Below are 72,089 nucleotides of genomic sequence, written 5' to 3'. Positions count from 1 at the left end.
AATCAAGGTGTCAAGATCAAATCTACATGTTGGAGCTCCAACTTAAACTTGGGCCACGCACATTTGCTTACATATGGACCCTTGTTAAGATTATGCAAGAGTAATGTTAAACATGCTTATTCCATGTACATTACATCCCCATGCATCCATCTAGACCCGTGGAAAAGTTTCATGAAGTTTGGAATCAAAAAGTCACATGAAATGATAAGTCATATCTTTGCATGAATTACTTTATCAAGTAGATGGAAACCTATGACGTCAACCAAACCTTGCAACCTTGCTCCAACAACTCTAATTGAACTCTACAACAAAAGTTATGAAGGGTTCGTGTTGAGCAAAGATGGAGAAAATATCCGAAAATCATGGAAACCCTAGATTCTTTAGCAAAAAAGGCTTTGCGTTGACCAAGAAATAAAGTTGACTTCTGGACCTGATATGAGGTTTGACCAAAAATGAAAGTTGAATAAAAGTTTGATTATAACAAACTTTGTTAAAAGACCAAGTCATGATTCGGTTTCAAAATGGATCAAAACAAGGCTCAAAGTCTAATAGAAAAGCTGAAATCAGCCCGACAGTGTTTGCAGTCCGGAATTCACTAACATCGACATTGACATCCCGCGTTCTCCAAATTTTGCTAAGCAACTTGAGTTGGTCCAAAAATAAAAGTTGAAGGTTATATTATGGAGAAGAGCATACAAAAAGTTGCACTGAGTTTGACCGAGTTTTGACCTCCGAAGGCGAGCTCCCGTGACTGTTATCAATGCGCTGACACTATCACTTTGGAGCATAGTTAATCGCTAATCCATAGCCCTTATGGCAGTGCACCTTAAATAGAAATTGTAGAGCATTATGTGGGCTGCAACTTTGCTTTTGGGCCCATGTCCAAATTTGGCCTGCAAACGGCCCAAATCGGCTCCCCACCTTGCCTACTCTGCTGCCCGCCACGTGCTCGGTAAAACGCCCCAATGGGCGGCGCGTGTCCAGGGCGTGGCCGCCATGCACAAAGCGCTCCCGCCATGGCTGACGCGCGTCCAAGCGCCGTGCCATGCACTGCCTCACGCCCTGCTCTTCCAAACTGAGCGCCCGAGCTGCCCAGCACTCATTCGCTCGCCCTCCCATCACCCTCTCGCTCCCTGCCTCTCGCTCGCCGTGGCCGCCATTGACGCCGAGCAAAGCTTGAGCTGCCGCTGCTATAGCGTGCTCCCTCTCCTCCTCTGCTGCAGTGCCTAGGCACGCCACGCTGCTCCTCCGCCGCCGTCTCTTCTCCGGCCAAATTCGCCGCTGCCGTCGCCAAAGCTGCCACTGCCCTGCTTGCCGTCCGGGCGCTGCTCGGTTGCGGCGCCGCTGCTGGCTGCAGCCGGCCAAGGCCAGGGCCAGGCGCGGCCACAGCTGTCCGCGGCCAAGCCCCAGCACCGCCCCTCTGTGGCCGCCGAAGCCCCTTCCCAGCCAGCCGAATCGGCCACCGGCCGGCCTTCGCCGACGACCTCCTCAGCTCTCTGTTCTGGAAGAAGGCGAGGGACTTCACGCCAGAATTTGATGAAAGGGAGGGGTGTAACTGCAAGGATATAGACTTGAGTGAATAGTGCCAAGAAGGATCGATTCGCTGATGTTTAATTTGTGTTTTCCGCAGGGACCCCGATGCAAGATTTCAATTTCCTTTTTTCTCTGGTTTTTACAGATTTGAATGCCCCACTTTGAAAATCCGTAGTAATTAGTAGAAAAATCCTAAAATAACAAATGTGGACTTTTTGGAATCCTTGTGAAATTATCTATGTACTAGATCAATAATATTACATGTTTTAGTTTAAAGGTTTAGCTGTAAAAATAGATTTAGACAGTTAGGTTCTTAATGCTAGTCATGTCTAGTTCTTTTTATAACTGCAGTTATTTTACTCAAATAAATGTGAAATTTTTATGGAGTGTTACTGATGTGCTTAGTGATGTCTGGTAAAAATTTCAGTATTTTAGGCTTGATAGTTTAAGATCTATAAAAATAACAAATTACCTGTATTGCCTTACCACTATTCTGAATAGGTCTGCAAGATTAAATTAATTGGCTTAGTTAGGTTATGAATCATGACTTAATGATAATACATGAGTTGTAGTACTTGTATTAAGCTTTTCAAAAAGCTAAATATCATGATTTTTGGTTAAGGAGATCTTGAGTTATACTTGCTTAAATATCAGTGGCTGTTTCTGCCCAAACTCTGACAGGGTTACGTTGTTGGTATTGTGGAGCCTCCTTAATTGTAGAATTAGCTTTAGGTGTTTACAACAAAGTTGTTTAGAATTTAATAATCTTTCTAAAAAGTCTAGGACCACATTTATTGGACATGTATAACTCCAATTATATCTGTTTAAAGTGGCATGTCAGTTTCTGTCTATGTTTTGGACAGAGATGCAATTATTGGATTAATTGACCCTTCTAACTGAAGAATCATCTTAATATGAGAATAAGAAAGTTGTAGGTAACTTCCTAGGCTTTTCAAAAAGTTATGGTTCATGTTTGTTGGAGGTCTAGAACTCCAGTTGTGCTTCTCTGAAGTTCTTATCAGTTTTCTGTACCACTGCTGTTGGATTGCATTTGCAGTTTTGCTTGTGCAATGATTTTCGTAGTGTAAATGATGTTTGCTATGGTTGTAGTGAATACAAAAGTTGTAGCAAATTCCATGATCTTGCTTGTGTTCAAATTGTAAGGTCATAGGCCAGATAGTGTAGGAGTTACATGACTTTTAAGTCTTCTATCAGGTTTTGATTGTATTCTGAGCAGATCTGAAAGATGCTAGTGTTTGATCTAGTTAGGATTTAAATGAGCTTTTGGTGATAATAACAAAGTTGTAGATAATTCATGTATCTAGCTGCTGTTACAATTTGGTGGTATTTGGTTTTGTGGTTTGTGAGTTATGCCTGTTTAAATTTGGGTTACAGAATTGATTGCTCTCTGTCAATTGTGAACCAGTTTCTGTAAATGGGTATATTTGACTTAGTTAACTTGAGAATCATGCTAAGATGATTAAAAATGAATGGTAGACAATTTCTTAAGATTTCCAAAATGTCTTCTTGTAAGTCATTTGGATTTGTGTAACTCCAGTTATAGCTAAATCTTGTAGCTGTTGTTTGCATGTCCAGAAATTGACAGATTCCAATTATAGTTGTTTGCTTGTATATTGCTAAGTGTGACTTATGCCTTGAATGATGACTGAGTTAGAGCATCTGAGATCTTGGGAAACTTGTGTCATGCTTGGTGTTGTCGTCTTCTTTGCTATCGTGGGATGATAAATTGTGCGATATTGAAAGTAGGCAATGCGAAGTGCTTGTGCATGTTAATGTACCCTTGTGCTTGTCTTACTTATTGCATGCGATGCATCGTCTATTGCACTTCCATGTATTCATCCACTTGCATATTGCATCTCATCTAGGTACGCTAGATGCACCACGTGAAGGATGCGATGTTGGAGCCAAACCCAAAGACATCGTTTGATGGATCTATCCCGAAGATGGAAGGACTAAGCAAGTGCTAGGACCTGAGATATCACCAGGACGGTGCAAGCTAACTGAACTGACTTGTGTTGGATCCCAGGCAAGCCCCAGAGCATATTAAGCCTCCTAATTTCCGAAATGCAGTTACAGTATTGTTGTTACATATATATATTGTTGCATTAAGTTTAGGTGTTGGATGCAAACACTTGCTGCATTGGTTATCCAATCCTTATCCAGATATTGTTACCATGAATCCTATGTAGCTCAGGTTCGCATAGTGCTTAGCCCTGCTTAAACGCGGTAGAAGTCAGGTGATTTCCTGTCACCTGCGAGATATAGGAAGATACATATGGCACGGTTGGCTATATTTGCTATCGTGGAAAAGAACCTGTCTTAATTTGAAATGAAGACCAGACGGAGGCTTGCCGGTTTGCAGTGACTCCGTCTGTGTCGATTAAGGACTGAATCTTGGAGCCTTTCCTGTTCATGTTGAACGCATGCCTCTCTCTTAGTTGGCCGTGTCTAAAGACCAACCGCGAAGCCGAGTAGCTCACCTCAGGCCGGGAGTTGATAAGTATAAAGTGCGCCTCGGAAGGGAGCCGTAGGCGTGAGTCCAAGGGCAGGTGATTTAAAAGTCCTGATCATCCTGGCAGAAGGGTAATCCCTAAGAGTGCTGGCGCTGATCGAACCCGTGAATTTGGTTCCTGAGTTGTTCCAAAGGTGACCCACGGCTACCCTTGCTAAGTATGCCAGGGTGAGAGTTAGGAATACCCCCTCAGCTGAGTTGTAATTCGATTCGAGTCGCCGTCTCTCCCAGTTAGTGAGAACTTGATGGGCTTATCTCCAAAGTAGATACACTAAATAACCTAATGGTTCGGAAATGATGATATGATGATGACAGCCTTATTATACCTGCTATGGTTAATATTGTTTGCTCCTAATAAGTGAGTGCTCTAGTACAGGTGCTAATCTAGTGGACAGGTAAATGATGATAAGCTTGATGCTAAGTTTAAATTGGTTACTATAATCATAAGCTCTTTTATGCAACTGTGTCAAGCTAGTCCACCTCAAAAGCCTTGCATGACCCTTGATGTCTTTTATTTCTGGTTTTGTCGGGTAAGTCTAGCTGAGTACCTTCTCGTACTCAGGGTTTATCCCACCATGTTGCAGGTGAAGTTCTCGGCCTGTGAAGATGGTGGCTAACCGCCGGTGGCTCGATGATTCTATAGTTACTTCTCATCTATATGCTTTTGTCGGATGATGTCACTTATGCTAACAATGTATTTGGAACATATATTAATGTAATCTTTTGAAAGTTATGTTGTTTTCACTAATCGGTTTTGAAACCCAAACTTGTACTATTATTTGTGAATCCACTTGTAATATTATTTTCTGCTGCAACCCTGTGTATGTGATGTGTATTTGCTTAATCACGCGATCTTGGTTGTGATGTTGATTTACCGAGGTCTTTCGGGACACTCGGCGGACTACCGGGTTTATATGAGTGAAAGTATGCGCGTGTCAACGTGTTAGCGGGGACAGCCGTACTTGATCTTGTATAAATTGGGCGGTTTTGTTACAGCTGGCATCAGAGCAAGATTAAGCATAATACTGTCATATACATTGTTTTAAAAACAAAGTTTTGGTTTTAAAAAGCCTATTTTAACTAAAACTTTAGCTACAGGCAAATTTGTCAAAACTAATTTGCAAAACTATGCTAGCGACATCCTCCTTTATGCCCAGTTAAGGACTATTAGGTGGCTATCTAAGTACTAACATGGGGTTTTTACTTTCGTCGTCCATACGACGTGCTATTGTATGGATGCCATTCGCTTGAATGCTAATGTATGGATCAATTGCCTCTACGCCCAGGTAAGTGGGAGTTGTGAGAGCATGACCGTCCAACTGTCGGTCTAGGAGAGAGTTAGCTGTGGTTACTGGAATATTTACATGTCACACACATGTATATATGAAGGTACTTAATTGCGGGTATATTTATCGGGTAGCTATGGATATCAAAGTATATATATCTGGGGATGTATATATGGGGAGTATCTTAGTTTACTGCTTTCATTATGTGCTTATTTATCTCTTGTGGGGATGGGCTGCAATGAATTTGCCTGCAGGTACGCTAACCACGAATGCGTAGATTGAATGTAGCTGACGACTAGCTATATATCGAGAGAGTACGTGTTATGCCACCGACATAGAACGTGATTGCCACCTTAGGATGGCAATTTCGTGAGGACGAATAGGACGAGCATGCATCATGATTGTGCTTGTGCATAAATATGCTTCCCTCACCTTGTTCTAATACTAAGTAACTTGTGATCAATGTGATGTTACTATCTTTCCTGTGTGAAGCTAGACAAAATGCCTTGTCCCATGCTGCTTGAATAGCTGTGCTTGACGGTAGTGTGTGATTAGTTTCGTCTTGTATGTTTGCTTCCAAAGGAAATAGATGACAAGTTATTAATTAGCAAAACTTCACCCCTTTGAAAACTAAATTGCTAAATGTAAGTAAAACTTGTTTTGTAGAGATATCCACCTACTCAGTAAAAAGGAAACAAAAGATAACAGTGCCTTACCACCATGTTTTGCATGATATGTGTAGTGTTGTTGTTGTAGGTGACTGCTTGTTATGTATGAGCTTTGTGCTTAGTAATAGTCGCTTAAGCTAATCAGATTGAGTATATTCGGAATGCTCGCTTAAGACCATGATGTAGGTGTGGATGCTCGTTATCTAGGTAGTGCAGTAGCTGTCACTCCTTTTGTCCTCGGTAAGCATACGAGTGTTGAATAGCGCTATCCTAGAACAGCGTCCAAGTTTTGAAAATCTCATGGTTGTCGTTTCCAATTAAGTTCTCTCTTAGGAGCCTGAGCCTGTACACGTGGTCGCTAGCCCATGAATGTTGCGCTATGAAGACCTTTATCCATGCCTTTGCTTGACCTTAGGCCCAAGCTTAGTTTCAAACGACCTCGGATGGAAAAACTTACTAAATGAAAATTGTAGATCTCGAAAAGTTATGAAACTTTGTAGTTGACCACTTTTTGATTTGAATCATTTAGGGCCTCAAACAAGCAATTTACTCTCAGTTTACCGAGTGTCTTTTTTCTGGCACTCGGCAAAGATAGAGTTTGCCGAGTGCCTTTGTTTTGGCACTCGGCAAAGAGGCATTTTGTCGTGTGTATTTTTTTTGGCCCTCGACAAATTAGTTTTTTGAATTAATTTTTGAGGCCCTAAATGAATTCAAATGAAAAACTTTTCAACTACAAAGTTGTATAACTTCTCAAGATCCACAAAGTTTATTTTGGTCATTTCTTCATTTGACAAAGCGACAATAACGTTGTTCATAAAATCTACATCTCTCATATCTCTCATTAGTTTCATCAAAGTAGAAGAGAGATATATAAGATTTATGAACAATGTTACTACCACTATGTCAGATGAACAAAATAAACTTTGTAGATCTTGAGAAGTTATGAAATTTTGTAGTTGGCAACATTTTGATTTGAAATCATTTTGTCATGCAAAAACAACGTTTGAATTTGAAAATTTGAAAATTTGAATTTTTCAAAAGACCTCGGATGGAAAAACTTCCTAAATGAAAATTGTAGATCTCCAAAAGTTATGAAACTATGTAGTTGACAACTTTTTTATTTGAAATCATCTTATCATGCAAAACTACGTTTGAATCTCTCAAATTTGAAATTCGAATTTTTCAAACGACCTCGGATGTAAAAACTTACTAAATGAAAATTGTAGATCTCGAAAAGTTATGAAACTTTGTAGTTGACCACTTTTTTATTTGAATTCATTTAGGACCTCAAACAAGCAATTTACTCTCAGTTTGCCGAGTGTCTTTTTTCTGGCACTCGGTAAAGATAGAGTTTGCCGAGTGCCTTTGTTTTGGCACTCGGCAAAAAGGCATTTTGCCGTGTGCATTTTTTTGGCCCTCGACAAATCCGTTTTTTGAATTAATTTTTGAGGCCCTAAATGAATTCAAATGAAAAACTTTTCAACTACAAAGTTGTATAACTTCTCAAGATCTACAAAGTTTATTTTGGTCATTTCTTCATTTGACAAAGCGACAATAACGTTGTTCATAAAATCTACATCTCTCATATCTCTCATATTAGTTTCATCAAAGTAGAAGAGAGATATATAAGATTTGTGAACAATATTACTACCACTATGTCGGATGAACAAAATAAACTTTGTAGATCTTGAGAAGTTATGAAATTTTGTAGTTGGCAACATTTTGATTTGAAATCATTTTGTCATGCAAAAACAACGTTTGAATTTGAAAATTTGAAAATTTGAATTTTTCAAAAGACCTCGGATGGAAAAACTTCCTAAATGAAAATTGTAGATCTCCAAAAGTTATGAAACTATGTAGTTGACAATTTTTTTATTTGAAATCATCTTATCATGCAAAACTATGTTTGAATCTCTCAAATTTGAAATTCGAATTTTTCAAACGACCTCGGATGTAAAAACTTACTAAATAAAAATTGTAGATCTTGAAAAGTTATGAAACTTTGTAGTTGACCACTTTTTAATTTGAATTCATTTAGGGCCTCAAACAAGCAATTTACTCTCAGTTTGCCGAGTGTCTTTTTCTGGCACTCGGCAAAGATAGAGTTTGCCGAGTGCCTTTGTTTTGGCACTCGGCAAAGAGGCATTTTGCCGTGTGTATTTTTTTTGGCCCTCGACAAATCAGTTTTTTGAATTAATTTTTGAGGCCCTAAATGAATTCAAATGAAAAACTTTTCAACTACAAAGTTGTATAACTTCTCAAGATCTACAAAGTTTATTTTGGTCATTTCTTCATTTGACAAAGCGACAATAACGTTGTTCATAAAATCTACATCTCTCATATCTCTCATGTTAGTTTCATCAAAGTAGAAGAGAGATATATAAGATTTGTAAACAATATTACTACCACTATGTCGGATGAATAAAATAAACTTTGTAGATCTTGAGAAGTTATGAAATTTTGTAGTTGGCAACATTTTGATTTGAAATCATTTTGTCATGCAAAAACAACGTTTGAATTTGAAAATTTGAAAATTTGAATTTTTCAAAAGACCTCGGATGGAAAAACTTCCTAAATGAAAATTGTAGATCTCCAAAAGTTATGAAACTATGTAGTTGACAACTTTTTTATTTGAAATCATCTTATCATGCAAAACTACGTTTGAATCTCTCAAATTTGAAATTCGAATTTTTCAAACGACCTCAGATGGAAAAACTTCCTAAATGAAATTGTAGATCTCGGAAAGTTATAAAACTTTGTAGTTGACCACTTTTTGATTTGAATTTGTTTAGGGCCTTAAACAAGCAATTTACTCTCGGTTTAATATAATATATGAGGATAGATAACAGAATGTAGACACAAGTGATAGTGTAGTGCAGTGGTAGAGCAGCAGAGACGTTAGGAGAGGTCGTGAGTTTGAATCCCGCCGGCCGCGTTAGCCACGGATTTTGCGCAAAAAATGCAGCGACTTCGATGGAGGCGGGTGCGCGCTGGCTGGTGGTGGCCTCCCCCGAAATTTTTTTTTTTGGTTTTTTGCTATTATTTTTGGGTTTTTTCGCATTTTTATTTTGCCGAGTGTTTTTTCGGCACTCGGCGAAGTGTATGCCGAGTGCCCGACAAAAAACACTCGGCAAAGTCTGTTTGCCGACTAAAATTCGCCGAGTGTCGTTTGCCGAGTGTCGACACTCGGCAAACCCTTTGCCGAGGGTTTTTTAGGCTTTGCCGAGTGCCCCTGGCACTCGGCAAACCTCCTGATTTCCGTAGTGGCACTCGGCAAACTCTCAGGCACTCGGCAATTCTTCTGTTTCCAGTAGTGATAGCTGTAGCAGGAGGTGAGACCGGAGGGCTTCCACGCCAAGGCCCGGCGCTTCTCCTTGTGCTGGCGACGCTTATCAGCGTCGTCGGGCGGGGCGGGTGGCGGAGTAGGAGCAATGGCAGGAGCAGTGGGGCGGGCGCGCAGGGCGAGCGACAGGAACTGCTCACGGGCCCGTAGACCGGGCGACAGGAGGAGTGGGGCAGGCGGCAGAGTGAGAGATGGACAGGTGATGAATTGAGTGGATATTACTAAACAAAGATTGTGTTAAATGGCCCATATCCCGCGTTTATCCGATACTCGAGTAAAGAGTCGGATGCTCGGATCAAAACATTACCGTTGAAAATAGGGGTTGCAAACGCACTCCCCCAAAATGTTAAAACAATAACTATGTCCCGGGGCGAAGCTTAGTTATTAGAGGCTATGGGTGTAGCTGCAACCACCAGAAAAAATAAATTTAAATTTTTTTTCGACCATATCTTATTGGCCCTTTATTTATGCACCCCTTGGCTCAACATACTGCCCCCTCCACTACAAACACCCCCCCCCCCCCCCCCCAGCTCAGACAACACACACAAAAGCTCAAATGCTCAATTGAGATTGGCTCCAGGCTGGCTAATTGTTAGCTTTTAACTGCGTAGTGAATTGGTTTGTTGGTTGCTCCATAGCTTAGCCCCTTTGTGGAATTGTGCTTTGTTGCAGTAGGATCGTTTGCCTTTGCAATCAGTGATTCAACGCTTCATGACAGTGAAAGTATAGAGATTAGCTGATTTAGAAGATTGAAGGTAGAGTATTGTAAAACTGATTTTATTTCCATTGAATAATTCTTTAAAAAAATTAAGTTATTTGTTCATATTTTTTAGGCCATTGAATTGACAAAAGATGTTAAGTACTCCCTCTATTCGTTCATATTTTTTAGGCCATTGAATTGACAAAGATGCTAAGTACTCCCTCTCTATTCCAAATTAAAAGATGCATGTTTTGGCTTTTCTAGATACGTACTCGCTTCGTTCCAAATTATAAGATGTTTTAGTTTTTCTTGATACGTTGCTTTTATTATGTATCTAGACATAGTGTATGTCTAAGTGCATAGCAAAAGTTACGTATCTAGAAAAGCCCAAACATCTTGTATTTGGAACAGTAGAAATAGCTTTTCCTTTGATTTAGACATACACTATGTTTAGATACATAGTAAATTCAATGTATCTAGAAAAATCAAAACATCTTGTATTTGAAGTTAAATGTATATTTTGTCTATTTTAACTCTCTTTTGTTAGCGTTATACCAAGTTAGCACCCAATATTATACCAAGTTAGATGTTTTTCACCTTTTTATCTCACATCCCCCTCCATTTTACTCTAGCTTCGCCACTGACTATATCTAAATTATAATCACCAGCCTGTTCGTTTGGTCATATTTGGCTTATAAGTCATAGCTTATCAGCCAACGAATAATATTTTTCTCTCACACCAAATTAGTCAACAGTACTTTCAGCCATGACTTATAAGCCAAATCAGCCCAAACGAACACGGCGCATATATGTACCCTTGTTGCATATGTTTAGGCACCCAAAAGATAAGAGTACCCCTACTAATTTGTTCTAGCTTCATCATTGGCTATATGGTGTGAATTATGATGGTACCCAAAGGACGTGGTGCCGGCTGTGTACAGAAGGAAGAAAAACATCAGTTCAGCGTGCACTTGCAAGCGACTAATGGATTCAAGCTATCAACATCAAAGCTATTATGTCCATGCAGCAAATTGTTGAATTTGTAGACCTTCGGGGGCAAGTGCAATCCATACAACTAAAATCGGAAGATGAAGGACCAAGTTACATGGAGGCTCAGTGCAGGGTGAGAACTCGGCGCAGTCAGAGTATACATCCCAATTGCAACTTCTTTGCATTGGCTTTTCAGATTCGCAGATTCGCCTTTGTCTGTCGATAGACTAGCAGCATGGGGATCCTGAAATTTCGATCAACTGGCAGCACAATCCATCTTACTTCTCGTGAAACCTGTACAAGCACAAGATAGAGCTGTGAGTCAGAAGTCACAGAGGTTATTGGGCCTTTTTAATTGCTTAGCAGAGGGCTTTGAAATGGACATATATACTACCATTATTATGTACAAGAACTTAAGCGAAATATTACTGTACCTAATAAGATCACGAGACTGAAGTTTATCCTTGTCAGAACAAGCATGCATGATTTTTTTTTGGTGCTTGTATTTGTAAAAGTGTGGACAGATCAGGGTTCTGAATGTCGGCCAATTTTCATTATATCCATGACCTCCGGTATACATACAGGTACTTTCAGTTCCGTTTTGTTTATTTTTAAAATTCTAGCCAAAATTTCATAAAGATTTGAAAATTGCAACCGAAATTTCAATGATTTTCGCAATTCTCGATCCTACCAGTCCCCTCCGATATTTATATCTCAACCGATAAGCTCAACCCTGCGACCGATATGCTTCTTCCTTGAAAGAAGATGAAGCCAGATTTTTTCCATTAGCTAAAAAATATATGGAACAGGTGATGTACTAGTTTGCTCTAGTGCCATCAGGCACGAAATAAAAGAGTGACAGCATTGGAAACGGAATGCAAAACTGTGACAGAAAGTTGTGTTCCGAATGCAAAACAGTGACAGAAAACTGTGTTTAGAAGGCGCATCACAAACCATTATCCCCTACCACACCAATAGGACTACATACACCACCGACAAACAAAACATGGTAGCATGGACCTATATAGTAAAACGTCTAGCAAAATAAGATGAACTAGCAAATTAGTGAGGGATGAATGTACCGAGGGGTTTGGATGCTGTCACGTTGGTGTGTCCAGGGAGAGAAGGCGCCGGCCCTTGATCAGGTCCCTTAGTCATATATCCTCACACTAGGAATGTGAGAGACAAGGTGCCAGTCAGGCCCAACTCCTTGCTCGTAACGCGTAGCAAAACCAGGGGAGCCCCAAATGTACAAATCCTGGAGAGCAGTAAGGCGTTTTATGGATTGGGGCAGGAACTGAAGGGCAGGACAATGCTGGATCCAAAGTTGCCGAAGTGCAGAGAGTTGTCCAATCCACTCCGGCAGCACAGTCAGTTCATCACATAGTACCAGGTTGAGGTGCTCCAGGGAGCTGAGGTGCTGTATCACGTCAGGCAGCTGCTTCAGATTGTCCCAGCGACAAATGATCAGCGAGACGAGGGACATAAGTTGCTTTGTCGACTGTGGGAGATCGTCAATTAATGGGGTCACAGAGACCATAAGACTTCGCAAAGAGCGCAGTTCGCCAAGCCAGTCAGGCAGCATGCCAAGGGCCTGGCATTCCTTTATCTCCAACTGCTGCAGGGATGTTAGGTTTCGAAGGATCTCAGGCAATTCTGTCATGTCATTGCAGTACTCAATGTGCAAGGTCTCCAGTTCAGTGCAGTGCTGCAGGTACTCCCAGCTAGATGATGATCCTGTCAGTCGTAGTTTCTTGAGACGAAGGGCTGCTGAATGCACGTTGCCGGATGACGAGGATTCATCGGCAGATGGAGGAAGCCGCCGATGGGAGAAGCTACTTGGGGATAGCAGCTGCTCATTGCTGTCTTCAAAAGACAACGTCCCCAATGAAGGTGGGAAGTAGGGCTTCACATTCAATTTTGGGCAGCCTATTACGCATAACTCAGACAGGACAGGGAAACAGCATTGTGCTCCAAATTCTTCCTCCTGAATTTCAAAACCACTTGTCGTAGTCCACAACTCCTCTAAATAAGCCATTCTGAGCAGGTTCAGGAACTTTTTTGAAACGCAATGGCAGGAGCACTGCCTTTTCATTAAGATAGGAAAGAGAGTTTATATACAAGTGCTGTAGAGACCCTCGAGCAGGACAAGGGGGTAAAGAGGTGAGAAAAAAAAAATCGTACAGTCGTCTAGGACGATTACTCTCCCGAAGAATGAGCCATCTTCTTCTGAAGGATGTCCTCTTTCGTTCTTGAGGCCACCTGCATTGCCGTTTCGTGGTTGTTTGTGAATATTCTTCTATTTCTCTCTTTCCAAATGTTCCAGACGGTGTATATTACCAAGCCGTTGAAGCGCTTTCTGTCGTCCTTGGATATCTTGGATTGGACCTCTTCCCACCACGAGATGAAATGGGTTGGATCTTCGGCCGGGAGGATTATGCTCGCATCGAAGTGTTCCCAATGTAGAGTGAGATTCCATACTGCTCTGGTGAATGGACAAAGCAAGGCTAAGTGGAGGCACGTTTCCAACGGGCCGTTGCATAGGGCGCATCGGTCTTGGTGTGGCCAACCTCTCTTTTGTAGATTATCCGCAGTGAGGATTTTCTCTCGCGCCATGGTCCAGGCGAATACTTTGCACTTGTTTTCAGTGAATGCTTTCCATATGAGATCAGTCTGAAATGCTCTGTAGGAACCGCATAATTGTATTCTGTAGGCCGATCGGGTGGAATAGGCTCCGTTGGCTGTCCATTTCCAGGTAATGGTGTCTGGAGTGCCCGGCGTTAGGTGGATATCTTGCAACCTGATCCATAACGAGATGAATTCCTCCACCTGCGATGCTGTAGTGATCTTGCCCCTCAGAGCGGCGATCCAGCCATTGTTACGGAGCTCAAGATGGACTGACCTATTTTTACATCTCACTAATTCGAATAAACTGGGCGCAAGATGCTTTGGAGCCTCATTGTCCAGCCAGTTGTCATGCCAGAAGCGAGCTTTTTGCCCATCACCAATTGTGACTCTCGTAGATGCATTGAAAAGTGCCCGGTCTAGATCGTTGCAGGGAAGCTCCATTCCAGCCCAAGGTTTAGAAGTGTCCACCCAATCCTGCCACAGCCATCTTAAGCGCAATGCCCTGCTGAACTTGTTAAGGTCAGGTATTCCAAGCCCCCCGAGGTCCTTTGGCCTAGTTACTGTCGGCCAATTAACCAGGCAGTGGCCCCCATTGGTGTTTTCCTCTCCTTTCCAGAGAAAGGACCTTCTAATTTTATCGATGCTTTTTCTAGCCCAAGCCGCCAAAGGGAATACCGTTAGATGATAAGTTGGCATTGCTGAGAGAACGGATGAAACTAGGGCGAGGCGACCGGCTCTGTTTAGCCATTTTCCTTTCCATCCAGGCAATCTTTGCCCGATCCGCTCGATGAGCGGCTGGACGTGTACCTTCCGTAACGAACGCGTGTGGAGCTGCAGGCCAAGGTAACGGCAAGGGAAAGAGCCCCTGATCCCTGCAAAGGAGGTTAGTACATGGTCTAGATCTATCTCGTCGCATCTGATCGGGTGAACGGAGCTCTTTTCCAAATTTATGTGGAGGCCCGATATATTCCCAAAAGCCTGGAGAATCACCTTGATCGCATCTATGTCTTCCTTTCGAGGGTTTATAAAAATAGCCGCGTCATCTGCGTATAGGGAGGTTCTCCATCTGGCCGTGGATGAGGGGACCGGGGAGAGGGCGCCCATCTGAGTAGCGAATTCAAGAATACGCTGGAGCGGATCCATGGCGAGGATGAAAAGCATTGGCGATAAAGGGTCGCCCTGGCGAACCCCCCTAGCGTGGTGGAAGCTCGGTCCTAGCAGGCCGTTGAGCATTACCCTCGACGTGGCTGTGCGGAAAAGGATGGATACCCATTCACACCATCGTGGGCCGAAGCCAAGGGCGCGTAGGACCTCCAGCAGGTAGCTCCAGTTCACCGTGTCAAAAGCCTTATGGATATCGAGCTTCATGAAAAGTGTGGGAATCTTTTCCTTGTGCATTTGTCTCACCATTGACTGTACATATAGGAAGTTGTCATGAATACTTCTTTTCTTGATGAACGCACTTTGGCAGTTGGAGACTAAGGAGTTGAGGTGGGGGGCGAGTCTGTTGGCCAGGAGTTTTGCAAAAATTTTTGCAAAGCTATGCATGAGGCTAATTGGCCTGTAGTCTGTGATTCTCAAGGCGCCATTCTTTTTTGGAAGCAAGACGATGTTTGCCGAATTCATTAACTCAAAGCCTTGGGAGTGTAGTTGGAAGAGATTGTTGATCGCAGCCAACAAGTCGTCTTTGATTATCTCCCAGCATGCCTTGAAGAAGGCCCCCGTGAAGCCATCAGGCCCTGGGGCTTTCTCGGATGGCATCTCGAGGACAGTACGCCGGACTTCGTCCTGAGTGAATGGTAGCTCCAGCTGCTGTAGGTTTCTTGGAGTATAGCCCAGCGCCTGCCAATTTAAGGACAAGGTCCTTGCTGTAGAGGTGCCCAAGTGCTCGCTGAAATAATCCCCGACCATTTTTTCTTTTTCATCCTGGGAGAAGACTAACCCACCCTCTTTTTGTAGACAGTGAATGTAATTTTTTCTCCGGCGTGCATTGGCTTTCATGTGAAATAGTTTTGTGTTGGCGTCACCACTGCGGATATAGGTAAGCCTGGACCTCTGCCTCATCCGTGCCTTCTCAATTACAGCCAGGCCGGTGCTGCGGGCTTTTAAGCGTTTCCTAAGTTCGTCCTCCTGATCTGAGAGTGGCCTGATTTCTTGTGCCATTTCTAGCTGAAGGATAACCTCTTTGGTGATGGCTAGCTGGAGTTTTGTGTTTCCTATTTTCTCTTTCCGCCATTTCTTCAGTCCCTTTGCAAGTCTAGCCATTTTGATGTGTAAACGTTTGATGGGTAGCATGGTGTTGAGTGGTTTCCCCCATTCAGTTTGCACCACTTCGTGGAAGCCTTCCATCTTGGTCCAGAAATTTTCGAACCGGAAGAAATTGTTGTTGAAATGATCAAGTGCGCCGTGGAGTAGCAGTGGTGTGTGGTCTGACATGAGAGATGGGAGGGAGTGGAGAAAGCACGATGGGAAGAGCAGCTCCCAATCTGGAGTGCAAAGAAGTCTGTCAATCCTAGTCATTGTGGGGTTGGTTTGCTCATTGGTCCAGGTGAAACGGCGGCCGTTTAGCTTAATCTCTTTGAGCCCCAAATCATCAATTGTCGCCTTGAAGGAGCCCATGAGGCGGCGGTTGAGATTTGTGTTATTCTTATCTTCCGCCTGGTAGATCAAATTAAAATCTCCAAGGATAAGCCACCGCTGATGACTGGGCGCGGGGATGTTTTTGAGCTCCTGCAGGAAAAGGATCTTATCATCATCCCTTTGAGGCCCATAAACAACCGTGATCTGCCATTGAGTGTTGGTGGCCCTCATGGTTATAGTTGCTGTGATTGCATGCGTGGTCAGAAGGACGTTGGATAGTTCGAAGTAGTTTTCATTGACTGCCAGCAGGATGCCCCCTCTCGTCTGAACAGCTGGTAGTACGGCGAAAGAATTCGCGAAGCATTGTCCAACCGTCCGGGTTACTATGTGTGCGTCGAGCTGCTGCAGTTTGGTCTCTTGCAGGCATACTATGGTGGCGCCAGTATCTCTAACTAGCTCACTGACGGCGTCGCGCCTTGCATTGTCATTGAGTCCCCTTACATTCCAATTTAGCAGCTTGCAGTTTCTTTGAGCCATAAAAACAGAACGTGGAACCCTTTGGTGTGCTTAAGAATCTGTGTGCAAGTGACCAGGCAGGGCAGTGAGCATCCTGTGCAACACTGCAGTAGGCGAGCAGGCTTCAGGCAGGCCAGACAGCAAGCCAAACGACAAGAAGAGGGAGCACACAGAGATGCAACAACTGAAGTTAAACGCCACTTTAGTGGGCAGGTGTAGTAGCCGAAATGATCAGGTCCGACGACACTGAAGTGGATTGCGACACAAACCGAATGGCGACACTTACTGCTTGGAAAGCAAAAGAACGCCGACCATGGCAGGGCTGTTTGAAGGCCCCTGGCTAACATCCTGCATGGTCGGCAGATACAGGCATCGCTGGGATCAGCTCGATGCAGTGAGCAGTGAAGACAAAATACGACGACTAACATGGCCAACCAAGTAGTTCCCGGCGTGGACGACACTCTTTTAAGCCTGAGGAAGCTCCAGCGCTGGGATGTCCTCCAGGCCACACAGGGCTGTCAGAGCCGTGATGACGGAGTCATTCATAGGCCCCTGGAATAGCTGGACGTATTGCAGGAACCGTTCGTCGGTGGCGGGGCCGTCTTCTTCTTCCTCCAGCACTCCAAGGCGCTTCATGAGAATCTGTCGAGCGCATTCGACGGTGTTGCCCCTGGGCCAGGATCTTGTGGCGATGCGGACGCTTTGACGATATCCCTGACGAGGCAGGTGTGTCTTGCAGCGGCGGCGCGCATCCTTCTTGGCGGCTGGGATCTGCAGCAGGGCTGGAGTCACCGAGCGCGAGACGGAGGCCAAGAACATCTCTGCAGTCCTACCACCGTCCGTCCCCTGGGGTGCTGCGACGCAGCCCGGCGTGTCCGGACGCAGCCGGGTCCGCGTGCCCTGCGGCTGAAGACGCGTCCTGCCCCTCTCCGTCTCCTGGGATGCTGGTGGCGTCGTGGTGGGCTGTGCGATGCAGCCCCCATGTGTCTTGGCGTTGCCAGGCCCCCGGGGCCTGCGCGTGAAGAAGAGGCCTAGCTTGAAACGGATTGCTGACGGTGCATGCGTCTTTGCCTGTCCAGGCTGGGGCGAGATCCGCCGTGGAGTTGTCCCTTCCTTCTCAGGCTGATGTTGCTCCGTGCGAGATGTAAGAGGGTCAGGAGAAGTCGTGGTTCGTGCGGTGGAGAGGCAGGGCGCAGTCGGCGGGCTCGGGGAGCGGTCGTCGCCGTTGCAGGTGCTGCTGTGTAGGCACCTTGCATCACAGTGTCGAGGAGAGTCCGTGGCCAGAGCCTGGTCGGTGGCCCTGGCTGGCGAACGTTGCACGTGTCCGCTTCGGCGTCGGCTGCTGCGCTCGAGACTGCGCCCTCGTTCCTTGCGTGCAGTAGCCGGCGGAGGCTCTGCAGCGACGGTCGCCGCAGCAAGATTCTTCGCCAGGGGCTTGTTCACCTCGGGCGTCTTGCTGATGCAGGAAGGAGCCCCTGGCGATGAAGCACGTGGGGGGAAGGCAGCAGCAGCTCGGCGGCGCCGTCCTCCTGTCGAGGAAGAGGCATCGTATCGACGGCCGTGGCGTGATTCTGAACGTTCCCGCTCCCTGCTCTTGTCTGGCGCGCGGGAGAGGCTGCGGAACATCCTGGCTCCCCAGCCATTCCTCTTGTCGCTGCGGCGTCCGCGCCCGTCGTCGTCGTCGTCGTCGCGGCGCCGGTCACGCCTGGCATGAGACTGGGGATCGTGGCGCTCGCGCGGGGCACGTTCCCCGTCGACGACGCCATAGTGCCAGTCGATCTTCCTTGGGGTGGAGTTGTCGTACTCGTCCGGTGGGGGCTCCACGATGTCAAGGTGGACCAGCACCTTGAAGGTGAGGCCACAACGTCCTCGTGGTGGAGCAGCTCCTTCATGTACCGTCGCCGAGCTTCCTGTCAGTGTAAGCCAAGTTACCTTTGGGATGTCAGAGGGGTCGTATGTCCACGCCCAAAGGCAGAGTGCTCTGGTGTCGTCGCGGCGTTTGGAGCGCGCTTCGACGTAGTCGATGTCGCAAGCCCTTGCAATGGCCCTCTTCGCGATGCTCTCGTTCCAGGCGTGCGCCGGGATTCCCTCGAGGCAGATGCGGACGTGGTGGCGAAGCTGGATGAGGTCGCTGTAGGGGAGGATGCGCCATGGCAAGATGCGGATGACGATGTTGCCGACTTGGGGCCGCTGCAGTTCCAAAGCAGCGTTGCAGTGGTGCTGATGTTCGAAGACGATGAGGAAGTCCTCTGGTCGGTGGCGCGTCACCTTGATGTCGTTGTCTAGGACACCGAGCTTGGAGCAGAGCATCCGCTTGACCGCCTCTGGCTCGACGTCGTCCCGCTCCCTGCACAGACAGGCCACAACAGCACAGGCAGACAGTCGATGCAGCTCTTCCTCCATGGCGGAATTGGTGGCCGCCATTGCCGCGGTCTCCATCGGCCGGAGCTCCGGGTCCCCGGGCAGCGACATTGTCAGTGGAGGCAACTTGGGGAGGGCGGCGTTGTCGTCAGGGCGGGGCGGGCGCTTGGGCGTAGAGGCTGGAGCTTTGCCAGGGGCCTGCAGTTGGAACAGGTGTGGGAGCTGGGCCGGGGGCTTGCAGTCCCTGGCTTTATGGCCGATGCGGCCGCAGTTCAAGCAGTGCACCGGGTCCCTGCATTCAGCGGCGATGTGCCCTCGGGAGAGGCAGCGAAGGCACTTACCTCTGAGGAACTGATGGATGTCCAATCGGGGCGCCGGCTTGCCAGCTGGTGAGCGCCTTGAATGAGCTTGGTCGCCGCGGCGCCTGCAGTGCTTGTAGCGAACCATGGTCCAGCCTTCGTCGTCCAGCTCTGACTCTTGTCGAGTTGTCTTGTCTCGGCCTTGGGAAGGAGCTGCGCCATAAGTGAAGGCGGTGGGCCGGCTGCTTTCGGCGCCCATGGAAGGCTCCTCTGGTCCAAATCCTGCAGCAGGCCTAACGGATTTCCTGGAGGTGAAAGCTGGGGGTGGGGAGTAATGGCGGACGCGACTCTGGTGGTTGGGAGGGCGGGGAGGAGTTAACGCGAACCTAACCTTGCGCACGGCAGCGGCCGGGGTGACGATGAATGGGACGAGCGGGATTTGAATCGACCCCACAACAAAGGATTTGATGCGGGGGAGTGGGGGATCTGCCGGCGCGAGTTCGCACAACGGCGGAGGAGCCTGGGTAGCGGCGGGATTGAGGTCGGTTGAGGGTGGCGGGCTGATTCGGTGGCCGGCGGCGGCGGATCCAGGCCCGGCCGCCATGGGGGCAGCGCGGGGGGACGGGGACCGCTGACCTGTTGTTTTCTATTATGAATATTATAGGTTCAGGAACTTCAGCGAACCAAACACCAAAAGTCCTCGGATATACTTCAAGTTTGGAAATCCTTCTAGTGTCATGTTTGTTAGAGAAAGGAACTGACATATGCTGGTTTGCTTTATCATTTTCCCTCCACAACAAGAAGAATCATTTTGCTTCATCATCCAAGGTGGCAAACAGGGGCCTCTGTAACCGCAGATTTTCAAGAAAAATAATTTGCGATGGTGGTTCAAGAGCATTAAGTACACCCTGGTCTTGTTCCACATCTGATACTAACTCTTCCTCGGTTTGACTTGAAGACCAATCCAACTCCAAACTCCATATATTCTTCCGCTTCAACATGGCCTTTTCTGCCTCACTTGGATCCTTTAGATGTTTAAGGTTGCTAATTTCCACATAATCACCTATCATATCAAGATTTTCAAGCTCTGAGATCCTTGCATCATCTTCACCACACCCAACAGCAAACCGGCCTATATATCTTAAGCGAGTCAGCTGTCTAAACCCTGATGGCATGCATTGTAGTTTGCTGCAACCCGCTAGATTGAAAACCTCAAGATTTTTTAAGTTAATTATACCTTTAGGCAACTCCACTAGATCCTTGCAGTTATGAAGGTCTATATGCTCTAGAGTACCAATTGAAGTAACCCATTGGGGTAGCACAGTTATTTTGGTTTCAGAAAGGTCAAGAGTATGCAGGATACGACAGGCAAATGTGCTTGGTAGATCTCGGAGATCCTCACAACCATGTAAGCTGACTGCCTGTAAGTTGCTTAACTCCCCATTGAAGTCTAACAATAGTTGTTGCAAAGATGAACATCTAATTATATGAAGCACCCTTAGGTTTCCCAATCTGCCCACGGAGCTTGGTATCTCTCTGAGCTTTTCACAATAATTTAGTTGCAAGGACTGAAGATCTCGGCAGTTACCAATGGACTGAGGCAAAGTCTTGAGATCAGTAATAATATTGCACTCTAGAGTTTGTAGCTTCTTAAGTTTGCCAATAGACTCAGGTAATGTCACAAAACCTTTGCAACTAATAAGATGAAGTGACTGCAAGTTCCAACAGACAGAGATAGCTTCTGGAAGTTTTGGGCAGCTAACATGATGTATTTCAAGATATGCAAGATGTTCTAATTTCAATACAAATAATGGAAACGGAGTATCAACTGCATAGTCTAGAACAACACTGCGGACATAGAAACTCTTCTTAACAAGATTATCAAATGATGGGTTACCTCCAGAGACATATACAGCACGGACCTTGTAAAATAGAGCCCTTTCAACCTTCCCACTGCAAGATGTCAAAGATAAATATCTGCAATTTTGTGAACAATCTGTAGTCTTCTTTGGTAGAGACGTCACCACTTCATTCCGTAAAATATATTGAGTAAGATCATGAATTAGGTCATGCATCTTGCAAGATACACTTCTTTGTGGAAAAGTTTCAACTGGATCATGAAGAAAACCAGCTCTCATAAGCGAATCAAAGTATTCATTTCCAATATCATGTGCTAGCTCTTCCTTCTTCAACTTGATGAATCCATGGGCCATCCATTGTTCAATCAAGTAATCTTTGTTGATTTCACAACCTTTAGGGAATATAGAGCAAAATGTAAAGCACTGCTTCAGATGATCTTTCAAGTAAATATAGCTTAGTTTCAAGGATGTGAACACACGAGCTTCTATATTCTCTTCATCCCATAAATTACTCTCTCTTATGGCCCTCCAAGTATTTATCCCCCTTCTTTCCCGGAGTACAGATCCAAGAGTTTTTATTGCTAGTGGCACCCCACCACACTTCTTGACGATATCTTTTCCTACTGGAATAAAAGCATAGCCCAAATCTTCCTCTACCCAACCACAAGTGTTTAGAAAGAAGCTCCAGCTCTCATCCACTGATAAGAATGCCAATTTGAATATAGCCTTAGATTCCACTGCTTTCGCAACACTTTGATTACGGGTAGTTAGAAGAATCTTGCTTCCCGGTGCACCATTGTCTAAGAGCACCATGAAATTTTCCCAGTCATGCCTGTCCTCATGCCAAGCATCATCCATAACAAGAAGAAACTTATTACCACTCAATTTGTTTGAAATCACACGGAGCATGTGTTGTTGAGCGTGATGATCTGACTTCTGCCCAATGATAGCTTCAAATAGCTTGCCTATAAGTTTGTCCCTGCAAAATTCTTGCGACACATGGATCCAGAATATTGTATCTTTGAAGTGCCCTTTTATCTTGTCATCATGGCAGATGTGTTGGGCCAACGTAGTTTTGCCAGATCCACCAAGCCCAACAATAGAAACTATACGACCAGCTTCTCCTTTTTTAGATTCCACAAGCTCTAATATGATTTCACTCTTCACATGATCCCTTGATGGTATTTTTGACTCTTTATTATTACTCATTAAGGACGGCTCCCTAGTTATCTTATTTTTGCTTTGTATTAGTTGATCCAAATGTAAATTATGTAGTATAGTATTGGCATCACTTTTTTGCTTCACAATTGCATCAAATTCCACCTTGATTGCTTTGATTTTATGGGCCACCTTCCGTCGAAACAGAAGCAACTTTGGTTTCCCACAAAACCAGACAGCTATAGCATGCTTGCCATGGTCTCTATCTATCCTGTATTTCTCATCTTCAAGGTATACTTCATCAAGTAAATCATAGATGTCATTAAGAAGATTTCTCAATTTTATCAACCATCGAAGCGATGGGTCACTCTCTATTGCTCTGTCATGAAGCAAAGACAGCCAACTCATAATCTCTGCGTGTACACCCTGGAGCTCAGAGAGATCTTTTTTCACACCAGTTGTGGCAGCAAACTCACTTGATATCAGTGAAACTAGCTTGTTTCCTACAACCTCTGACAGTCCAGATGCTAAAGCAGCCTCCATTCCACTCATATTTGAAAGGCTCTATTGCATGACAAAGCCCTGTGAATGAAAATGCAAAGCTAACGGTTATATCAAGTTTTGCAATTCAAAACTAATATAATATATGGTGGACATGCAAATATAGCAACATTAATTTTCAACTCTGTAATCAAACAATGGATGACAAAAGATCTGAAATTTTTGAATTAGCCTGAGCTGTCTGGATGGTCTATTCTTTTTTACATCCCAACTCAGTTGGGGAAACTAAAAATAATAGTTTGATGTTGGTGTTTGCTCTGTTTGGTGGACCCTGAAATCAAATGAGACTGCGTGGAATTAGTGAATTGATTGATTGAGAGACCAGGTGTCCAATCAAGATCTTGTGGTTTATAGAAGCAGCACCAACAAGATCTCCTCAAATCTCTCTAACTAAAACAACACAAGGCCGGCCGACGGTTATCGCCTAGCGCTAGACCCACACACGCATAGCACATATAACTGTCTAACACGCCCCCGCGTCGAAGCGTTAGTATAATGGCGTTTAGACTGGACCAGAACTCCGTGAAGACTGACAAATGCAGCCCCTTGGCGAAGATGTCGGCGAACTGAGATGCCGTAGGGACACAGAGGACACGGACATCACCAATTGCAACACACTCCCAAACAAAGTGTAGATCGATCTCCACATGTTTGGTGCGCTAATGCTGAACGGGGTTCGAAGACATGTAGACTATGCTGATGTTGCCACAATACCCAAGGTTGTATTGCGCAAAGGAGTGTGCAGCTCAGAAAACAGTTGGTGTAACCAGGTGGCTTCTGCGACGGCGTTTGCAATAGCTCAGTACTCAGCCTCGGCACTGGAATGAGAGACGGTGTTCTGACGCTTGGATGACCAAGAGACCATGTTTTCACCAAGAAACACTCCACAATCGAAGGTTGACTTGCGCGTATCGGGACATCTAGCCCAGTCAGCATCAAAGTAGACTACCAAGTCGGATTGAGAGCAGGGGCGCAAGAACAAACCCAGAGAAGACTACCAAGTCGGACTGAGAGCAGGGGTGTAGGAACAAACCTAGAGAAGACTACCAAGTCGGACTGAGAGCCAAGGTGTAGGAACAAACCCATCTCCAGAGTGCTAGGGACGTAGCGCAGAATGCGCTTGAGGGCAGCAAAATGTGGCTCCCGGGGATCATGCATGTGAAGGCAGACTTGCTGAACTACATAATAGATGTTAGGCCTGGTGAAGGTCAGATACTGAACAGCACCTGCAAGACTACAGAAATCCGTAGGATCAGGCACAAGGTCGCCATTGGCTGAGAGCTTCAGATTTACATCAACAGGCATCGAGCATGGCTTGTAGTCACCCGGCACGCTCCAGGATCTCAGTCATATTATGCCACTGAGAGAGGAGGAGACCCGAGCTCGTGTGCTGAACATGCATACCCAGGAAGTCATGAAGGACGCCAAGATCCTTCATTTGGAACTCTTGCTGAAGGGCACCAATAGTTCACTAGAGCAGAGGGGTGGAGGAAGCTGTCAACACAATGTCATCAACATAGAGCAGGAGGTAGACAGTGTCTGCTCCACAACAATAGATGGGAGGCAAATCTGTTGTGCCAAGCCCGAGGTGTCTGCTTAAGTCCATAAAGAGAACGATTAAGTCGGCACACATAATCAGGATGAGTAGAATCTTCAAATTTGGAGGGCTGAGTGCTGTAAATTGTCTCCGACAAAGTACCATGCAGGAAGGCATTATCGACATCAAGCTGATGAATAAGCCATGAGCGTGAGAGAGCCAAAGAGAGAACACTCCGTACAGTAGTAGGCTTGACGACAGGGCTAAATGTCTCTCCAAAATCAACACTGGGATGTTGGGTGAATCTGCAATGAACCCAACATGCCTTGTATCACTCAAAGGACCCATCAGCTTTGAATTTGTGTTTGAACACCCATTTTCCTGTCACCACATTGGACCGAGGCGGTCGAGGAAGGTCCCACATGTGATTGGACAACAGAGCAAAGAACTCAGCTTGCATAGCAGCTCGCCAATTTGGATCGGCGAGGGCAGTACGGTAAGTCAGGGAACTGGAGATAGGGGCGTAGCCTGGAAAAGTGCTGGCTGACGAAAACCATGCTTCCCACGGGTGACCATGGCATGTTGGTTCACCATGGGCGACACAGATATAGCATCAGCAGGGAGGGGAGGGCTGGTACTATGGCACGCACCATGTCACTGGGGCAACACCATGGGCATCATGGGGGGCAACGCCGTGGGCGCCACAAGGGGTGACACCGTGGGTGCCTGGACCGGTGCCGTGGGAGGACGTGGGGCATAGACAGTGCCAAAGCATCGAGGAGGCTGCAGAGTGGCTACCAACTACTGCCTGGAAGGGCCAACGCCAGACCCAACGGAGGCCTGGGATGCCACCCGGGCACTAAGGCTGCTCGCAGTTGGTGCTGGGGTGGAAAGCGAGCGTGGCCCCAAAGGTGGCCCACCCACCGAGCATGGGCACGGAGCAGGGAGCCAAGGTGGCTGCAACCTGACCGCTAGGGCCACAAGGGGTGGGTAGTCCGGGGTGCCGGGGGCCGCACGTGGCTGTGTGGCGGCGCTAGTTGCCGCACGTGGCTGTGCAGGGGGGGTTGTTCCTACAGGCAATAAACATGATGATGGCAGAGAGATGATGATGCGATTTGTGTGACAATCAATGTAGAGATAGCCCTTGTGGTGAAGGGATAGCCAAGGAAGACACACAAGGCAGAGTAAGGAGCAAGTTTATGGATGGCGGTGGTAGAGAGATTGGTATAGCACTTGGAACCAAAGACGTGGAGGTGCTCATAGGATGGCTGAGTCCCAAAGAGGGAGAAGTGAGGTGTAGAAAAAATTCAATGTTTTGGTGGGAAGAATGTTCAGGAGATAGGTGGCAGTGCTAATAGCCAGGGCCCAAAACTGGGGAGGAATGTTGGCCTAGAACAAAAGTGAGCGAACGACATTATTTGTGGTGCGGGTAACGCATTCAGCTTTACCGTTCTAGGGCGAGGTGTAGGGGCAAGAAATGCGTAGTGTATCCCATGGGAGAGGAAGAACATGTGGGTGCTGGAGTTGTCAAATTCGCAGCCGTTGTTGCATTGAACCCCCTGAATGGTGACATCAAACGAGGTGTGAACATAAGCGAAAAAGTTAGAAAGAGTGGAGAAAGTGTCAGACTTGAGACGCAAAGAAAATGTCCAGAGATAATGCGAGCAGTCATCAAGAATAACCAAATAATACTTATGACCAGAGACACTAGTAATGGGGGAGGTCCAAAGATCACAATGTATTAACTGAAAATTATGAGTGGCACGAGATGACAACGCATGAAAAGGAAGACGTGTATGACGCCCAAGCTGACACGCATGACAAAGAGTGTCACAAGCACTTTATTACAACGAAAATCAAAACATTGTGCTAGCTTAGATAGGACTCCATGACCAGGATGGCCGAGACACTGATGTTAAACAGAGGAGGTGGCAGCGGCATGGAAGGCGGACGCTGGAAACTGCAACAGGTAGAGGGGACCGGAGCTGTCACACCTAGCGATCTCTCTCTGAGACGGAAGAGCCTTCAAAAAAACAGTCAAAAGAGTCCAATTCCACAGACCAATTAGTGTCGGAAGTAAACTGGCATACATAAATGAGATTCTTAATAAGGTTCGAGGAAACAACAACATTATTAAGATGAAGGTTGTGAGGTAAATAAGCGATGCCAGTGGTGGTAATAGGAAGTAAATGCATGTTGTTGACAATAATGTGAGGTGGACAAGAAGAAGGGGTGAGAGTGAGTATACCAGCGTAGGCAGTCATGTGATGTGTGGCGCCAGAGTCAAAATACCACTCATTGACGGGCACTGATAGGAGAGACATGGTTTGAAAATTGGCAGCAAGTGTCTGCTGATCCCAACCAGGTGGCCCATAGCCGCTGGGGAGGCATGCCCCACTAGCCGGCCCACTGCTCCTGGGCCAGCAAGAAGGGCATGCAGATGCTGGGGAGGCCCATGCGCCATTAGGGCCCTTGGTGCAGGTCACATTTGAATGGTCCCGAACCAGGGATTGTAGCTGGGCCATGAAGCCCCGGGGCGCGGTCTAGTCACGCCTGCGGAGTGGAAATTGCCGCCGGGATGGGGGGAGCCGCCGCAGTCGCCCTTGCCACCACGCTTGTTGTGCTTGGGAGTGCCGCCTCTAGAGCAAGTGGCCTCCTGCTACTGGGGTTTCTTGGGAGGCGGTGCAGCTGTTGCGGATGGAGCATTAGAGGAGGGCACGGGTGCGCCACATGGCCTGTGGTCGTGGTGAGCGCCACGGCGAGATCCTTCTTTGCCATAGTTAGCTGCACGAGCTGGAGGTCATCCTGCACCTGGAGGAAGGTGGGGGGGGGGGGGGGGGGGGGGGGGGGGTGGTTGCGGCGCCGGAGACGAAGGCCAAGGGCGGTGAAGTGCTCGTTGAGGACGCGAATGATGTTGAGGACGAGCATATGGTCGAAGATGGGCTCACCAAGGTCATGGAGGTCCTCCGCCATGCTCCTGTAGCGCCGGCAGTACTCGGAGACCGAGAGGTTGCCTTGGGAGACGGAGTGGAACGCCTGTCGGTGAAGAGCATGCGTGTCGCGTGGTTCCCAAGGAACTGGGATTCGATGGCAAGCCAGGTGCGCAGACAGTGGCGTCGTGCTTGGAGACGGCGTCGGTGAGGTCGTAGGTCGTCGAAGATGGTGCTGAGGAGCCATGTCCAACGACCCAATTCATGCGCAACCAATCAGGAGTGGGTGCAGTGACATTGGAAAGGACGTGTTGGTGCAGGGAAAGCTTGCCGATCGTGAGGAGGAAGGACTCGCGCCATCTTGCGAAGAAGGCGGAGTTGAGGTCAAGGACGAAGGGCATGAGGGCATGGATATTCTGCACGGCAACCGCTTGCGCGTGTAGATTGAAGAGCGTAGCAACCTCGTGTTGAAGAAGTGCCTCGAAGAGATGGGGTTCAGCTGCGTTGGTGAGGACGTCGTCGGTGGCGACGGCGTCATCCTAGGGTGTCTCGTCCGCCACACGCTCGTGATCAGCGCAGTCGAGAGCGATCGGAAGACGTGCGTCCGCCGCATCGTGCTCCAGTTGGGTGAGGGCATCTTCGCGCTCGGCGTCCTGGGCACGAGTGAGGGCGGTGTCGCGGGCGAGTTGGGCTGCGCGCTCGCTGGCCTCTTTGGTGGTGAGGTCGTCCTCCTCGCGCTCGAGGTCAGTAGCAGCGGTGGCAGTATCGTTGGCGGAAGGGCAGGCGGTGAGGTCGTCCTCCTCGCGCTTGAGGTCAGCAGCAGCGGCATCAGCATCGTTGGTGGAAGAGCTGTCGACATCGACGGCGGCGCTAGCGGGAGGAGCGCCGGGGAAGGGGTGCTCACTAGAGCAGTAGCGTCGGGGAAGAGGCACGCGCTAGAGCGAAAGAGAATCTGGTGATTAATCTAGACTCATGAAACCATGAAAGCAAATGAGAATGCATGGAATTGGTGGATTGATTGCTTGAGAGACCAGGTGTACATATATATAGGGGGAGGAGATCTTGTAATTTATAGAAACAGCACCAATCAAGATCTCCTCAAATCTCTCTAACAAAAACAGCACAGGGCCAGCTGGTGGTTATCGCCTAGCGCTGGACCCACACACGCATAGCACATATAACTGTCTAACAGACCCTCTAGATTATACAGAATTACTGATCCATGCCACATGATTGATGCAGGGATGGAAGATTAGTCAGCATGAGCAACAGAAGTATGATACTTGTATGTGCTGTGTCTTGAGTACTTGGTGGCACTCATTAAGAAACGAGAAAAAAGAACTCAACATGATTAATAAGTACGTATTTAACATGGGAAGAAAATATATGTGCAGGAGGAATAAGAGCACGCACCTAGAATTCAAGCTCCGATCAGCTACCTTGCCCAATCCCACTTATTCCCAAACAAGTCGCTGGGCTCTGATCCTGCCCTGTGCCGTTGAAACTAGGGAGCTTTTGGGGCTCAGGCTGCAAGAGTTGGAGAAGGCAGGAGGTGCAGCTTAGCTCGAGTTCAAATCTTCCTGATTACCTCTTCTTGCTTATAACACCAATAAATGTAGTGGCAGATATTTTCTCTGGATTAATAGCATGAATGAGACATGTAACAACCCTTGGAGACTGCAAGGAAGGTGAAAAGGAAGGCACTACGAAACTTCCTTGCCAACCAAGATTCAAACCATTGGCATCGGAAGTAAGAGGAATAGAATTGATGGAATTGGATTGGATGCTTCGAATTGGGCCTGTCAGATGGTATATTTAGAGTTTATCAGACTTGGGATTAAGTCAGTACACAGGATCGTAATCCCAACTAACTATTCGACAAACAGTGTGCTGGGTCGAACCGTCCAAGCAAGTACCTTGAATTTGAGCTCGGATCAGCTTCTTTCTCCCAAACACAGCAGTGTGTTTCAGGTTATAAAAACCACTGAACTTCTCGGTTCAGGATGCAGAGCTGCAAGAATGTGGGTGCTGCAGCTTAGCGAGATAGCAGAGAAAACTGGTGCCTTTGGTAGCTCCGGTGGAACTCACTTGTGTCATATAACTTTAGTGAGGTAGTGGGCATTTCAACAAGTCTCTGAAGGAAGGTAAAGCGAGACTTCCTGCCAAACAAAAGTCTGGTCAATACTGGTAAATAGAGGTAAAGCGTGCCTTCCTGCCAAACAAAAGTTTAGTCGATAGTGGTAAAGGAAGGAAAATCGAAACTTCCTGCCAAACTAAAGTTTGAAACTATACCCGGACATCAGAAGGTGGGGCATGATAAGCACTCCTCTTGCCAGCACTAGTTGTTGATAGAAAGCACAGAGCACTGGACTATGACGCCTCCATGTTACAACTGTTTGTAGATTTATCCATCCACATATCTTAATTATTTTCGAGATGCTAAGTCTGAATGACTGCAAATGTGGTTGAGTTTACACCGAGAAACAACCGATGTGTCTTTTGTTGGCTTACACTTTGCACGGGAATTTCCCGTCTCCTCTTTTTCCTTGGCCTACAAAAGGCACATCACAAGATATTCGGAACAGCAGTTTACAACCTCCCCTTTGGCTATGAGATGGCCGCGAGTTAAGGCATGGACGGAACTACGGAATTGTAGCAAGATAGTAGTAGTAGTAGTACTAAACAAATAACCTTGTGGATTTTGGTGATGGATGGGATCCTCCGGGAGGACACTGACGCCCTGTTAGCAGCGGCCGGCCGTCTCCTTGCTGCTGGATGCGTGCCCTCAGGCATTCTGTCGAACACAGCGTGGCCGCTGTGCCAGACTGCCAGGGTTTCCCCCTAAACCAAGCAACAAGCATTCCGCCGTTGGACCCTCTTCCATGTTCCATCCGTCGGCGTTGGTGATGTGCAGGACGGGGCGCCGGGCGCAGACGGTGGACCTCCATTCCACGTTCCGCAGACTGTCGGCGGGCCGGCGCGCAACACGGCCTCGTCCTCCAGCTGAGTCAGAGAGGAAAGCAAGTGATGCGGGAGGGCGCCTCGTCGTTCTTGTGCATTCCGTCGAACAGGTAATCGGCGCCGCCGCGCCGGTGCAGAAGTGCAGACGGAAAAACTGATTCGAGATAGGAAAGGAGCCGCAGACTGTTACTTCCGTCGCAATTCTCGTTTTTGGATAAATCAAAAGACTTAGTTTGATCAAATCTATAAAAAGAGCTAAATCTATTTTTGCTCTTTTTTTAAAAAAAATCTCATTTTCCAAGAGCTAAATCTATTTTTTTTTAAAAAAAATCAGCTGATAGTGGACATCATAGTTCATATTAAAAAAATATTTCATAAATTTTCATCATTATTTTGATAGTTTATGACTTAATAAAAATAAATACTAGAAATACAAAATTATATGAAACATAACAATGAAAATTTGGTAATGTATTTTTCAACATGAAATATGATGTCCTTATCACACCACAATTTTTGAAATCAAAATTCAAATTATGCATAGAGAAATAAAAAAACAAATCTTGTTAGGGGTTAAACAAGACCAACTAAAATAGTTGAGAGGAGCAAATGGAACCAAGCATTAGTTTAGGATATCTGAACATTGCCCAAATTACAGAAGTTACGACAGCCGAATAGATGTTAGAGTTTATCGATATGATGTTAGAACATGAACAAAGAGATAGCATAGATAAATTTTTTTATTCATTTTAGGTCTTAAATTTATCCTTAAATTTTCTATACGTGTCTCCTACTATTGCGACCATGTTAGATTGTTTTGTGTACCGGCTATGCTAGCGTCCGGACATCTAGTCCGGACGCCCGCGCAGCTTGCCCCATCCGCTGATTCTTTTTCCCGCCCCGCATGCGCAACCCACCCGTCGCAGCATCCGCGTATCTGGACAACTCGCCTCACACGCATAGCCCGCCCTGTCCGCCTCAATTCAAGGCTCTTGCACGTGCACCCTGCCCCATCACACCTCAACCGCCGGCCCCAACGTGCCCCGTCCGCCGGCCCTTAGCTCGTCACAACCCATTCCCCCACGCCTGTGCTGTGCCACCATCACTCCTCGCGCTCCCTGACTCTCCGAACAACATGAAAAATGTGCGACATGAAACACTTGAACGCAACATACGTATAGAACAGATGAAACATCTGGAACAAACACTGCAACATGTGTGTAAAACATATGCAACATCTAGATAAAACACTTGCAACTTGCAGCATGATAACACTTACTGCATCATAAGACTGAAACATTTGGAACTTATTGTTGCAACATATGTGTGAAACATATGCAACATCCAGATCAGATTGCTTGCAACATACGTCAAGAACAGATGAAACATTTTGAACAAACCTTTGAAACACTTGCAACTTGTCTCTAGAAGACTTGCAACATATACAACATATGCAACATCCCTGACCTACCTTGCAACATCCATATGAAACAATTGCAATATACCTCTGAAACGTCTGGAACACTTGAAACATACGCTTTCATCACAACATCTCCTTGTTGAGGTCGCGCGTTGCGGCGACCACAACGTCAACGGCGGTCACGACCTTTCTGGTGGGGAACGGTGGCACCGATAGCACCCCAACAGCACCTTAGAGCGCGTGGGAGATGGGGCACGACACGCAGTGAGCTAGAGTAGGCGCGGCGGGGGATAAGCATGGCGCGGCAACAGAGGGTGCACGACCAGGGATGGGTGCATAGCGGGGAAGACGACAGCAGTGAGCGGGGAAGATGAGCACGAGAGTGGGAGATATTTTTGAGAGAGAGATGGGGAGATGCAGAGAGGAAGCGGCCTTGTTGGGCCGGCTGCGCGCAGGCCCGGGAAGCTAGTGCCCAGACGTTCGGATAGATGCGCGCGTCTGGACGGCCGTGCAACCTGCCCTCATCCACTGATTTTTTACCGCCCCAAATGTGCACCCTGCCCTGTCGCAGCGCCATGTGTCCGAACGACTCGTCTCGCACGTGTAGCCCATACCATCTGCCTCGATTCAAGGTCGTACGCCCCGCCCCGCACGCGCAGCCCTCCCCCGTCGTGGCTCAACCGTCGGCCCCCAGCACGCCCCATCGCAGGACATCGGTGTCGTGCTCCTCATCCCCTAGCCCCTAGCTTGCCACGCCCCATTCCCTAGCACCTGTGTTGTGCCACCATCACTCCCCCACGCCCTCTGACTCTCCAAACAACATGAAACGCGTGCAACATCAAACACTTGAATGCAACATACGTATAAAACAGATGAAACATCAAGAACATACATTTATAACATATGTGTGAAACATATACAACATCAAGATAAAACACTTGCAACTTGCAACATGATAACACTTACTGCAACATAAGACTAAAACAGCTAAAACATTTGGAACATATTGTTGCAACATATGTGTAAAACATATGCAACATTGAAAGGTCCTAATGGCTAGAGGTGGTGAATAGCCTATAAAAAAATTTCTACAACAACACTTAACAAACCGGTTAGACAATAATGAGGCGAAGCAAGTGTTACGCTAGCCTACTAAAAATGCAAGCCATCTACCACAATTCTAGTTTATATAGTTTCTCTCCACACAATAGCTATGTCACTGCACTAAGTTAGTGTGCTCTCAAATGCTAAGTAAAGAGCCACACTAACCAAACTAACAATCTCAACTAGCTACACTAAAGAGCTTACAACTAGTTTGCGGTAATGTAAAGAGAGTGAGCAAAATGGTTATACCGCCGTGTCGAGGAAGGAGCCAATCAATCACTAGAATGAATACCAATGAAGACCAATCACTTCGGAATCAAATGATGACACAATAATTTTTTTCTAAGGTTCACTTGCTTGCCGGTAAGCTAGTTCTCGTTGTGGCGATTCACTCACTTGGAGGTTCACGCGCTAATTGGCATCACACGCCAAACCCTCAATAGAGTGCTACACAACCAACACAAGATGAGGATCACACAAGCCACGAGCAATCCACTAAAGTATCTTTTGGCTCTCTGCCGGGGAAAGGTCAAGAACCCCTCACAATCACCATGATCAGAGCCGGAGACAATCACCACCCTCCGCTCGATGATCCTCACTACTCCAAGCCATCTAGGTGGTGGCAACCACCAAGAGTAACAAGTGAATCCCGCAGCGAAACACGAACACCAAGTGCCTCTAGATGCAAACACTCAAGCAATGCACTTGGATTCTCTCCCAATCTCACAAAGATGATGAATCAATGATGGAGATGAGTGGGAGGGCTTTGGCTAAGCTCACAAAGTTGTTATGTCAATGCAAATGGCCAAAAGAGCGAGCTTGAGCCGGCCATGGGGCTTAAATAGAAGCCCCAATGAAATAGAGTTGTTCTACCCCTTCACTGGGCACACACACGGGGTGACCAGACGCTGAACCTTAGCATCCGGTCGTGCGATGCATGCCACGTGTCCCCTCTCTTCAAATGCTGAGCGCTCGGTCTCAACGGTCAAGTAATGACCGGACGCAGCTGCTCAAAGTGACCGAACGCTGAACCCCAGCGTCTGGTCGTTTCCAGTAGGCATCCAGAGACAACTTTTCACGATCGGACGCTAGGGGTCCAGTCACTAGCGTCCAGTCACTCACCTTCTTCACTGTGAGTTGCCACATCATTAGGACCGGACGCACCCCTTTAGCGTCTGGTCACCAAGTGTCCCAGCGTTCGGTCAGAGACCGACTCCAGCGTCTTTGCAGCTTCTACTGACCGAACGTGTCGGTCCAATCGAGGCCAGCGTCCGGTCACTACGTGACCAACTACTTTTCAACTCTATCTTCTTCACCCTTGCTCAAATGTGCCAACCACCAAGTGTATCACCTTGTGCACATATGTTAGCATAGTTTCATAAACATTTTCAAGGGTGTTAGCACTCCACTAGATCCTAAATGCATATATAATGAGTTAGAGCATCTAGTGGCACTTTGATAACCGCATTCCGATACGAGTTTCACCCTCTTAATAGTACGGCTATCAAACCTAAATGTGATCACACTCTCTAAGTGTCTTGATCACCAAAACAAAATAGCTCCTACAATTTATACCTTTGCCTTGAGCCTTTTGTTTTTCTCTTTCTTCTTTTCAAGTCCAAGCACTTAATCATCACCATGACATCACCATCATCATGTTATGATCTTCATTTTATTCACCACTTGGAATGTGCTACCTATCTCATGGTCACTTGATAAACTAGGTTAGCACTTAGGGTTTCATTAATTCACCAAAACCAAACTAGAGTTTTCAAACATCCAGATCAGAATGTTTGCAATATACGTCTGGAACAGATAAAACATTTTGAACGAACCTCCGAAACACTTGCAACATATGCAACATCCTTGATCTACTTTTGCAACATCCATATGAAACAACTGCAACAAAACCTTTAGAACCTCTAAAACACTTGAAACATAAGCTTGCAACATATACTTTCATCGCAACATCTCCTTACTGAGGTTGCGCGTCGTGGTGGCCATGGCATCGATAATGTCCACGACCTTCTGGAGCGAGCGTGCACGTGGGGCATGAGGCACGGGGCATGGCGCCATCAGTGGGGGCGCGCCATGCACTGAGCTGGAGCAAGCATGGTGGGGGATGAGCGTGGCATGGCGACACAGGGTGCGCGGCGCGGGATGGGGTGCACGGCAGGGAAGACGACAGCAGCGAGCGCACAACGCAGCATCACACGATGAGCGAGCATGTGAGTAGGAGATATTTTTGAGAGCGAGATGGGAAGACGCAGAGGAGAAGTAGGCTTCTTGGGCTGGTTGCGCGCAGGCTCGGAAAGCGGTGTCCGAACGGACAGGTGCCAGCTCCCGAGCGTTACCGTTTGTGTATCTAAGTATCTCAAGTTCACACGGTACAGAGATTGGAATGACAGATTTGGTAAAAACAGAGGACAGATCACATCCGAACATGGTGATGTAATTTGTGTTAGATATTATGGGCTTGGCCCATTTATTTAATATCTCTATTAAACTCTATGGTCCGTACATGTACATTAATGGTTTTTATACCATATAGGAATTTAATCGAGAGGCGACTCTACTTAAATACCTGATCATTGATCGATCTATTTGAGAAGTAAAAGCGAATCACCTGGATGCCACACGCGCACGTGCGCGCCGCCGCCCGGCCTGGCCCGAGCCCGTGCCCGTGCGCGTGGGCGTGGGCGTGGCGTGGCGAGGCGAGGCGAGGCAGGCAGGCAGGCGGGCGGGCGAGGCCTTTATTTTTGAAACTCCGTTTCCTGTGACGAATTGATTGGAGGAGTTTCTGTTAACTCCCATGACTTCTGGCTCTCCGTCTCCGTCTCTCCCACCGCAGAAGGGAGGTGTGACCCCTCGGTGCCATCGGCTTCTCGTCTTCTGGCCTCTGCCTATAAAACAAATCCTCCCCTCTCGGTTAAGCTCTCTTGGCGAAGTACACCACTTTCTAGCAGCGCAAGTTCTTCCCGTTCCACCTCTGGCGAGCACCAGAGATGGAAGAGTAGGCCTCCGGAATGCGTCTCCGTCGTGGACTTCACCTGCTCGGGTGAAGACGGGCGATTACAGTTTTTGGGGAGTGTCGGTGGTGGCACGACTACTCGCTGGTGAACCTGTAGCGGTGCCTCTTCACGGCGTCCTTCTCTGCACTACATCGAGCGGAACGACTACAACAACAAAGCACCATCATGGCTTTTCCTGGTGCGAGCGGCTCCGCCGCAGGGTATAATCTCCTTCACCCTCTTCTGAGTTTCATCATCAATATCATGATGTTCCTAGGCAATACTGCTTTCATATTCAGCATGCTCTGTTTGGTTGATTTGGATGATTATGCTAGTACTGGTTTTCTGGTTCCTTTTAATTTTGTGATCATCATGATCTTGATATTTGAGAACACATCTTTTATATTTATGATCATGTCTGTGATGCTTCAGCTATGTAAAACAATGTTTCACATATGTTTCGGCTCCATAATTTGTCTTATCATCATGTTAACATTTGTCATGAATTGTTTCTGTCTTTTTATTCATGACTTCACTCTCATTTTTATTGTGTTATTTTTATGGATTAAAATAAATATGAAAATGCCTTATTCTTCAACATTCCAAAAACGTAATTTTAGGCCATTTTCATCTGTTGGCTTTGCAGGGCATGCTAAAGCCTACGCCGTTTGAGGGCACTCACTACAAGAGGTGGTGTGAGAAAGCCCTTCTGTGGTTGTCGGCCATGCGCTGTGGTCATGTGCTCAATGAGCAGCCTACTACTAGTGAGATCCGATGAGGATGAGCAGGCTTCGGGGACATGCTGAGACCATGTGCAAGGCTGCACTGTTGAGCATCATCAATGATTCTCTGGTTGATGCCTACATACCACTCCCGACTGGCAGAGCTGTGTGGGAAGCCCTTGAGGCCCGGTACGGTCTTTCCGACACCGGTTCTGAGCTGTACATCATGGAGCAGTTCCATGACTACAAGATGGTTGATAACCAGTCCTGTAGTCGAACAGGCTCATGAGATACAGGGACTGGTGAAGGAATTGGAGCTGTACGGCTGTCCTCTCCCTGACAGGTTCGTGGCAGGGTGCATTATTGCTAAGCTGCCACCTTCCTGGACTGATTTTGCTACTACCTTGAAACACAAGAGGCAGCAGTTTAGCATTGCTGAACTTGTTGGCACTCTTGATGTTGAGGACAAGGCAAGAGCAAAGGATGTTAAGGGAAAGAGCAAGGGCGGGAATGGTGAGGCGACTACTAGTGCACATGTGGTGCAAAAGTTTCGTCCTAAGCCACAAAAGAAGAAGCCCCAGCAGGAGCTTAAGCAGAAACCCACTACCTTCTTCAAGAAAGGTAATAATAAGAAGATGGGATTAGACAAGGCAAAGATGAACTGCTTCACTTGTGGGAACACTGGGCACTTCTCTAGAGAGTGTCCTGAGGCTAAGTGGAAGCCCCCACCAAAGGCAAAGACAGTCAACACCATTGAGACTGATGCAGACGCTTCTGGGTACGGTAATTTATCTGCATTTACAGTTTGTTCCTCACCTGATTGGTGGGTTGATACAGGTGCAAATATACATGTGTGTGCTGATAAGTCCTTGTTTTCTTTTTACCAGGTCGGGAGGAGTGGAGCCTTGCTGATGGGGAATGGCGCGCGTGCTGGTGTTCATGGTGTTGGTACGGTGGATCTGAAGCTTACTTCGGGGAAGACCGTGCAACTCAAGAACGTGCATCATGTCCCCTCAATAAGGAAAAATCTTATTAGTGGCTCTCTGCTATGTCGAGACGGTTTTAAACTTGTGTTTGAGTCGAATAAATGTGTTATGTCAAAGTATGGAACCTTTGTTGGAAAAGGCTATGAGAGCGGAGGCTTGTTCCGCTTGTCTTTGGTTGATACTTTACCTCTTGCAGTGAATAATGTCGTTAATAACGTTAATGTTGAGATGAATGTTTGGCATTCTCGATTATGTCATGTTAATCTTGGTTGCATGTCCCGCTTAGCTGGTTTGAATTTAATTCCTAAATTTGACGTTGCCAAAAGCTCCAAATGTCATACATGCGTTGAGGCAAAACAACCTCGCAAGCCTCACAAGGCAGTTGCGGCGAGAGAGTTGGCACCACTTGAACTCATCCATTCCGATATTTGTGAAATGAACGGAATTTTGACAAAAGGTGGTAAGAGATACTTCATAACGTTCATAGATGATTGCACTCGATATTGCTATGTGTACCTAATTAAAACAAAAGATGAGGCATTACATTATTTTAAAACCTTTAAAGCTGAGGCTGAGAATCAACTTGAAAAGCATATCAAACGGTTGCGGTCCGATCGCGGGGGAGAATATTTCTCTAATGAATTTTCTGAGTTTTGCGCGGTGCACGGTATAATTCATGAGAGGACACCTCCATACTCACCATAATCCAATGGGATTGCTGAGAGAAAGAACCGCACTCTAACTGACTTGGTGAATGCCATGTTGGAGACAGCTGGTTTATCTAAGGAATGGTAGGGGTGAGGCAATTTTAACTGCGAATCATGTCCTAAATAGAGTGCCCACAAAGAACAAAGAAATCACTCTATTTGAGGAATGGGAGAAAAAGAGATTAAATATTTCTTATCTTCGCGTTTGGGGTTGTTTGGCCAAAGTGAACGTGCCAATAAACAAAAAGCGAAAGCTTAGACCAAAAACTGTAGATTGTGTTTTCCTAGGCTATGCCATTCATAGTGTGGGCTATCGTTTTTTAATAATAAATTCTAGTGCTCTTGATATGGCTGTTGGAACGATCATGGAGTCTAGAGATGCCACGTTCTTTGAGAATGAATTTCCAATGAAAATAGGTGCATCTAGCGTGTCTAGTCATGATCCTGTTCCTGAACTTCATGAATCGAATATACACGCTGATGATAACACCCATGAGCTTGAGCAAAATCCTGAGGAGGATGATAATACTGTCACTCGAAGGAGTAAGAGGCAAAGAGTTGCAAAATCCTTTGGAGAAGACTTTATTATATATCTCGTGGATGACACTCCCACAACCGTTTCTGAGGCATACTCCTCTCCTGATTCTGACATGTGGAAGGAGGCAGTGCAAAGTGAGATGGACTCCATTATGTCCAATGGGACGTGGGAAGTGGTTGACCGTCCATTTGGTTGCAAACCTGTGGGCTGTAAATGGGTGTTTAAAAAGAAGCTGAGGCCTGATGGTACAATTGAGAAGTACAAAGCTAGGCTTGTTGCTAAGGGTTATACATAGAAGGAAGGTGAAGATTACTTTGATACTTACTCACCTGTTGCTTGATTGACGACCATTCGTGTGTTGCTATCCCTGGCTGCCTCACATGGTCTTTTCATTCATCAGATGGATGTTAAGACAGCCTTCCTAAATGGAGAGCTTGAGGAAGAGATCTACATGGATCAGCCTGATGGGTTTATTGCAAATGGTCAAGAGGGTAAAGTTTGTAAGTTATTGAAGTCCCTGTACGGCCTAAAGCAAGCCCCCAAGCAGTGGCATGAGAAGTTTGATAAAACTTTAACATCAGCCGGCTTTGTTGTGAATGAAGCTGACAAATGTGTATATTATCGGTTTGGTGGTGGTGATGGTGTGATACTATGCCTATATGTGGATGATATATTAATATTTGGCAACAATCTAAATGTGATTAAAGAAGTTAAGGATTTTTTGTCGAGTAACTTTGAGATGAAAGACTTGGGAGAGGCTGATGTTATTCTCAACATTAAGCTTTCAAGGGAGGAAGGAAATGGTGGGGTAACTCTTATGCAGTCTCACTATGTGGAAAAGATCTTGAACCGATTTGGGTACAGTGAGTGTATGCCTGCTCCTACTCCGTACGATCCAAGTGTTCATTTGAGGAAGAATCACAGAATTGCAAGAGACCAATTGAGATATTCACAGATAATTGGTTCTCTTATGTACCTAGCTAGCGCAACCAGGCCTGATATCTCATTCGCTGTAAGCAAACTGAGCCGGTTTGTGTCAAATCCGGGAGATACTCACTGGAATGCTCTTGAGAGAGTGCTGCGCTATTTGAAAGGGACAATGAGTTACAACATTCACTTTTCTGGGTATCCGAGGGTACTAGAGGGTTATTGTGATGCTAATTGGATTTCTGATGCGGATCAGCTGTATGCCACGAGTGGATACGTGTTTCTACTTGGAGGTGGTGCTGTTTCTTGGAAGTCTTGCAAGCATACTATCTTAACGAAGTCTACAATGGAAGCAGAACTGACCGCATTGGATACCGCTAGTGCTGAGGCAGAGTGGCTCCGTGATCTCCTGATGGATTTGCCGATTGTTGAGAAACCAATCCCGGCAATTTCCATGAACTGTGATAATCAAACTGTGATCACTAAGGTAAACAGTTCTAAGGATAACATGAAGTCCACAAAGCATGTGAAGAGACGTTTGAAGACTGTCAGAAAACTGAGAAACTCCGGAGTAATTGCATTGGACTATGTCCATACATCAAATAATCTGGCAGATCAATTCACTAAGGGTCTGTCACGCAATGTGATAGAAGGTGCGTCGAGGGAACTGGGTTTGAGACCCACATAGAGCCATCAACAGTGGTAACCTATCCTATGTGATCGGAGATCCCGTGAATTAGGATGGCGAAACAAGCTGTTGATTGACTGAGGGAGAGACCCCTTAGATTATAGCTCAGTTCGTTGGAGATGCACCGTCTCTCCAATACTGTTAGGCAGGATGATTAAGTTCTTAATGTGATCCGAGCGGCTTGGTATAGCGGGGATGTTGTCCTACAGAACATCCTATAAGGAACACACCTATATGAGCTCGATTGCTAGTCACAATCTATGAGATGTGGGTAATCTCTAGATGCTCATGAAAAGGCCTCGAAGTGTGACTTATATGCTTCAAAACAGAGGGAAGGCACTTGGCAGCCTAGTATCAGTTAAGAGGCTATGTGAAACTCATCTCGCACAAAACTGTCAATTCAAGGTTATGTCCATTGTTCAGTTGTGGATGAGTGTAGCTAGCTTTCTAGATGGATGTTCAACTTAACAGTCTCCATCGAAACACCGGTATATAAAAGGAATGTGGTTCTGAGAACTTCAAACTGCGTACCCTAGAGTTTGGTGGGGATTGTTAGATATTATGGGCTTGGCCCATTTATTTAATATCTCTATTAAACTCTATGGTCCGTACATGTACATTAATGGTTTTTATACCATATGGGAATTTAATCGAGAGGCGACTCTACTTAAATACCTGATCATTGATCGATCTATTTGAGAAGTAAAAGCGAATCACATGGATGCCACACGCGCGCGCGCGCGCCGCCGCCGCCGCCGCCCGGCCCGGCCCGGCCCGAGCCCGTGCCCGTGCGCGTGGGCGTGGCATGGCGTGGCGAGGCGAGGCAGGCAGGCAGGCAGGCAGGCAGGCAGGCAGGCGGGCGGACGGGCGAGGCCTTTATTTTTGAAACTCCGTTTCCTATGACGAATTGATTGGAGGAGTTTCTGTTAACTCCCGTGACTTCTGGCTCTCCGTCTCCATCTCTCCCACCGCAGAAGGGAGGTGTGACCCCTCGGTGCCGTCGGCTTCTCGTCTTCTGGCCTCTGCCTATAAAACAAATCATCCCCTCTCGGTTAAGCTCTCTTGGCGAAGTACACCACTTTCCAGCAGCGCAAGTTCTTCCCGTTCCACCTCCGGCGAGCACCAGAGATGGAAGAGTAGGCCTCCGGAACGCGTCTCCGTCGTGGGCTTCACCTGCTCAGGTGAAGACGGGCGATTACGTTTTTTGGGAGTGTCGGTGGTGGCACGACTACTCGCTGGTGAACCTGTAGCGGTGCCTCTTCACGGCGTCCTTCTCTGCACTGCATCGAGCGGGACGACTACAACAACAAAGCACCATCATGGCTTTTCCTGGTGCGAGCGGCTCCGCCGCAGGGTATAATCTCCTTCACCCTCTTCTGAGTTTCATCATCAATATCATGATGTTCCTAGGCAATACTGCTTTCATATTCAGCATGCTCTATTTGGTTGATTTGGATGATTATGCTAGTACTGGTTTTCTGATTCCTTTTAATTTTGTGATCATCATGATCTTGATATTTGAGAACACATCTTTTATATTTATGATCATGTCTGTGATGCTTCAGCTATGTAAAACAATGTTTCACATATGTTTCGGCTCCATAATTTGTCTTATCATCATGTTAACATTTGTCATGAATTGTTTCTGTCTTTTTATTCATGACTTCACTCTCATTTTTATTGCGTTATTTTTATGGATTAAAATAAATATGAAAATGCCTTATTCTTCAACAATTTGTTAGGACTCCTATAATCTGCTTGTGCATGTCTTATGACACCATTGATCAAAACAAGACCTGTATCGACAGACAAACTGTCAAAGCTGCTGTCTTTCCACATGGATTTTATGATAAAACAAGTTAGGGCCTGTTTGGAATGAAGGAATCCGAAACGCAGGAATAGAAAAAAACACAAGAATAAAGTATGATGAAAAATGAAAAACTATGGGATTTCAAAACACAGGAACAGAAATTTTAGGCTATTTGGGACACAAGAATTTATAACAGGAATTGATGGCAAGTAGAATGCTTTTCTCCACAGGCCTCGGACTTCCGCAAAACCACGGCTCGGAGTGGATGCTTTTTTCCCCGTGTTTTGTGAAGCACGCGATTCCTTTCCTCTAGAACGGCTGGCTGCTTTCCTCCGTTCCAAACGATGTATGATGTTAGCAAAACAATTCCTTTGAAATTCCTGTGAAAATCCTCCAATCCAAACAGGCCCTTAACCGGGATTGAACCGCCGGATGCTGGCATGCTGCCACATGTGGTCTGCACTCGAACTCTTATAAAGTTATAAGCTTGTAATCCCTCCGTCCCAAAATAGAAGTTGTTCTCGCTTCCCGAGAAGTCAGCATTTTTCAATTTTGACCACTTATATGTAAAAGAATATTAATATTTATAATACATAATTAATATCATTAGATAGATCGTTGAATATACTTTCATAATAAACTTATTTGGAGATATAAATGTAACACGTATTTTCTACAAAGTTAGTTAAAGATGAGAAAGTTTGATCTGCACGTATCCCATAACTACCTCTATTTTGGGACGGAGGGAGTTCTTCCACATGAGAAATATGGGAGAGAAGATGCCATCCGTCCCCAACTTCTTTCTTGTAACCTGCCAAATGAGGGCAGCCAGCATAGACAGGACAGGGAAACAATAATATTGGATACGCACTCGTTCCTCTGTAATAACTTCAGTCTTCAGAACCACATGCCATAATCTGCACCTCCTCCAAATTAGGCATTCTGCACAGTTGGAGCTTCTTACAATCACCTGTTGTTAGCCCAGATCGGATTATTATTACAAAAACCTGCTAGAGCATGGCCTCTGGTGGGCGAAGCTTCAACTGAACAAGTCCATGTAACTGAACTCTAAACACTCATAAATAGCACCGAAATTACTGTTTACTCAATAAAGTTTTTTTTTTGAAATGCAGGAGAGCTACGTTTCATTGTATTATAGAGATGAAAAAATAGGGGAGTCCCCAACAGGATCCTCACTCATACAGGGACTAGATATGAATGACATCATAAGAGAAACATCCAACCAAACAAAACGATCCCTTTCAGCTATAAAACTCCAAGACTAGTTAGGAATGTTATACCTCCCAACTATTGAAATTGTTCACAGATTCTCTTCATTTCAACAATAATGATAGTACATTGTTAGTCATATACTCATATTACTACATAATTATAAATCAATAATCACATCAATTATTGTATAACAATGGTATATAAGATCAACATGGGCTTAATTATTACTCATACACAATTACACACAACTTTTAAAAGTTGAATATCAACTATGACAAAACTATATTACATATCATTGGTCATATTAATTGAAATTAAAATAATCAACCCTATTAAATTAATGCTATTAATATATAAAAAATAATTAAAATTTTCTTTATACATCATTAGTAATATTAAAATTAATATTATTAGTCATTACTTTAAAATATTTTCAATTGATGCATATTAGTATTATTGTAAAATAAATTCAATTAGTCAATGGCCGCAAGATTAACTTTTAGATAATTTCACCTAATACTGCAATCTTCAAGAATATGGATATCCAACCATTTTTCAGAATATGATGGGGAATTGGTGTTGAGCCTGTTTGCCTCTTCTTGAGGGCTAGCTGTATTTTACTTGGTTGCGTCGAGCCGTTGCCCATGTCTTTGAGGACCAAGTTTTCCTCATTTCAAATGACCCGGCTTTTGCTTTTCTTTGGCTTTTGGTCATTTGGGTGAGCTCTTTGTTTTCTTTTCTTCTTTTTCTTTTGCTCAAGTTGTTCTTGTGTTGGTGTTGACAATGCACTCATCAAGGGGGAGATTGCGAACACAAGGTTGATATGTGCCCTTATAGTTCGTTTTGTGATGAGTGATTGCCAACGTGATCCACGACCTATGTTGAGTTTGTGAGCTAACCATGGCGTGAGTTTGGTTGTGCGACATGTCTTTTGGCTTGTGGTGTGTAGGTGTGGAGCTCGGAGGCAGTGGTCGACGGAGAGGTGAAGGCCAAGTAGGGACGTGCCATGCCGATGGACCGGGTGTGGTGAAGGATGGACGTGAGGCTTGGACTGAGGGACCAGGAGGCCGGATGACCAGCCTTGGTGGCTGACATCTAGGACATCAACAAGCGCAAGTATACATGGGAGTGACCGTGTTGATCGAGTCAAAACAGCGGATGTGCAAGTCGAGCGGATGACTTGGCGGATGGCTGGTCAAGGACGACGGTGACACGTGTCGAGTTGCGGGGGATGCATATGGAGTACGCTACTCGCGGACGGTTTGGTGGTTTGGGCCTCAAAACCATCGGTGGCCGGTTTCACGGGTTTGGGCCTCAAAACTCGGGCGGAGGTTCCGAGGAGGAACGGACGGCACGTGGCGGCATCGAGGAGTTCACGTCGAGGCGAAGCTATCTCATGAAGGGCGCGGTGGCCGTCGGATGAAGATTACCTCGGGTTGGACCATAACGTCCTTGGGTTAAGTGGTTCGACTCAAAATATTTAGGGACAAAACTGAAATTGTGTAATATCCCTATCAAATAGGATGAGGGAGCTCCCATCTTTCTCACCTCTTTCATTTTTCTCCTTGCTTTAGGTTTTAAGCCTTTTACATGTGTGCCATTAAAAAAGTTTGTAATTACACACAAGCCATTAAAAAAGTTGACCGCACACAGGTGCCACTACTCTAAACTTTTTTCCCTAACAAGCCATTCTGTCCTTGTTCTGTTTGTTTTTCGCCGTTTGGTGTGGGACCGGCTAGTGAAATTATCCATTGCCCTTGGGCGGTGGCCATCCATCCTCTTTCTGCCTGCCCCGCTTATTAGAGTCTGGGACTACATGATCGTCTTTGTGTACCCATCATCTTTTGGGGACTCGAATTTCACACAGAAAAAAGCAGAACGATTCCGTGTTTCTCAGCAGCTTGACGAAATCTCCTCATGTTCATGCTAAAAAACCACCACAAATTCCCACTAAATTCACCGTGAGAGGCGGCCCTCCGCAGTCCCCATCTTAATCACATGCAAGAAAGTTCAAAAGAAGCATCGATACTAGTACAGAGACCGAGAGACGAGCGAAGAACTTGTGCTCACAAAACCTCCATCCGACCGACCAAGCAGAGCTCGAGAGAGGCGAAAAGAGATACGTACCCAGGCAGCGCGCTTGCGTAGCGCCGATACGGACCACCCGCTGCTCGTCCTCGCGCTCCCGCTCGCCTTCCTGCTCCCGCTCCTCCTCCTCCACGGCGGCGGCGACGTCCACCACCTCGCCCTCCTCGCGGCGTCCGCGGCCACCGCGCTCGCCGCCGCCGCGGGGGCCGTGCGCCTGCTCCGGGGACGCCTGCGCCGCTCGCCGGGCTCCGGCTCCGTCCAATGGTTCATCGGGGACAACGACGACAAAGCCGCAGAAGCGGGCGGACAAGGCCACCGCGTCGCATGGACGCATCGTGCGGGAGGGCGTCGAGTTCTACAACAATGGGGGACTGCTACGAGGGCGAGTTCCACAAGGGCCGTTGCAACAGCGCGTGGCCGTTGGAGCATAGGTCGCGCCCGCGCGGGGGGCGCTGGGGCTCGGGGCGAGACCGCAGGGCCGCTGGGGTTCGCTGCATGACTGCCTGGGAGGTCGTCGGGCCGAGTCGCGGGTCAGGTCACCAGGGAGCAGGCGCGGGCGCACGGCCGGGCGTGGGTGCCGGCGCGGGCGCGATCGCCGGGGGTGCAGGGCCGGGCCGCCGCCGCCGAGGGGTGCCGGGCGGTGCCGGGGCTAGGCCGTCGGGGTCGCAGGGCGGGGCTGGTGCCGGGAGGCGCCGGGGGCGAAGGGCGGGGCCAAGGCCTAGAGGTGCCAGGGGCGCAGGGCTGGGCCACCGGGAGCGGTGCTGACGATGCGCAAGCTGCGTTGCGGTGCATAGGAGCGTCGGGGTCGTCATGGGAGGGGGAAGAAGATAAGGAGGAACACATAGAGAAAGAAAACTGAGGTGGCGAATCGTAGTCGGTTTCCACCGCCCAAGGGTAACATGGACAATTTCACTGGCAGACCAAATGGCGAAAAACAAACAGAACAAGGACGAAATGACTTTGTAAGACAAAAAGTTTAGAGTAGTGGCACCCATGTGCAATCAATTTTTTAACAGCTTGTGTGTAATTACAAATTTTTTTAATGGCACAGATAAAAGGCTCTTAGGTATTCTCGAGGGAGGTCCATGTCCAAATTTGTGTAACAAACCTGTGATTTTGGGGTGGGAATGAAGGCCGGAATCCTCCGGTTGTCCTTGGGGGTTCATTTACTTTGGCTGTGATTTTCGTCACTGTTTTCTTCAGTTTTTCCTTTTTTGTTCTCAGGTTCGATCTCGATTTCCCGGAGTTTGGGTTGTTTCCGAGCAAGGTTCGTTCCTAGGTGAATTTCAAGTGTGTAAATTTTGGGGTCTATTCATGGAGATTTGGAACAGTTTTCATCGAATTTTTTGGGCGTTTCTCTTCTGTTCTTGCTTGCAGCGTATGCTGTTCTTCCTGCAGGACAGGGTTCTCGTGCATAGGGTCGACAGCAGGTCCAGCGCTGTGAGGCGCTAGTCCTTGGGCCCTGGTGCCCCGACCACTCCTGAGCAGCGGGCAAGTAGCACCCACCAGTTCGCTGCTCGTCCCTTGCCGGTTCTGTGTTCGTCGGTCTCTCCCTCTCCCTCCGTTTTTCTGTGTTCTTGTTTTGCTCAGCGTGCTGCAGATCGTGGTGCACCAGGTCTCAATCGAGACTACCGGTTCTGTCATCGGTCACCACCAGCAGGTCAGGGCGCCGGGCTTCTGGAGTCGGGATCAGGCCGTCGCTCTTCTCTCTTGTTCGTCAGTTCTCGTGTACGCGTGCAGACCCACGTCGATCTCCTGCAGGTCGCCTACTTGTCCTGCTCCAGCGCGGCCTGAGCCGAGCGCAAGCGCTCGCTGCTGCTCTGGTGCCCGTCGCTCGCTCGCTCTCTCCGCTGTGCCGTCGGTGAGCAGCCCCGCCGTCGCGATCTCTCCCTCCTTTGCTCTGATTCTGTTCGTTTGCTGCTGTTCAGTGTTCGTCTCGCAGACAGTCTGCCGCCGAGGTCCAGACAGTGGCCAAATATTTTGAAAGAAATTTGAGGCTCCCATTCTCCCCTCTGGTCACCGTTTCCGGTCCTTCAATCCATATTATAAGTTTTATTGTATAGTTCTATACAGATTCAGATAATTCAGATTTTCAGACATCCAATTTCCACCCCTGACCTCAAGGCTGAACAAAAGTACTTTGTAGAACCATGGTAATTTCATCACCACTTACATAAAGCGCAAGAGTATGCTCATCATTTGTGCATATATACACAAAAAAACACACAAGTGTAAAGGCTGAACAATTACTTAAAACATGTCCTTTTCTAACCATAGGTCTAGTTACCAGTGTAAGCCTATCATGAGTTTTAATAAGATCCATCCATACATGTAGCAATCCTTGCAAAACAAAAAACCAATAAGTTTCTGAACAGTCCAGCTGACTGGACACTGCATCCTTCTTAGTCCTCGAAACTGAAGCCTGTACGAGCACACGTATTGAGTCAGGTTGCAGCAGGCACCGAATTCGATTCCATCAGGCTGAAGATCACAGTTATATAAATAACACAGATGCGTAATTGCAGAGGACATGTGCGACTTTGCTCTACTGCCTGCCATCAGGGAGGACCGAGAAGTAACACGCTCTGGAAATAGCACAAGAAACAAAGAGTGACACAAAATCAATCAGCAGCAAAACACAAAAACAACTCAAAAACAACAAAGCTGCAAATCGGAATCAGCAGGGGGTAGAACGTACCAATGGTTGGAATGGATGCTGCAACGTTCGCGTGTCTGACTTTCAGCCTCCTAATATATGCGAATATTAGGAATGTGAGAGATCAGTTGCCAGTCCGGGCCCTACTCCTTGCTTGTAACGACTAACCAAACCAGGGCAGCCACCGATGTGCAATTCGCGGAGAGCAGTAAGCCGTTGTAAGGACTGGGGCAGGCATTCAAGGCCAGGGCAATACTGGATCTTCAGAGTACGAAGTGCCGAGAGCTGTCCAATCCACTCCGGCAGCTCAGTCAGAGCATCACATAGTACCAAGTTGAGCAATTCAAGGGACGTGAGATGCTGAATCACGTCAGGCAGCTCCTTCATCTCGTCCCAACGACAAATTTGCAATGAGGTAAGGGACGTAAGGTGCTTTGTTGATTGTGGGAGGCTGTCAATCATCGGTGTCATGAAGACAAACAGGAATTGCAAAGAACGCAGTTCGCCTAGCCACTCGGGAAGCATTGTAAGGTTCTGGCACCCTGTTAGGCGCAACGCCCTCAGGGAGGTGAGGTTTCGAATGTTATCAGGTAATTCTTTCAGATCATCGCAGCAGTCAATATGCAAGGTTTCCAGTTCAGTTTGGCTCTGCAGGAATTCCCAGTTAGATGATGATCCCATCATTTTTCTTAGTCGTAGTTCCCTGAGACAACGCGCTGCAGACTGCAGATTGCAGGATGACGAAGACTCATCAGCAGGTGGAGGAAGTGGAAGGGAGAAGCTACCTAGGGATAGAAGCTGCTCGTTGCTTTCTTCAAAAGACAATGACACCTAACGATGGTGGGAAGTAGGGCTTCACATTCAATTTTGGGCATGCCTGTAATGCGAACTTCAGACAGGACAGGAAAACAGTATTGTGCTTCTGATTCTTCCCCCTGAATTCTAGAACTGCTTGTCGTAGTCCACAGCTCCTCTAAGTTAGCCATTTTGACCAGAGAGAGGGACTTTAGCGAACGAAACTCCTGAAGTCCTCGTATATACTTCAAGTTAGGAAATTCTTCTAGTGTCATTTTTGTTAGAGAAAGGAACTGACATAAACTGGCCTGCTTGAACACTATACCAGCACAGAAAGAAGAATCATTTAGCTTTGTCATCCAACATGGCAAAATGGAGCCTCTGTAACCACAGATTTTCAAGTTCTCAATTTGTGATGGTGGTTCGAGAGCATTAAGCACACCCTGATCTTGTTCCACATCTGATACTATCTCTTCTTCGGTTTGACTTGAAGACCTACAGATTTTCAAGTTCTCAATTGGTGATGGTGGTTCAAGAGCATTAAGCACACCCTGATCTTGTTCCACATCTGATACTATCTCTTCTTCGGTTTGACTTGAAGACCAGGTCAACTCCAAACTCCATATATTCTTCCGCTTCAACATGGCCTTTTCTGCCTCACTTGGACCCTTCAGGTATTTAAGGTTGGTGATTTCCATACGTCCACTTATCATATCAAGATTTTCAAGCTCTGAGATTCTTGCATCATCTCTACCACACCCAACAGCAAACAGGGCCAGATGTCTTAAGAGAGTCAGCTGGCCAAATCCCGATGGCATGCATTGTAGTTTGCTGCAACCCACTAGATTCAAAACCTCAAGATTTTTCAAGTTAGCTATACCTTTAGGCAACTCCACCAACTCCTTGCAATTATGAAGGTCTATATGCTCTAGAGTACCAATCGATGTAACCCATTGGGGAAGCACAGTAACTTTGGTTTCAGAAAGGTGGAGAGTACGAAGCATCGGGCAGGCAAATGTGCTTGGTAGGTCTTGGAGACCCCAACAACCATGTAAGTTGACTGTCTGTAAGTTGCTTAACTCACCATTGAATTCTGAAGGAAGTTGCAAAGATGAACATCTGAGTATATGAAGCACCCTTAGGTTCCCCAGTCTACCCATGGAGCTCGGTATGTCTCTAAGCTTTCCACAGTAATTTAGTTGTAAGAACTGAAGATCTTGACAATCACCAATGGACTCAGGTAAACTCTCAAGATCTGTAATATCATTCAGCTCTAGAGTTCTTAACTTCTTAAGCTTGCCAATAGATTTAGGTAACACCACAAAACCTTTGCAACTAATAAAATGGAGTGACTGCAAGTTCCAACAGCCTGATATAGCCTCTGGAAGTTCTGTGCATGTAAGCTTGATGGATTTCAAGATATCCAAGATGTTCTAACTTCAGTATGAATTGTGGAAATAGAGTATCGACTGCATAGTCTAGAACAACACTGCGGATATAGCAAATCTCATGGTTATCAAATGACGGGTTACCTCCAGAGACATATACAGCACGGACTTTGTCAAATAGGCCCCCCTCAACCTTCTCACTGCAAGACATCAACGACAAATATCTGCATTTTTGTGACCAGTTATGTGTAGTCATGTTCTTTGGTAGAGATGCCATCACTTCATACTGTAAAATATAACGAGTAAGATCATGAATCAGGTCATGCATCTCGCATTCTACACTTTTTTCAGGCCAAGTTTCAACTGGACTTTGAAGAAATCCAGCTTTCATAAGAGCATCAAAGTATTCATTTCCAATATCATGTGCCAGCTCTTCATTCTTCAGCTTGATGAATCCATGGGCAATCCATTGTTGAATCAAGTAGTCCTTTATTGATTTTGTAGCCTTTGGGGAATATGGAGCAAAATGTGAAGCACTCCTTTAGATGATCTTTCAAGTAAATATAGCTCAGTGTCAAGGATGCAAACACTCTGCCTTCTATATTCTCTTCTTCCCATAGATTATTCTCTCTTATGGCTCTCCAAGTATTTATTGTTCTGTTTTCATAGAGAACAGATCCAAGAGTTTTTATTGCTAGTGGCACCCCACCACATTTCTTCACGATATTTTTTCCAACTTGAATATAAGAAGAATCCAAATCTTGTTCCACCCAACCACAACTGTTTAGAAAGAAGCTCCAGCTCTCATCCTCTAAGAAGAATGGCAATTTGAATACATCCTCTGATTCCACAGCTTCCGCAACACATTGGTTGCGAGTAGTTAGAAGAATCTTGCTTCCATAGGCACCATTATTTAGGAGAACCATGAAATTTTCCCATTCTTGCCTATCCTCGTGCCAAGCATCATCCAAGACAAGAAGAAACTTCTTTCCGCTCAATTTGTTTGAAATTGCATGGAGCATTTGATCTTGTGCATGGACACCAGAGTTTTGCTCAACGACAGCTTCAAATAGCTTCACAATGAGTTTATCCTCGCAAAATTCTTGCGATACATGGATCCAGAATATTGTATTTGTGAAGTGCTCCTTTATCTTGTCATCATGGCAGATATGTTGGGCTAAAGTGGTCTTGCCAGAACCACCAAGCCCAACAATAGAAACTATATGATTACATTCTCCTTTGTTAGGTTGTACAAGCTTAGATATGATATTGGCCTTCACATGATCCCTTGATGGTATTTTTAAATCTTCAACATAACTCAACAAAGACTGATCTGATGTTTCCTTGTTTCTGCTTTGAACTGGTTGATCCACTTGTAAATTATGTAGTGTATTTTCCATCACAATTGTATCAAATGTCACCTTGATTTCATCGATCTTATGGGCCACCTTGTGTCGGAACAGAAGCAACTCCGGTTTTGCAGAAAAGTTGTCAGTTATAGCAGGCTTATCATGGTCGCTATTTACCATGTGTTTCTCATCTTCGATGTAGACATCATCAAGTAAATCATAAATCTCATTAGCAAGACTTCCTCAATTTCATCACCCCTCGACCAGATGCTTCATGGTCTATAGTTCTGCCACGAACCACAGACAGCCAGCTCATAATCTTTGTATGTATATCCTGGAGCTCGGAGAGATCCTTTTTTAAACCAGTTATGGAAGCAAACTCACTGGATATCAGTGAACCTAGCTTGTTTCCTGCAACCGTCAACAGTCCAGATGCTAAAGCACCCTCAATTCCAGCCATATTTGGAAGGCTCCCACGCCAAACCCCTGTGGATGAAGTTGCAAAATGAATGGTTATACGAGTTTTGCCACCTCAAACTAATATGGTTGATGTGCTAATACAAGCAATATTATTTCAGCTCTTGAATGACAAAACAGATGTAAAAGGTCTGAAATTAGGAACTAAGGTTAGCTATCTGGATAGTATATAGGAACTCACTGGGAAAAATGGTCCTATGGCATTTTATCTTACATAGGGAAAACAAAAAAAAAGTTTGGAATGGATGTTGATCCTTGCTCTCTGTACAGAATGCTCTAGATTAAGCAATTCCATGCCACATGGTTATGAGCCACATATGAGAGGATACACATTGATGCAGCGACAGAGAAATAAGTTGTGTACAAATACCTCTAGCCGATGGTCAGAGCAGAGCAAGAGCAACAGATGTATCACATATGTGATACTGACACTAGTGCTTGTTATGATGTATCACATATGACACTAGTGCTTGACCAGGTACTCTAATTTGTGGCACTCACTAAGAAACCTGAAAAACAATTCAACATCGTTAGCTAGAAATTTAATCAAGGAAGACAGTACGAAGATATATTGGCAGAAGGAATCAAAGCACGTACGTAGAATCGAAGCTCGAATCAGCTGCCTGATCCTATTCCATTCCCCTGATACAGCACTGGCTTTCGGTGGTTCAGGATGCAGAGTTGCAGACAGTAGGAGCCTAGGAGGTGCAGCTTAGCTGGATGCCTGGATGGCAGAGAGATGACCCCGGTAGTGCTTTTGGTCGCTCCAGTTCAGCGCCTCGGGGTCAACTATCCTTGCATGGCACATATTTTCTCTGGATTATTGGCATGAAGGACACATGCAACTACTCTTGGAGCCTACTGCAATCAAGGATGTGGAAAGGAAGCCATCATGAAAATTCGTTGCCAACCAAAATTCAAACAATAAAGACTTGAGCTGCGGGGCAAGACAGCCCCAGACATTGCATTAAGATGAATTCCTTCTCACACAACGCAGGACGACTAAACTTCTAAACCCTACTCTACCCATACACAGTGGTACCATAGCGCATATGAGAACAACCACGACCGGGACCAGACCTTAGATCTATGTTTCGGCGTGGGACAGATGAGGTGATTCGAACTCAAGACCATCTCAGCCATCTAACCATCTCAGCCAGAGGCCCTTTCGCGTCAAACCATTATTGGTGTCAAATAGAACCAAAGTTGGTCCTACACCCAGACCACACGACTTGAAATTCGGCGAAACGGGATTGCCCATTTGCAAACTACACGATGAGGGAAGATAGATTTCGCGAAGTGATCCAAATAAGTGAATACAGCCACTATACCTGTGCGCTTGATACCTTCACGGATGGTTGACAAGTAGATGAACTCCTTGGCGCTCTCTCATCCGTCGACGTTGGTGATGCGAAGGCAGGACAGGCAGGCGAGAACTTCCACTTCCAGAAGCCCCAGGCCAGCTAGCAGCGGTCGAGGACGCAACTACGCAAGTACCCATGCCTTATATCCGCCAGAACCTATGCTCTGACACGATCCTCCGTCCTTGGGCTCTCCGTCGAGGGGGTCCGCAGCCATTCCCTCGACCTTGCCGTCCTTGCTCCTTGGGCTTTCCGTCGAACAGGCGGCAGGGCGCGTGTGCTGCCTGGGCGTGCGGGGATAATCGGACGAATGAGCGGAGCCAAAGAACACGGTGGAAGAACGAGGCGGCCGTCAGAATGGATATTCAGGACGCTTCGCCTCACCATATTGGTACGAGACTCGAGAGCACCGTTGTCTCCACTCGCCGGTGGCCGCCGTCGCCTGCATAAGAAGACCGCGCAACCGGACGCGCCGGACTAGAGTTTTTTTTCTTCAAACAGGGTCAGGTTAGATTGGTCAAGTGAGGCGACCTTTGATCATGACTAACCCAAATAGATATGGTATGGGTTTGGTTAATATTGCAGGGTACCTATGTACTCCTTGAGTTATGTTTATTTGTAATTATAAATGTAGGAAATTAATACAACTAGATATTGTTTATTTTTAATAACAATACAAGAGAGAACTAAATGTAAATCTAGGGGCTTACTTTAGATTATTTTCTAACTTAGATGAAGTTTAGGGGTTACTTTAGTACATCTTTATAATGGTTGAGGTGAGAAACCTAGACACATATATTCAAGGCTACCTTGTAATGCTTTTAAAATTGTAGATGTGGGTAATTTTGGAAAATAGAATGGATCTAATGGCTATATTGTTATGATTATTCTACCAAATTGATGGCTAGATGTCTTTTATTTTCATGGGAATTTCTAAGATTATTTGTATTTCTAGCACGTATAGTAAAGGTTAATGTGATGTCCCCAATTGGTCATAGTAGGATAATATGAATACCATGGCATTTTTCATAAAACATGCATGATTTGGCATAATTTCATCTAGAGAAGTTATTAGAGTATTGTAGCAATCAATGGAAATAATATACCATTTTTAGAAACCCCACTAGTCTTGACATATGTAGCTTAATTTGCAATTTCTATTAACTCACAACCAAGTGGGGTCGGGGACTGGGGCAGAACCACACACCACTATTAGAGTATATGGGAAGGATCTTGGTAGTTGTGATTGGGTTGAATTAGTTTCTATTTCTATCTCTGCGATTGCTTAGGATCGTAGCACACTATGTGCTTTATAATATTCATATTCTTACATGTTATAAGAGACAGAGGTCTTGAGTTTGATTCCTAGCTGATGCAATTAATATAAATATAATAGTTATTGCTTAGTCTTATTTCCACTGTTCGAGGCCTAAGGGGGCCTACATGAGGGGAATGAAGTACAATTGACCCCATTAGAGAGAACTAGACAATGGAGTACAAGGGCCCAGTAGTTGGCAAGCGGCACTAGTCTACTAGACCATCCAACCCATCTTGGGTGTCGGTACTAGGGCCAATGATGATTTGTTTACACCTTTACTCCACCCTCATCCACCATACTACCTGGACCAGCAACTGCCCTACTACCATATGTGTCCATGCACAATATGGTGGATAATGCACATAACATTGGTGGATAATGCACATAACATTGTATAAAGCCAGCCCCATCCTTGAGCCACGCCAGCCCCTGGGAGATGATCATATCTATCTCCTAGGGCCTTGCAACCTATAGTTATGGGTTCATGTCTGTGATAGTTTTTTCAGCCTAGGGTTTTCCCTATTCTTCTTTACATAGGGGTTTCTATATTTTTTTCTGATCATAGATTGAGTTATATCACCCGTCCCGATCAATAACACTCGCATCTCCGAACTTCATCCTCATATTTGACCTTTCTTCAACACCTCTGTTGACGGTAGTTAATGTCAACCACAAACCGTTAATATACTTTACATAAATGACTAAAATGGATCATCAACGTAGACTTAGGGGTTTCAACTGATAAATTCCATGAGTTTTGGTGAATCTGTGTTTTTAGCAGGATTTAATCAGAAAATCGCCAAAGAGGACCTATTTGTCAAAGGAAATCACGTAATTCCGCAGCATAACCAATGAGAGAAGACTCTAGAAGACTCTAGGAGGTAATCCACTGAAGCACGACACGTGGCACTGACATGTGGGCCCAACCGGTCCCACTGTCAGGCCGACCAGTCTGTGGGCCCTGCTGTCAGCCTCCGCATTGCTATGTCGGTTCTCCACCGCCTCAAGGATCACATCTACGCCATTCTTTTAAGTCAGTTTTATCCGAAGGATCATGATGCTTGAAGGCCCCTATATATACCTGCATGTACCCCCCTCCAGGGCATATCCATGCATATGATCTTGAGAGTCTGAGGGCCAAAAACCATAATCCTATATTTCCACCAGGATCAGAGATAGCAATCAAGAGAAGATTAGTCATCAATAGGATCTAGTCTTGTATTAGAAATAGAGAGATAGAGTGAGAGGGAAGAGTTGTGGAGGAGTCCTAGCCTATCGGTGCTCTCTCTATGGCTTATGCTCTGGCGGAATCAAGTTCTTCTTGAGCTTGCTTATGAGATTCTCTGGTATTGAACTTCTAATTCTAGTAAGCATCTTGTTCATATTGTTCTTCAGGTTTGCGACACACTTTTGAGTACTTTAATCCTTGTAGCTCCTGGGTTAAAGTAGTATTTGTATTGTAAGCGATGGTGCTTAGACTCGGTTACTCATTGGATGTACCCTATATTCTAGATCGGTGGTAGCTCATGAGGGTGACTCTTATAGCCTCGTTCAATCCTTTGTAGTCCACCTCCCAGTTTGTAGGCCTAGCAGGTCCTTGTTACTATAGGAAACATACTCTATCTATGTTTTCTTTAGTAATATCCCCATAATTGAACAATAGAAGACAAAGCTTACCGAAGTTAGAACTAGAAGACCTTAGTGATGTCCTTTATACTCCTATTATCTAGCCTTGATTGTGAAGTTGGGTTAAGTTAGATTTAGTTATTCTTACACATGTTTCCTTGAGATCGATATAAAACTGGGTTACTCCCGGTGAAGTGCTACATCGGTATAATATCCGTGCGCTTGCGGATTATTCTGTGTGCGTTAATTTATACTAACAAGCATTTGTGGCGCCATTGCCAGGGAAACGGTTGCTGAGTTAACTTCGAACCTAGCTTAACCTTGTATCATTATTCTTTTATCTTCTATATTTTATTCTTTTCTTTTTACCATGGATCTAGCATCCACCCCTATCCATCAATATGTTGCACCTACGAGCGCATGCCTAGAGCCACTAGAATCCTCAAAGCCTATCCTAACACCTGGCTATGAGCTGCGCCCTTGTTTAATCAACATGGTCCAGGATCAATCTTTTTTCTGGCGAAGATGATGAAAACCCTTATTTCCACTTAAATGAGTTTGAGCAGACCTGTGCATGCTTATGCATTATGGGCATGTCGGATGAAACCTTATGATGGAAGCTTTTTCCTTTCTCTTTGATGGGAAAAGACAAACGTTGGTACAAGCTCACCATAGGGAGTAGACAAGGAGATTGGGAAACCTTGTGTTCTAACTTTTGCTTGCATTTCTTTCCTATCTCTAGAGTAGTCAACCTTCGTTCAGAGGTTCTATCTTTTAAACAAGAAGAAAAAGAATCTCTAGGCATGGCATGGGAACACTTTAATGCTCTCATTAATATTGGCCCTAATCTTGCCATTCAAGACCCCATTCTTCTTCAACACTTTTACATGGGTCTTGATAGGAAAAACCTCGAAGCATCTTGATACGGCCTGAGGAGACTCGGTCTTGCATGTCTCCGCTAATTTGTGGAGAAGCATTCTTACTAAAATCCTAGAGAACACCCCTGATGAAGTAGAAAAGAAGCCATTAGAGGAGGAATCTCAGATAGCTGAACCCGAATTGTTATCTAACCCATCACCAACTTCAGCTGTCCCAAATCCCGAACCTCCGAAAAAGGAGGAAACTCTAGTTTTGGATTTTTTGCTTGAATTCGAGGATGAACTTTTTGATGAATATGGAGATAACTCGAATTATCATACTATGAGCAGACCCCAGAAGCCTAGGAAATCATCATCCCAGGAAGAAATCCTTGACCCTTCTGAGGAAGCTTTCCTTAAAAAGACTATGAAAGAGCTAGTGTCCATTATGAGCAATGAATGGTTAAAGAATTAGAGCTTTCCTCTTATGTGATTCGCCTAGATTCACCTTCTATATCCATTCATTGCCAAATTAACAAAGCTCCTTTCGATGCTCTTTATAATCTAGTTGTGGGTGTTAATACTATGTCTACATCTTTTGCCCATGATTTATTGAAACACATGCCATTAACCCCAACAACAAAGTCATTGAAAGGTCTTTTATGAAACATTCTCCCAAGTTTGGGGATACTATATGTCCTCCCTATCTAGGTAAAAGGAACCATGGTTCATTTGAGCTTTTATATCTTTGATATCATGGAGTTCGACCTATTGATAGGACAACCAATTGAATAACTCATTTAAGATGGACAAACAGGGAAGTTGAAAATAAGTTTCGGGAAAAACTTTAAGCTTCCTATACCCATTACTCATTCTCTAAATGCTGAGATTGAGCCAATTCCCGAGGAAGACCCAATGGAAGAGGTTAAGGTTGCATCTCTTGATGAATTGATCGAACCCAACCTTGAAGATGATGCTCAGTTCTTCATCAAAGAAGAAGACGAAAATCCTACAGAGCCTGAATCTCTAGATGAATTGCTGGAACCACCTAAGCCCACCATTGAGCTTAAACTCCTGTCTTCTAGTCTTAGATATGCTTTTCTCAATAATGATTAGGATTCTCTTATTATTATAAGTGATAAACTCTCTCAGGAAGAATCCCTATGCTTGATAACTGTCTTAGAAAAGCATCACTCTGCTTTTGGCTACTCGCTCTAAGACCTTAAGGGAATTAGCCCTGCTCTTTGCACCCATCGCATCCCTATAGACCTAGATTCTATACCTTCTAGGGAGCAATAATGTAGGCTTAATAATATGATGAGAGAGGTTGTTAAGAAAGAGGTGTTGAAACTCCTGCACACTGGGATCATCTATCTTGTCCCGTATAGTGAGTGGGTAAGCCATGTTCAGGTTGTGCCTAAAAAGGGAGACATGACTGTTGTTAAAAATGAAAAGAATGAATTAATCCCCCCAAATAACCATCACTGGATGGCGGATGTGCATTGATTACCGAAAACTTAACAAGGCAAGCAAAGAAAGATCATTTTCCGTTGCCCTTCATTGATGAAATGTTGGAGCGACTAGGCAAATCACTCTTTCTTCTGTTTTCTTGATGGGTATTTAGGTTATCACCAGATACCAATCCATCGAGATGACCAAAGCAAAACCACCTTTACATGTCCATATGGAATGTATGCTTATCGTAGAATGTCTTTTGGACTATGTAATGCTCTAGCTTCTTTTCAAAGATGCATGATGTATATATTTTCTGATATGATTGAAGAAATCATGGAAGTTTTCATGGATGATTTTCTGTTTATGGAAAAACTTTTGAAGATTGCCTTGAAAATTTAGATAAGGTTTTGCAAAGATGTGAAGAAAAGCACTTAGTCCTTAATTGGGAAAAATGTCATTTCATGGTTAAAGAAGGCATAGTGCTTGGACACTTGGTGTCTAAATGAGTGATTGAGGTAGATAGAGCTAAAATTGAAGTAATTGAACAATTATCTCCTCCCATAAATGTCAAAGGGATCCGTAGTTTTCTTGGTCATGTGGGGTTTTATCGCCGCTTCATAAAAGATTTTTCACATATTGCTAGACCTCAAACAAATCTTTTGGCCAAGGATGTTCCCTTTGAATTTGATGATGCATGCTTAAAATCTTTTAAAATACTTTAGAAAGCACTCATCTCGACACCAATCATCTAACCCCCTGATTGGTCTTTACCTTTTGAAATTATATGTGATGCTAGTGATTATGCTGTGGGGGCAGTTTTGGGACAAACAAAAGATAAGAAGCATCATGTAATTGTTTATGCTAGCAAAACTCTGACAGGACCTCAACTTAATTATGCAACAACTAAAAAAGAACTCCTGGCTATTATTTTTGCCATTAATAAGTTTAGATGTTACTTAGTAGGAGCTAAGGTGATTGTTTATACTGATCATGCTGCTTTGAAATACTTGCTCAATAAGAAAGATGCTAAACCAAGACTCATAAGATGGATTTTCCTACTCCAAGAATTTGACTTAGAAATAAAAGATAAAAAGGGAGTAGAAAATTCTGTTGTCGATCACCTGTCCAGAATGCAGTTTGAAAATCCACAAGAACTACCCATCAACGATTCACTGCAGGATGACACGCCCTTCAAAAATCATGAAATCCGACCCCTGGTATGCGAATATTGTTAATTTTATGGTTGCGGGTTATGTACCATCAGGGGATAACAAAAGGAAGCTTATTTATGAAAGTCTTCTCCACATATGGGATGAGACATACCTCTTTAGAGTCTACTCTAATGGCCTACTCAAAAAGTGTGTGCTAGTAGAAGAAGGCATCAAGATCATCGAGCGATGCCACTCATCACCATATGGAGGACATTATGGTGCATTTCACACTCATTCAAAGATCTGGCAAAGTGGATTCTTTTGGCCAACCATGTATAAAGATATGAAGGACTTCATCCGAAGGTGTGGTTCATGTTAGAGGCACGGGAATATCAATTCAAGAGAGGCCATGCCACTCACCAACAACCTCAAGATTGAGCTTTTTGATGTCTAGGGTATCGATTACATGGGACCGTTTCCAAAGTTAAAGAACTATGAATATATCTTGGTGGCAGTTAACTATGTATCCAAGTGAATTGAAGCCATGCCATGTAGAGCTGCTAATGCAAACAACTCCAAGAAGATGTTTGAAGAGATAATATTTCCATGATTTGGAGTTCCAAGGATGGTGATTAGTGATGGAGGTACTCATTTCACTGACATGAACTTTCACAATTACTTGCTAAGACACAGGATCCATCACAACATTGCTACTCCATACCACCCTCAAACAAGTGGCCAAGCAGAAATGTCAAACAAACAAATCAAGAATATTCTGTAGAAGACGGTCAATGAAATGAGGACTACATGGAAGGATAGACTACCCGATGCATTATGGGCTTACAGAACGGCCTATAAAACACCACTTGGGATGTCACCATATCAACTCATCTACAGGAAGACCTGTCATCTACCTATGGAGCTAGAATTCAAGGCTCACTAGGCTAACAAACGATGGAACATGGACTTTGAAGCTGCAGGAACCAAGAGGAAAATACAACTCTCTGAGCTTGATGAATGGCGTGAAAAAGTATATCATAATGCCAAGATATACAAGGAGAGGACAAAAAGATGGCATGATAAGAGGATCAAGAAGAAGGAGTTTGCCCTGGGAGATAAGGTATTACTTTTAAATTCTAGGGTTAAATTATTCGGGCACGAAAAAATTCAAAGCAAATGGGAAGGACCATTCAAGGTTATAAGCACCTCATTGCATGGAGCAGTAACACTTCAAAATGACAAAGGTACATTATTCAAGGTAAATGGTCACCATCTCAAGATCTTTCTAGAACCTAAAAAACCACCTGAGGATTTGGATGAGGTAGATTTTCTGATTTTACCATAGATTTACACCTATGCCGTCCTCTTTATGTTTCGTAATGCATAAATATATTTTTTGGGATTAGATAGAAATTAGAAACCGCCGTGAGAAAAATCTCCACGAGAGGCCACCATGTGGGACCGGCTAGTCCCACCTAACAGCCACCTTGCCTCCGGTCGATTCTCTCGTATCTTCTAGAGACTTCCCCTCTACAATCTCATAGTTTTTTGCCACATTTGTTTTTCCTTCATTACGAGACCCTAATGGATAGATCTTGACCCTTGCTGCATGTTTCACCCTATATAAATGAGCTCTTGCCTGCCTCCATAGTCATTCCAACAAGCCTCCTTTCTCCAATAGCACCAAAGCTCTCCTCCTCCTGAGTTCCAATGGCCAACAAGCAAATCGTCCCCTATGGAGGAGATCTTAGCAAGAAGCTTGATGCTCTAGCGCTTAGCATCGTCCCACCACATGAGATAGCCCCTGTTTGTCAAAGCCAATCCTACTTTGCCTAAGCTATCTGTCGCCCAATGATTGCTCCACCACCTCCACGTCTATTCCTTAAAGACAAGCCATGCCAGCAAGAGCCTCGGCTAGATGTCCCAAAGTTGATCAAGGAGATGAAGGAGATCAACCTCCTTCCTTTAAAAGGGTAGGAGACACTAACCAGAGTGAAGACCAATAAGTTCGGCGATGTTACATGCGCTAAGTATAAGTCGGTCACCCCACATACAACTATTGATGGAGTCTGGGCTATCCCAGAGCAGATTAAGGTTGTTCCTCCTATGGAGAAAAAGAAGAGGGCACCACCAACTATTCTAGAGAATGAGGAGAAGTGCCCATAGATGACCATTGCACTCTTGCAAAAGAAAATTGAAGATCTTACTGATCATGTCCATACTTTAGAGCAGAGGATTGACGAAGAACACGTTCATCGCAAGAGCCTAGAACACGATGTAAATGTTTTAAATCGTTATGTTACCAAGTCTAAGAAGTAAGAGTTAGATAGATGATGATAAGGCACGAGTAGTTAGGTTAAGTGTTTAAAGAACATATGTTTAGGTTGATCGTTTAGCTCAGTTGTTAGATTTGTTAAAGTTTGTGTTAGCTAGTCAAAAGTTTGTGCTTAGGTTGGTTTGTGTAATAAAGTGCCCTATGATATGGAATCTTGTTATTATTACCTGCTCTCTATTTTGGATATGTGTTTGTCTCCACATGGTGTGCATAAAGATAAAACAGGAAACAAGTGTGGGGATGCACACCATGATAATAGAATGGAATTCGATCACAAAAATCATGAAATTCAGGAAGTCATGGACCAAGGACCACATCGACCAAAGGTGGACCCAACTAGGCTCTGGAGCAGGCTGCCTAGTCTCCTCTTTGGGTTGGCTAGCCCACCATAGTGGCCTCCCTCCTCGTGCTTCGTCCATGCTCAGGTTTACGGCCCATATGTTCTATTTTCACCTATCTTGCTTTCCATTTCGAACCGAACTGAAAAACCCTTTGATAAATGACTTTAAAACATAAGGAATATTATTTCAGTCATGACTAAAAGATAGACTCACATAATACTTTTCCTAGAAGTCTTGCTACTATTGGGAACTTATTATTAGGGACCCCATGATACTTAAGTTATTGTGGAATGAGATATAGTAGAAAAATAAGAACTTGATTCTTGATGTCTCGCTGTTGGAGAATTTTATTTCAAAAAGTTAAAAGAATAGCTACACCTCTCCTTTGTGGTAAGTAATGTCCCACCAGAGCCAAACATGATATATAGACTAGGGAAACCTTCTACATATGGTACTTGTCATTGTATTGAGTTTGGTCAAACCTTATGACCCTTGTCAAGAAATTTATCATGCTCCCAAGATCAAGATCATGTACACTTCACATATATCTACTGCTCTTACGCTGGGAGTACGCAACAACATGATTTCCATCCACCCAAAAATGCTCTACTCCTACACCGAGAATAGACACAAAAATATTTGTTAGGATAAATGCTCTAAGTCTTGTAAGTATCTCCCTTGAAAAGTTTCAGTTAAAGAAAAAGAGGCATGGGCTATGCAAAAGTTATTCATGAAAGAAAGAAAAAAAAGTATTGAAAAAAATGGACAAGTGTCCAAGATAACTAAAACAATGGGTACTCAGATGCCTGCCTGAAAAAAGAGAAGAAAGATGAATCAGATAGCCCATGTTCTCTTGAAAGTGTTTCAAAGTTTTAACAAGAGAGATATGTTTTAAGGAGCATAGTAGAATTAGGTTAGCCACCATATACATATCCACGCAAATGCACATCTTGATCTAAGAGTATGACATTTTTCTTCTTGGATCCTTGTTTTGAGTTTACAATATATGCAATGCAAGTATGTTCTCATATTCATCTCTACCTAAGCTCCACAAGCTTTCAGAAGTAGGCAAAAAGAAGGCAAAGTCATCAATGCCTTGGTGAGGATCCAAAAATACTATATACAATGAGTAATTTGAGAGTACCACAAGAGGAGAAGGTAAGCTATATTTTGTTTTAAAAAATTTTAAAATGTTTCTCCAATTGACTTGACTGAAGGAAGATGGTGATCAGTTTCAAGCTGTTCTATTCTTCAACCGCCCAAAATTTCATGGTAGACACGTTGAATCCTACAGTGCATGCATGACTAGAAATATTTTTATGTTAATGACTTATCCTAAGGTTATGTCTTAAGAAATCCATCCTTTTATCGAGGATGAGTAAATGTCTTACAATGTGGGGAGTTTGTTGACAATAGTTAATGTCAACCACAAACTGTTAATATACTTTGCATAAATGACTAAAATAGATCATCAACGTAGACTTACGGGTTTTAACTGACAAATTTCATGAGTTTTGGCGAATCTATATTTTCAGCAGGATTTAATCAGAAAACCACCAAGGAGGACTTATTTGTCAAAGGAAATCATGTAATTCTGCAGCATAACCAACCAGTGAAGACTCTAGAAGACTCCAAGAGGTACTCCACCGACCAATCTATGGGACCCGCTATCAGCCTCCGCATTGCTATGTTGGTTCTCCACCACCTCAAGGATTACATCTATGCCGTTCTTTTAAGTCGATTTGATCAAAAGGTCCAGGATGCTTGAAGGCCCCTATATATACCTGCCTGTACCCCCCTCTAGGGCATATCCATGCATATGATCCTAAGAACCTGAGGGCCAGAAACCCTAATCCATATTTTCACTAGGATCAGAGTTAGCAATCAAGAGAAGATTAGTCCTCAATAAGATCTAGTCTTGTGTTAGAAATAGAGAGATAGAGTGAGAGGGAAGAGTTGTGGAGGAGCCCTGGCTTGTCGGTGCTCTCTCTATGGCTTGTACTCTGGTGGAATCAAGTTCTTTTTGAGCTTGCTTCTGAGATTCTCTGGTATTCAACTTCTAATTCAAGTAAGCATCTTGTTCGTATTGTTCTTCAGGTTTGCGACGCTCTTTTGAGTACTTTAATCCTTATAGCTCCTGGGTTAAAGTAGTATTCATAGTGTAAGCGTGGTGCTTAGACTCGGTTACTCATGGATGTACCCTATATTCTGGATCGGTGGTAGCTCACAAGGGTGACTCTTATAGCCTCATTAAATCCTTTATAGTCCACCTCCTGTTTGTAGGCCTAGCAGGTCTTTGTTACTATAGGAAACATACTATGTCTGTGTTTTCTTTAGTAATATCCCCAGAATTGAACAATAGAGGACAAAGCTTACCGAAGTTAGAACTAGAAGACCTTAGTGATCTCCTTTATACTCCTGTTATCTAGCCTTGATTATGAAGTTGGGTTAAGTTAGATTTAGTTATTCTCACACATGTTACTTAAGATCGATATAAAGCTAGGTTACTCTCGGTGAAGTGCTACATCGGTATAATATCCGTGTACTTGTGGATTATTCTGTGTGCGTTAATTTATACCAACAACCTCCTCTCCTCCAATGTTTCTAATAGATGACATGACATGCTTATGAACATGTCCAAGGAACCTATCTACCATCACTACCACCACATGAAATCATCGATGTCGACCTATTGTCCACGAGCACGAGACATTGTCTATCTCTAGGATTTAGTTTGGTAGCATAGCCGCTAGGGTCATCATCTTTATAGGTCATGATTGTACCCATGTTGCTCTCATTGCAACATGGCTATCACTCTAAGTTAGCATGCTCCACTGGGCCAATAGGCTATCGCCACTCCAATGAAGCCACCACTGCTCGTTATCGTTCTTGGCTAGATCAAGCTGATTATGTGCATGTGTATATTTTGTTGATGATTTGTAGGTGCTCCCCACTCCATGGCTACAACAACAAAGAATCGATACAAGCTACGTTGGCAACAACATGCATGGCTATCATCCACTTCAGAATTCATACATGCTACCTCAACAACAATATGCATGGCTATCACCCACTTCAAAAACTCGTTAGATTTCATTCGAGTTTGAGTGTTTGCATACACTACAACTATAAGGGGATGTTAGAGTATATGGAAACAATCTATATAATTACATTAGCGTAGGTTTAGTTTCTATCTCTTTCCACTAGATTATTTATGATACAAGCCACCATACATTATATAAACATCCCACAAGGCTCAGTACATATCACCCAATATTCATAATCTTCGTATTCTCACAACAAAAACCATCAAAAGGAGGGTAGCAAGTTCTCCTTTCCTATTATGTTCACTATTCCATTGTTTAGTTTCCCTCTTTCTTTCTCACATACTATGGTTATTTCATGGTGCTTGTCTAAGCCCTATGGTGTGTGTGGGTAATCAATTTTGTCGCTACACTCATGGTCATGGAGGCTAGCCAGCAGAGTTGTGGTTCCAATTGCTGTGTGGCTATATATGAAAGGGCCATTCTCTTAGTTTGTCCATTATGGGCAACAATAATGGAGGAGGGAGCCACCATGAATTGATTGGTACTATGGATCCCTTGATGCTTGGTCTGTTCTCTGGTTCTCATTGGTTTCATGATGATATCAATGCCAACTCATGACTATGCATTGGCGCCTTTTGTTGTGTGCAACACCTTACTCCATTGAAAACCTATAGAAAAATTCTTCAATAGGAACTATGACAATGCCATGCCTCTCCTTGGAGACGTCGCTATTGATCTATATGAAACGGTTGCCTTCTGGTACTATATCATATACTTTCTACTGATAGTGTATCTATGTGAATACCTTGATCTGATTTAAATTGGATTTTTTAAACTTTTTAGCTGGCTCTATGGCCTTTGCATTGAACTCATAGTCTCAACCACATCACGAGACACCAAACAATTTACAAACTCTAGGAGGGGTGTGTCTAGACACATGACACACCCAGGTCCCAACTCATCCTCATTCTAGCCAACTCATGTGCAACAGCATTACAAGCTCTAGGAGCTAACAAGACACCCTCATGAACAAAATGATCATTTAAGAGCTCACGTAAATCTCTAAAAACATCATGCTGCAAACTGCTAAATCCATGGCATGAGAGGATATGGCTTGCTTCAGTACTGATGAATCGACCTTGATCTGTATCCAAGAGATTCCTAGGTCATTGGCCAATAGGAGGGCCTTTATACATGCCTCGTCCTCGGTTGTACGTGAGAGCATCTAGTGCAGCCGATAATTGTCCTGCTCCCATAGCGACAACATCACTAAGATGATATCTAATTATAAATCCCCAACCACCCACAAGTGTCTCCTTTACGAATGCACCGTCAGTATTTATTATCAGTTGTCCTGACGGGGGAGGTATCCATTTTTGCAAACTTCTATTTCCCACCACTGGCTTCACCTTCTCCTGACTTCCAAGATCACATAAGAGATTTAGAATTACACTTGTAATCTCATCCCATGTGAGCCCTCTTTCGCCTTTGTTCATTTTGTTATGGACACTCCACCATTTCCATAATAGAATCACCACCTTTAGACTATCTTTCTATTGGATCTGCAGCACGCCTTGTAGCACTTCCCATGCTGATTTTTTTTGTTAGAAGCTGCTGGCATATCGGGTCAAGCTGGAGATCAAGCCAACACTTCTTGACAAACTTACACTTGAGGAAACAATGACCACCATCCTTGTCTAGCCTCCAACATACCAAACATCTAGTGTCTAGCACCATCCCTCTCTGTTGGATATTCTGTTTTAGAGGTAAACTATTCTGTGCCAAGCGCCATATGAAATGTTTGATTTTGGGAGGACATGCCAACTTCCATAGCTTGCGCCAAACTGGACCCTCTCGGTTAGTATAGTTGGTTGAACTGCATTGTCCCCCTTGTTGGACCCTACGATGATCCTTCTCCTTGTCAAGGACATGGTATGCTGACTTTACAGAGAAAACCCCCTGACAATCAAAAAGCTAGACCAATATATCTTCATGCCTTGGACTTGTGGGTGTAGCTAGGATATGCTACACATCCTATGCCCAAAACACATCCAGCACTAGTTGTTCATCCCACCAACCAGTCCCTAGATCTATAAGATAGCTCCTCCACCCGAGTTAGTAGAATCTATCCTTGCTGTGTAATCGGTTGCCTAGTAACACTGTTGGTAGTCCATTGGTCATCCTAGATCCTTATTATATTGCTCCCATCTCCTACTCTCCAAATGAGTCCTGTTATTCAAGCCTTGAAAACATCTAATTATGCTTCTCAAGTGTAGGAAATACCTAGTTTCTCCTATGATGTTAATAGTGAGCCATGATCTCCATATTTAGCTCTCAAAATCTATCCACACAGAGAGTCAGGATTTTGCACAAGCCTCCAACCTTCCCAGGCAAGCATCGCCAAGTTGAACAAATGTAAATCACCGAAGCCTAGGCCCCCTTCTCTTTCATTGAACTCATTACATCCCAAGAGACCCAATGCACCTTCCTCTCCTTATCTTGTTGTGCCCACCAATATCTACAAATCATCCTACTTAGTTATATCATCACATAAAGATTTAGTGAGATCAAAGCAGGACATGGCATATGATGGTATTGCTTGCGCTATTGCTTTGATAAGGGTCTCTTTCCTGGCTTTTGATAACTACTTCTCCTTCCATCCCTGAATCCGCTTACTCTCCCCTTTAGATAAGCAAAGAGCTTTGTCTTCTAAGTGCCCAAATAGACAGGTAGACCCAGATATATGGTATTCATGGCTTCCTACGATAATCCCAGCATATTCATGAAAATATTCCTATCATGTGGTTTTGTATTTTTGCTTAACATTATGGAGGATTTCTCCTTATTGATCATTTACCATGAACATACTTCATACAGTTGTAGGACGTCTCAGATGATCTACATTCCTTTCATCAGCTTTAAGGAGAAGCAAAGAATCATCTGTGAACAAGAGATGAGTTATACTCAGAGCTATTGCACATATGGAGACTCCGTGTAATAGGCCCTCCACATACTTCTGCTTTCTTCATCAGCGCTGAGAAGCCTTCCACACACAAAAGGAATAAATAGGGTGAAATTGTCCCCTTGTCATAGCCCCAGGGATGGACAAATTTGTTCTATGAGTCCACCGTTCACCTCCACCCTATATTATATTTCACTATGGTAATACACTTCATAATTAGATCCAATGATCATGAAAGCCCAGTTTCCTCATCATTTTCTCCACAAAAGGCCACTCAGCCCAGTCATAAGCTTTACTCATATCCAACTTTAAAGCTGCATACCATCACTACCACTTCTCTTTGTCTGCATAAAATATGTCATCTCATAGGCTATAAGGACATTATCTAGGATTAGACATCTAAGGACAAATGCACTTTGGTTCTATGAAATAATATGGGGCAAATAGCTTTGAGAGTACCTTCAAGGCAATTTTATATACAACATTGCACAAGTTGATCGGCCGCATATCTTTTAGCTTCTCTAGATGTTGAACCTTGGGGATCAAAACAACTATGGTACCATTCAAGACATCCGGCATTAGACCACCATTTAGAAAATGTTTCACCTCTTTGGTAACGTCGTCTCGAACCATGCACCAATATTTCTTATAGAAAAGAGATGGCATCCCATCACAACCCGACGCCTTGAGATCTCCAATACTATCAAGTCCTTTTTTAATCTCTTCATTCTCAAGTCCTACAATAGCATATTATTCGTATCTAGGGTGACTTAGTACTATAGATTGAACTACCACTGTTGCCACTTTTACTACCATAGAAGACAGAAGCGATGGTGTGATACTTTCACCGTCGGTTAGATCGATAGGGAGGCCTAGAAAGGATTCAAACCGGCAGATGAAACTTCTAGCACCGATGGTTGAACCATCAATGAGGTGGTGCTAGTGGGGTTGAATTCCACCATTGTTTGGAACACCGAGCCGACTGAGATACACGGTAAATTCAGCGTCAGTGTTGAATGTCCCAAATTCCACCGTTCGTTTGGAACACGACCGTTTGGTTTACTGGCGATAAATTCAGCGTGAGTGTTGAATGTCCCAACTTCCAACACCGTGTCACCACTTCCACTAGGAACCATCGTACCTCGTCTTCCCTGATGCATATGCCTAGATCACGCATCTTAATTGCTCCTTTTCGCTTCTCCGTCTTCAAGGTTGGCCTATTTTAAGCTATGTCTGGGTGCACCTCTTAGCCTTATTCCACACACTCTTTCTCCTTCAATCTTTTAGAATAGATACAAAATAGATACATTATTATAGAATAGATACACTCTTCCTTGTCCTTGCTATCTCGGGCTACGGCCTAGTACTTGTGGTGCAAGGTGCCGAACAGGAGAGCACCTTGATGATTGCACATGTTCTTTCCAGATCTTCTGTTAACAAAAGATGTGCAATTATCAGGATGCTCTATACTCCACAGCGGCGTTGGGAGAAGTACTTCAAGATTGGGTGCTTTATATTCCATCTTAAAGCTCTCACAGTCAAGAAGTAGATCTGCATCCCTTGACCATGTTGCAAGATGGAAGGTAGAGCACCTCACTGATGGTAAAGTTTTGTGAGGTGTTGTGTCATTCTTGGCCTTCAAGATTAGATGCTCTATGTTTCATCTCTCTCCTCTCACGGTCGAGATGTAGATCTGCATCCATCGATCGTGATAGGTGCGAGATGGAAGATAAAGCACCTATGCTAGTGCAAGTTTGTGAGGTGCTCCCTCTTGATCTCCTCTGGTGGTAGCACAATGACATTGGGATAAGTACTTTAAGATTGGGTGCTTTATATTCCATCTTGGATTTCTTATAGTCAAGAAGCAGATCTGCATCCTTTGACCGTGAGGGTTCCAAGATGGACGACAGAGCACCTCACTGAGAGTGAAGTTTTGGAGGTGCTGCGTATGGTCTCTAGGTTTGCTTTTTGTACTTGCTACTGGTGGAGTGATGGTTTGTATCTGGGAACCGCCGTATGATATGGCTTTGTTATCTCATACCTAGCGGCACCTCGGCGATGGTTCCTCCCACAAAAAATGGAACGAATGAAGAAAGAAAGAGAACAATGAAGAGATTCATGCGTCAATATAGTTTTGGCCACACACATAAGAAAACTAAAATGATAATAAAGCATGATAGTTAAGCAAATTCTCACTGTCATAATAATTAACATAACATTTATTATATAATTACATGTCTACTATTGTCCTCAGACTCCCCCTTCTTGTCAGTGACCTCCTAGCGGCCGCCACTTGCTTGGAGCTAGCCTTTAGGGTGCCCGGTAGTTTTGTTATCAGCAAGCTAATTGGGCATGTCCTCCTCCTATGGCATGGTTATTAGCACTAGAGGGGCTGAGCCACATGGTGGAGTCAATTTTTTCCATCTAGCTTCCAACGTCGTTCTAGGAGAAGTGTGCTCCACTAAGATCGTGGGAGACGTGGCCTTGTATTAACACCTGCTCTCAGTTGGTGCAATTGAAGGGAGCTCCAATGGGTTCCTAGCTCACCTATCCTTCTATAAAAGCGGAGGCTAAGGCGGGGAGGCAAGTATGATTCCTTTCTAAACTTATTACACTTACCTTGCTTCTCATTATCTTCTAATTCATCCGGCACTCCATTGAGACACCCCAACTTCCAAATCTCATCCAATGGCGGAGTGGTAGAAGTGCCCAATGGAAGACTTGCCGGAGGAGAGGGTGTTTGGAGGTCCTCCCCTCCTTCATGACAGTCTACGATAGGAGCATGGGTAAGTATGGATCTTGCATTTCATCTTACTCTGGTAGCCTTGGTGCTTCCCCTTTGTATAGTGCTATCTCTATGGCGTATCTGGCGCTGCACTTCCCCGCTGATGGGGAAAGCACCTCGGCATCACCGCAACCAGTGCCCCGATCCACCCTCGAGGAGGAGAGCCAAGAGGCGGACCATCTGCAACTATGCCTCAATGTCAATGCCTAGTCGTGGCTCACTAGTAAAGCATGGGGCATGATCTTGCTCTTTTACTTCATGCGATGTTGTGTGTTTAGTTGTAGGGTTTTCTTGTCACATTTTTTAGCCATCTAGGAGCAGCTGAACACCATGTAGACTGAGGCAGCGGAGTTGCGTCAAGCCAATGATGACCTGGCCCGACAGACGACAGAGGCGATCCTCCTTCACCGGGATGCCGACGACAATGCCTTCGTTGCCGTCCGGTTGTTGGCGAAAAATAGCCACCACTTCGACACCCTCAACTAGGCAGTAGTCGCTGCCGTCTGCAC

General features: G+C 44.9%; 1 protein-coding gene and 1 pseudogene across 4 annotated transcripts; both read right to left on the bottom strand.

Moving 5' to 3' along the window:
• Window positions 1-20,107: 20,107 nt before the first annotated feature.
• On the bottom strand, window positions 20,108-29,537 carry LOC136486598 (putative disease resistance protein RGA3). 4 transcript variants are annotated; one of them, XR_010766887.1, is made up of 5 exons: window positions 29,399-29,537; window positions 28,896-29,281; window positions 27,501-28,417; window positions 26,801-27,363; window positions 26,269-26,575 (listed from the first exon to the last, which is right to left on the bottom strand). XR_010766887.1 is itself a non-coding variant. In XM_066483535.1 (3 exons), the coding sequence occupies exon 3, from the start codon at window positions 23,004-23,006 to the stop codon at window positions 20,244-20,246; it is 2,763 nt and encodes a 920-aa protein (XP_066339632.1). In that variant the 5' UTR covers window positions 23,007-23,036; window positions 28,896-29,281; window positions 29,399-29,537; the 3' UTR covers window positions 20,108-20,243. The 4 variants fall into 4 exon arrangements, 2 of the variants coding, with proteins under 2 accessions (XP_066339632.1, XP_066339633.1); XM_066483535.1 differs by lacking the exons at window positions 26,269-26,575; window positions 26,801-27,363; window positions 27,501-28,417 and adding an exon at window positions 20,108-23,036; XR_010766886.1 differs by lacking the exons at window positions 26,801-27,363; window positions 27,501-28,417.
• An 18,888-nt stretch (window positions 29,538-48,425) lies between these two features.
• Window positions 48,426-52,325, bottom strand: LOC136490225 (disease resistance protein RGA2-like; annotated as a pseudogene).
• Between the last annotated feature and the right edge of the window lie 19,764 nt (window positions 52,326-72,089).

This window comes from Miscanthus floridulus, chromosome 10 (assembly GCF_019320115.1).
Source record: "Miscanthus floridulus cultivar M001 chromosome 10, ASM1932011v1, whole genome shotgun sequence".
NCBI lineage: Eukaryota > Viridiplantae > Streptophyta > Magnoliopsida > Poales > Poaceae > Miscanthus > Miscanthus floridulus.
The sequence above is the reverse complement of the archived record's forward strand: the minus strand, read 5'-3'. Positions and strand labels throughout refer to the sequence as shown.

Excerpts from the sequence above, each read along its gene's own strand:
- LOC136486598 (XM_066483535.1), bottom strand. The coding sequence starts at position 23,006 with ATGAGTGGAATGGAGGCTGCTTTAGCATCTGGACTGTCAGAGGTTGTA.